Genomic DNA, 72089 nt, shown 5'->3' with positions numbered 1-72089 from the left:
AACGAAATTATACCTACTAATAGTTTAGATCAATCTACTTTATTTACAACTTAGTATTAAGATCTGTGATTGAAAGTGAGATTATTTTATTTGTATGTTTTACGTATTATCAATAAAAGTCTGCAATTAATGAAACTCTACTTATTTCACGAAAACATTCGGACTTGTTTTATATTGCAGTTCTATTTCTTTTCAAAAATAAAGGAATGTTTTCTTTGAGAAAAATTTTCTATCTACAATATTAAGAGTATTTTCCCTTCAGATGGCATTACAAAATTTCAACCTGTATACCGGATGGAAACGATAAGTGATCTCATTCGATTATTTCTAAATTAAACAAGATATCGAAAAACTGAATACTAATCCTGAAAGTGCTTCACAAGCTCTATCCAACGGTACCAATATTAAGTTACAGAAATAACTGGATTTATCCGAAAATTTAATGTTTTCAACTTCCATACATTTAGTAAAACCACATAAATATTAAAAACTATACAAGATATTCAAAAACTGGTTACTGATCCTGCTCTATATTTAGATGAAAAAGATATGAAATTTATAATAATTATCAAATTTTTTTTTAAATCTCTTCATGTTGAATTACTAAGATACGTAGTGTGAACACCATCTCGCCCGGTTACTGTCTTGCTTCCCCCACCAGAGCATCGCCCATACTTCAGTGTGCGACATCGCACTTCGTCTCGGTATAGGTATTACTCGCATGTATGTATGTATAGCAACATCTCGCGGTTCACTTTAGCATTTCAGCTAAGCAACCGACCAAAACTTGATCGCGATAGAAGTTCGCGGGCACAGCTAGTTTCTAAAAACTAAAGCTGAAATTTTGTTTGTTACTATGCAATATGGTTGAGGACTGCTTTAAGGACAGGAAAAAAACAAATGATACCGCGAGTCAAGTACGCACAGCGACATCTAGCTACTAAAGCAAAAAATGCACATATTTGAACCTCGTTGACGAACATAAGCAAGAACATTTGCCAGTGAAGTATTTTGTTTTGTATGCTGCGGAGAGATGGCGTTGAGTTATTTTAGTCTTGAACGTACACGCTATTCGCAGATGGCGCCACTAGGTGCGCTATGTAGAGTTAAAACTTAGGTAATCCCACTATTAGTATTTTGTGTTGTTTTTTTATGCAAATAAAAGTTTTATTTATCTATCTAAGTCATACACCAAGAACTTCTTATCAAGTTTATTCGTACTCGTAACACCGACTCCATAGAGCCCCTTGTAGTGCAGGACAAAGTGGAGGGCACCAGGTCACGTGGAAGTTCACAAATGCGATGGACAGACCTGGATCAAGACTGCTGTGGGAGGTCCCCTGCACAAGTGCACCTCCAACAGGGAAAGTTAAAGGGGATCAAGATGACCCCGTCCCCGTCTCTTAGATCCTCAGAAAACAATGCAATTTTTTTGTATGAAAACCTACCTAATTATTAATTCTACGGAGTCACTGCCAGATCTATCAATAAAAAATGTCGAGTGCTCAAATGTGAGTGTAGTAGAGTGCTCAAATGTTTCATTTGAAAAAGATAAAGAAATTATTAATCTTGTCAACGTAATCTAATTTATTTGATAATGTGAAAACGTAACTATTGGCGCATTGGTACTACGCATGCAGAGTATTTTAACTGTATTTTCCTGTTTGAATAACTACATTTTGATATTGGCTGGAAGATCTATTCATATTATATAAGATTAAGGGCTGCGCGAACGTAAACATTTTTTTAAAGAATACTAATGATAATAATGTATTGCACAAAATTACTAATAGTCCCGTTAACCCCTCGTACTAATTTACTTATGATACAAGTTTTTATTATTGACGGGATTGCTATCATGTTCTTACTCAGATATTTCGGCACTGTTGCAAGCGCCATGACCACCACGGAGTGACTGAGGAACTGGCGGGTGAGATGTTATGGGCAAACATTTATCGGTCTACCCTCTTTCGCAGTCTTTTATTACGATTGCCTTTTATTACGATAAAGTACATGGTAGCAATCCCGTCATGTAAGTAGGTAGAAGTAGGTACATGGTTACTAACAGAATAATTATTATTACTTTAAACTTTTAAAGCAATATACTCGTACAAGTTTTGTTACCGATACAGTAAAATATCATAGCTGCTGTGTCCGGTAATGGTTGGTGCTGATGGAACTAAGATTATTAGAACAAAAAACATACCTCATAGTTAAAAAACTAAAAACACGCTTTTAATTACTGCACTAAAAGGCCAAAAAGAAAAGATAAAATATCCAATGAACTCAAACTCGCTGAGTTTCCGCCGTTATGTATAAGAGTTCCTATGGTCACCTTCCAGTCCCATCATCAGACCAGCTCGATTTTCATCTAATCTACATAATAATTGCCAAGTTTCATGATGAATCAAGAATTAGATGTGGGTGTACCTAATTCAGATTCTTAGATTCCATTACATAGTTACATACACGACGACCTAATAAAATCGTGTTAAAAAGAAAATATAGATAAGGGAATGACTGTGTATTTTGGTAGAGTGACAGATAAAAATAAACATAATTTTAATCAAATTGATTTGATTTGATTTGTTGGTTATCGCAGCGCATTATGATGGAAACCTGTTAACGTTGCTTGTGACCTCTTCCGATGACTTTTAGTTTTCAGTTACACTGAACTGGATATAAAAATTATCTGAGTACGTCTGCAAAGGTAAGCTGATTAATGCGTCATGTTGATATTATCTATAATATGATAATGCATTATTCACTGGTGGCATGTTTTTATACCACCCAAGATACAAAAGTACGTAAAATTCTTTATTGCTTTATGTTGGTATACAAAGGTTAGGTAAGAACCTGGAACCGTTGCTACGTTGGAAGCCTTGCTTACCCACGTTAATGGTCATCTTTGGAACACACTCTACGTACATTCTCTACATTTGGAATGGCCTATGGAACTTCAATTATCAATATCATAAACGTAAGAAATTGCTAAAATCAAGCAGTGGGCGGGGCACATAGCTCGTAGAGACAATGGCCGTTGGGGCAGGAAAGTTCTCGAGTGGCGACCACGGGCTGGAAGACGTAGCGTGGGCAGGCCTCCTACTAGGTGGACCGACGATCTGGTAAAGGTCGCGGGAAGAGCCTGGATGCGGGCAGCGCAGGACCGTTCATTGTGGAAAACCTTGGGGGAGGCCTTTGTCCAGCAGTGGACGTCATTTGGCTGAAACGAACGAAACGTAAGAAATATCACTTTCATATGCTAAATAAAATAACCCTTCTGTTTGAATCGGCAACTCGAGAGAAGTTCTCTAGTTAGATTAAGTATAGCAAAATGTCACTTTATGCAAAAAGCTGAAGTTGGGGGCGGTCTAAGTCCAGCAGTGAACTCATAAGATTTTCGATAATAAACTTACTTCTTACTCATTTCAGTTAAACTGACCGACAAAGGGCAGCTCTACGAGCTATGTGCCCTTCTTATTTATGTTTTCATTCTAGTATATAAATCAGATTTTCCGTCATCTACTTTATCTCAATAGACGATGTTACCAGAATAATTATAATTCGTAGGTTTTAATTCGATAAAGTTGCTCAATGCTCATGGCTATTGTGAAACCACTTTAAGTTTAGTCTAAAAAACAATATAAATTGAATTCTAAGGCACCCAGGTATGGATCTGATTACTTTTGTGGCTTTTGATTAAAAAAAAACAGCGACCAATATAAAGAAAATATTATATTGGGAAATTTTACCGCAATCAAACTAAGCTTATTAATAACATCCGCAATTTTTATCATTTTACGAATTGTATTTTATCAAAAGTATGCATATAACAACAGTATTAATATTTAGGTACGTATAAAGCAAATTGGAACAACTTAAAATGTTTGTTTTTTATATAAACATTTCAAGCAAAAGCGCTCCAGACTGATTATTTTATTATTACGAATATAATTTTAAAGAAATATTGTTTTTGTTTTTACGTGTAAATTCGTTGGAACGACCATTTTATCTTAGAACGAAAGATTTTAAATTTTATTATTTATTTGCACTCGTAATGTTTGTATTCACAACTATAACATTGGCAAAGTAGGTATTATTAATTAATTTATAAAGTTTAGTTTATAACATTATATTAATTAACATTGAGAAAGTATAAAGAAAAATATGCCGTTCACAAAAAGCAATAAACTTTATGTTGTGGCACTTTTCAATGAGCTAAGAGCCAACACCAAAAACTAAGAGCGAAGATAAGCTATTGACGCACCAAGATTGTTTAATTGATTTCATTTATATTAAAAGTAACTATTTTGTTATGAACGGAGTTGGGTTACGGTGGTGAAAATGGTTACAAAAATATTTTTCTTTTTCGTTTTGATAATAAGTCAGAAAGTGAACTCTAGCTTAGTTTGGGATGCAAAGAATCCTGCCATAGATCAGAATTTATTCGAAGAAGTGTTAGATCCAGAATTATGTGACGAGCATGTTAATTTTATTGCACAAGATGCTTTACTGCAATTGCAATGTAAGTAAAAAATTGGTTTCATATCCGGTTTCAGTTACAACGCCAATTTTTTGTGCAAGTTTTTACATTTTTGTGCTTACAATATTGAGCTTTGTTTAGTAATTACAATTTCTTTTCTTTTTAGTAATTACAATTTCTTTTCTAAAATATAGGTACTGGTCATCACAAAAATCGGCCCACCTACGTTTTACAGGAAAACTCGTTTCTACTGACACAATCATGGTGCCCCAACAATATTGGTGTCATTTGAAAGCCCAATAAATATCCTTAAAGAAAAACATTTAATTTCTTAATAAACGATTAACATAAACGCTTTATACAATAAATGTGACTTGAAAAAAGACCTCACTTTGGGCTCACCTCTGGGATCAATTAGATCAATTTTTATGGTTATAAAACCAAATAATGATCTCACGTGTCCTCTTTAACAGATGGATAGCGAATAATCCCAACTTAACAGTTTTATAGCCATAAAAGTTGCCCAAGCGTAACTACCTATTTTTTGTAAAAGTGACTCTGGATTTTTCTACAGACATTTTTGGGGTAAAAACCTTTCCTTTAATCAAATGAAGTTTAGAACTAGGCTTTTAAATGGTGCCAATATTGGTGGGAAGTGGGGATGCCCTGCGTTTGAAAGTGCTTGTCGCGGGAGGGTCGATTTTTGTGATGACCAGTGTAGTTAGAATAGAACTTGTACTTTTAAAAAAGAAAAAAATGGTGAGAGAAGTCACCTTTCTCTAAAATATTATACTTACATTTTGTAGGTATTTTTTTTATTTCTAAGGAGATTTTTTAGAAGCATGATAATCTTATCTTCTTTTTTTCCTAGACATTAATCAGCTCTGTTTATCTATGATTTATTTTTGAATGGTTACAATCTAATATCATTCATTACTTCCTACTTTTTCTGATAAAAATATTAATTACTTCTGATTTAAATATAATATTAAACTACCGAGATACAATCCACTTTTTGACTACGTTTTCTAAAATAACTACCATTCTACAGTCATCGATGCAGGAATAAGAATCCCCAGGGGAATTTTACAAGGAAACACATTAGACCTGGGAAACTATCACCAATGTCTTGGCATAAACCGCCAGCTAGAAAATTCAGAACTACAAGGAAAATATTGTTTGATACAAGTGCCTCTCAATCAGCAAATACCTGAATTGCCTGGATGGACTGATTTAGAAGAATCAGATCTTGCTGAAATTAATGCTAGACTTGAAACTGTGCAGGATTTTAATATTGGTACACAAATAATTGGAGGCATCTTTAGCAATGATTCGAGGTAGGTGATTGGAAGTGAAATGGTTTTTTATACTGCTCAAAAGTCAGTTGGTGGCTAAGCTCTAGATCTTAGCCATTTATGAGTTGCAGTGGTGGGAACGAGAATTGGTATTAGTAGCCCCATTTAAAAGGGATAATAATGCTGAGTCCTCTCCCTTGATTAAGGCACTGACTCACATTTAATCCTAAAAATAGGTAGCCATTTATATTTAACACATTGAACGCCAACGCGGTCAATGTTGTCCGACACTGCACTTTCCTACCAGGCCAAGTAAAAATTTCAATTTTTTTCAATTTTCGTCGATTGTTTTTTTTTGTTAAATCGTTACATTATAAACATAAATAAAGGATTTTATTAACATATAGTTGTTTTTGAGTCTCTACATCGAATTATTAAGCGTCGGACATCATTGATCCCCATGGCCCCAGCGAGCGAAAATTCGAAAATCCGTTCCGTAGGGCCGCGCGGTCATGTTGTCGACCATCCCCGCTCGCATCCAAAAAAAAAGGAGAACAACCAAAAAAATAAAGAGTTGTACATTGGTAGGTTTTTGATATATTATATTACGCATAAATAGGAATATTATAAGGTATAAAATGAGAAACGAAACTAGCAGGATAAGTCTTAAATAGTGATTAAAAATAATAATAAATAAATCGATGATACCGTAAAAGGAACGCTAAAAGTGATTTTTTTCAAATTGTTTTAATTAAAAAAGGTTTAAATTTTATTTAAAAAATTGAATTTATCAATAATTCGTATAAAAAATGTCCAAAACTGAGCCGTCCCAGCTATGGCATTGTCAGGAAGGCGCTACTATCAATACTGAACTATTAGTTCCCATTTTTGCCTCGTTGGACAGCCATATAATTATGAAATTTACAGGAAGGTGCTGCTAACAACTGGGTTATTAATCCAATTTTTGCGACTTGACGTTTTAGAAATTGTTTGACTGTATTTCCTGTACCAACCCTTCATACAAAGTGGTTGTTCAACAATGAAAGTGATTTTTTTTATTGTCCTGCATATTATAAATTATATAAAATAAGTAAACGATATGTTTTAATTAATAAACCGTTATTATCTTGCTAAAAAGTTGATAAATTTGCAAAAATGCATTGTATAATTACTATGTTTCATTGCGCTACCGTTATCCACATTTTTTTTTCTAAGTCCGAGCTTTACCTGAGAACCAAGTGACGTACACTAATCTTGGGAGCCGCGCGGGTCAGCTTATAAGAGAATTATTGAAGAAATGCTGTCCATCTGCTCAATACAGAGGTTTAAACATAGGTCTGACTCGCGGTCATCATTGTCCGACGCGGCCCGAACGGAAAGTTAAAGTGTCGCCCATCATTGTCCCCCATGGCCCGAACGGAACAGTGCCATTTTTAGGCTGGCAGCGAAGGTGTTAAATAATATTTATTATTGCGTGTTCCCGTATTACTAGTAAAGTTAGTAAGTTATGGGTGTAGACAATGTTTTTTGAATAAACTAGTAACATGATAAAACTCATGTCATACTATTTTATTTAATAAGGAATTCGATTTAATAAAATAGGTACATTAATTCTAAAATTATTATGTATGCTTGGAAGACTGCTGGTTATTTTTTCTTGTATTCCATTAGAGCTCGTTTTTTAAATACAGCCAAATGACCTCCACTGCTGGTCAAAGGCCTCCCCAAAGATTTCTACAACGACCGGTTCATAGAGTATGTTATAGAAAAAAATTGCGATTTAATTTTCAGATTAATGCCTGATAGCCCATTATCAGCATTGTCGTTCCGACAAGGTATATGTATACCGAAAACATGCACAACGCGACAAGCAGTATCGTCTTTGCTATTCAATATCTCTTTAGGTTTTGAATTCACTGAAGAATTCTGTAGACTGCCTAACGATAAGCCATGGGTTGCGGCGGATTACATCGCCGTGTGAGTATAATATAATATTAATTAAATGCTAAGTATTTTATCAGGTTTTAATTCAATTAAGTATCAGTGCTCTGCAAAATGTAATTAATTTGTTTTACTCACATTCATTAAACTACATTACTATCATTTTGGAATCTTAACTACGCTCTTGGTTAGCCGTAACTGAAGACAACTAGCTTTTGTCCGCGGCTTCACCCGCGTGGAATTTAGTCTGTCACAGATCGTCATAAATCCGTTCAGTAGTTTTTGCGTGGAAGAGTAACAAACATCCAAACTTTCGCATCTATAATATTAGTAGGATTAAATGTATTCCTTAAACCTTTCAGAGTTTTGTTGTCCCTAATTGGAGTATTAAGCCTTTTCTGTACTGTTTATGATGTAATTGATCGGTTCGTTTACAAAAATGGTAAGTATATTTATGTACCTAACTTTTGATACAAAATGTATGAAATTAAATAATAAGTTCATTATTTTTAAGCACGTTTTTATTTTTCAGAAAATCCCAAAACGATATTCAGAACATTCTCAATCTACACTAACGGTCAACGGGTAATGAATTTTGCATCTGGACCTGATGCTCTACATTGCATTGATGGAATAAGAGCTTTAGCCATGGTTTGGGTCCTGATTGGTCACACGTTTACTTCAGAGAGCCACTGGGCTAATCCTATTGAAGGATTTCAGGTTTGTACCGAAAAAAGTAAAATTAATTCACCACTTTTTTATGCAAGACAAGGCAGGTAATTGACCGCAATCGCACATGTGGGCTGAGTATGTGTGGAAATTTTAGTTTTTGAACGTTTTCCGCTAGGAGCGCTGTACAATCCGTCATTTACATTTAATGTAATTTTTTGACGCGCTCACTAGTGAGCGCGTTTGATGTAACTCACACTAGGCCCTCTGATGTTCAGTGGGATGCAGTCTAGAATGATACATAAAAAATTTGCCCTGTAAGTGACTATTCACTCTCGCCTTAAAAAGCCCGGATTATGATGTTCAGTTTTAATTTTTTTTTTTTGTTTTAGTGCAAAAGAAAGTTGTCTCTTTTTTCGTAAACTGGATCGAATTAATAATTATGTACCCCTGTTTGTTGTGATGAAATAGTTTAATTGGCGATTGCAATCACTTTATATTTCAGTGGGCTGGGTCACTAGAAGCCTTGTGGGTGACCTCTGCACATATTACTGTGGATACCTTTTTTATGTTGAGTGGTTTGCTGGTAGTTTATACCACAGCTGGCAAGCTTAGTGGAAGTAAGTATACCATGACCATGACCATGTCAATATTAATAAGGTTTTGATGGTATCTACTTTAGGCACCTACTAGGTAAATTGAGAAACTGGCATAGAAAAAAGTATTTTTTTCCAGAAAAGCTCCTTCAGAATCTTCATCTTTTCTACTTGAACCGTCTTCTAAGGATGTTTCCTGTGCTAGCCACTGGTGTTCTTCTAGAAGCTTCTTTATTCAACCGGGTGTCAGATGGGCCAGACTGGAGCACAGTATCAGTTCTCGTAGGCCGATGCAGAGCTTTCTGGTGGTCCACTTTACTGCACATGCAAAACTTCATGAACCCTGGGAGAACGGTAATAATAAATTAACACCTGCCTTTTACTGATATTAATATTATCTACTGCTTACTTATATTATCTTATTGCGTTTTCGGAAATAATTCCATCACGCAATTTTTTATGTAAGGATATTTTTTACTATCTTGTTAGTTAAACATCCACGATTTCACTCACGCAAAATCTGAAAATATCTCAGAGTTCAAATTCAGCGTGCGAATAAGTGCCTCAGAACTGTCAATTACTCAAATAGTTGCAAAAAAGCAGTTCCGTTTGACGTGACGGCGACGGCATCTCGCATATCTTTTTATCACATAGTGTTGCTGCTAGTGACATCGCGCTCGCTCAGTTCTTTGTTGCTGAATTCCGCTAAATATAATAATATTAACTCTATGATCAAGGCTCAATTAATTTTTCTATTTATATGTATTTCTGTGTGTTACAGTGCTTGGGCCAAACGTGGTACCTCGCTGTCGACGTACAGCTGCACATTCTGTCACCACTGGTACTGTTCTGGGTGCTGGGTGGATCAAAAAACATCGCATGGACAGCTTTGACTGCAGCCTTTGTTTTACAACTATCGGCTGCAACAACTTACAACTTTATAATGGAATTCCCTTCAAGTTTTTTTGCGAGGTAAGTAAATACAGCTAATCTTATTCCCAATAATCTACAAAAATGCCGAGATGAGAGAGAGCGCTCTATGCGCGTGACGTCATAATATAGGAACTAGCTCAAAGTATGGGTGGAATCTTGCAAGCTGTTAGATCCACTTCCAGACAACCGATTGAGCTGAAATTTCGCATGCACATATAATTCGGATGACCATGCTATATTATGATAACAAGGAGCTGATCTGATGATAGAGCTGGAAGGTATAGGTACTCCGGAATAAAACAACTTAACTCCATCGAATTTGGGCTCGTTCATTTAGTATTCGAATCCTTCATCCATTTTTAATTAATTACCACACATAACATACACAAAAACAGACACAAAAATTCATTTAGATATATAATAATTAGGATATCTTCTATCTTGTTTCAGTCCAACCGACGAGACGAACTACTTGTACAACTATTACGTTAACACGTTGGCTCGAGCTTCGCCGTTTATGGTAGGAATGATCATCGGGTATGTGCTTGCTTCTTATAGGGGCACAAAAGCCCGGCTATCAAAGGTAAGGCTAAAATTTTGACTACGAAAGTACTGATAATATCAGCACACTAATACAGATTCGCATGCTTAGTGCTTACCTATGTATCCAAGTGTCCACGGTGCATATTTTTTTAAAGGTTACACCTATATTACCTTTGTTTGTCTTCTGTTATCCGCTTTACACTGATAGGAAGTTGATCCTGAAACTTCGAACTCCCCGTTCTTCTGATGAATTTCGTTGCAGGTCCAATGGTAGTTTAATTTTCCCTTAAGACGACGAACTTGCCCGTGGGGAAAGTTTTTAGATGTCAGAACTGTAGGTACTGGTTACACAGAAGTATAACAATGGGAACAATAATAAGAAAGTGATGTGGAAATATTTTATAAGTATAACTAGATATAATATTTTTTCTGCGATTTGTTGTACGTACTATATTATTATTAGGGGAGGCCTGTGTTCAGCAGTGGACGTCCTATGGATGAAATGATAATGATGATGATGATTTGACTATGGCATTGGTATAATGGTAGGGGACGAAAATGATGAACATTTTGTAATCATATACCTAACAGTCAGTAACTCTTATTTCAGGCTGTAGTAATGCTCAACTGGGCATGGGCCACGGCACTGTTTAGTTTCGTCATATACAGCTCGTACCCCGTCATGCAACCTTCGTGGTCCAACCAGTTTCTGGATAGCATGTACAACTCTTTCATCAGACCCGCCTGGGCTTTGGCGTTGGGCTGGCTGGTCTTCGCATGCGCACATGGATATTCAGGTATTGATAACAATAGATTTGACTAGGATGTTGAAGAAGATCTGGGTAGATAAATAGCACAGCTCCATGTTTGCCTGCGCTGGGGATCAAATCCTAGACCCAATCTAAGACAACAATTCCTCAATGTCAAGATAACCGAGATCCTGTTGTATAGTTAGCACCTATTGCTACGTCTTTGCTACGACTACGATGCTCCCTAGTGCTACGACGTCTATGCTACGACTACATTGCTGTATAAAAAAAAGTTGTATTGAAAACCATACTCGATGGTTTTTGCATTAAAAAGTAAAGATTCTACTGACGACGAAGTAACTGTTTGTCGCTAATAGCGCTAAGCAACATATAAATCTGTATGACTGCTTTATGTTTTCTTTCAGGACCAATCAACTGGCTACTATCACTGCATGTGTGGAAACTACCAGCTCGTCTCTCATACGCCATGTACATCCTTCACTACGGCTTGATGTTCCTCGTCAACGGCAGTGCGACGACACCACAGTTCTTCTCTGTAAATGGACTTGTAAGTTTTGACTTTAGAGTGCACTTTATTTAGGTAATGAGTGATATTTTAGCTGAGTCAAAAATATATTAATCATTATGTATCATGGAATAAGGTCCGTATGTCATAAATATAATCGGTGCATTTTTTGGCCTAGTCGAAAAATTGCGTGTAGAAATTGATGTCTTACCTCAAGAAGATGTAATTTTGTAGAGCTTACGTCAAATTTACTTATACTTTAGTGGAACGGTGGCGTACACAGAGTATTAAACAAGCTTAGAATGTAATTATTGAGACCTGATTATCACATTTTAATTCTAATAATTATTTGTTTTTCAGATGTTCAAATTCTTGGCTCATCTTGGATTAACTTTGATCGTTTCGTTCGTCGTTGTACTATTCATAGATGCACCGTGCTCAGTATTGTTCAAGAAAATACTTGGTGGAGGTAACCTTTTTTCATTAATTAATTTATACCGCTATTTTAGGACAAGTGAACTTATTTATAATGGCATCCTTTCGTTTATTTTCAGTTCCTAAAAAGCAGCAAAAGCCAGAGGCAGAGATTGAGATCCAGAAAGAGAATAATAAAGAAGTATAAAGATACTTAATTTTTATCCAATTTTTGAGACAAGCTCGAAGAATAAATCTGATTATCTATTACTAGTTAAATCTCCTTTTACATAATTATAAACATGTAACCCGTTTGCAAGATGCTCTACATTAATTATTTGCTCTGTCGTGAAAGGTCTTCGAGAATTAAACGAGCAACAAAAATAACAAAATTATATCTATAGCTTGACCAGAAACATAAAAACCCTCGCCATGTTGCGGAAAACTAATGGTACTAATTTCTTTTAATGGCAACAGTAACTGAAAACTTCATTGACATGTCATCTTGCATGTCAGTCTATTGCTGTCAAAGTGTAAACAAACTTTATTTTAAATGTGCGCAATTGGTTTTATGAATTAAATTGCTAAAATATTTTTATAGTCGTGAAAGAAAAGTGGTTCACAATGTGTTATAGTATTTGTCGTAGAGAAATACTAAGGGTTCGGACAATATTTTAATTGAATAATGTTTCCGACAAAGGTTGTCAAATTGACTGACATGTTTATCGTATAGTACAGTCCACTATGAAAATTAGCTGTGGTTTGTTTCAACTACCTATTTTAAAAATTTTGTCACTTTCTAAGTGTTGAATTTTATGGGATTGGGAAAGAAGTACCGAGTTTGAAGCGTTCATGAGCAGACATTGCAGTTGAATATTCAAGTTCTGAATTTGATTATTTATGAATAATAAAATAAATCTACTAGCTCGATTGATGGTTTCATTTAATTTATTTAAATCAGGTTACCTATAATAATATTTTTTCGTTAATTTATGAAAATATCATATTAGCCCGTAATCCTGAATCCTGATACATAAAGTTAGCCTATTAATTTAACACAGGTACGACTGTACTCAGTGTTGCACTATCAAATGCAATTGAGGCGCCTCTATGCCAGGGTTTTTATGTTCCTGGTCAGGCTATACTAATAGTTTAGATCAATCTACTTTATTTACAACTTAGTATTAAGATCTGTGATTGAAAGTGAGATTATTTAATATGTTTTACGTATTATCAATTAAAGTCTGCAATTAATCAAACTCTACTTAAGGGAGAGTCCGCTAATTTGGACCAGTTTTTTTCAATCCCATTTTACACATAGTTTTCTTTTGTTTTTGCTAATGTCCATGGTATATAATAAAATATACATTATTCAACTTACTATTTCATAAGTATTAATTAACATGATTGTTGTATATTTAGCACAAATCAACAAAGTACGAGTTCAGAGCTTCGGTCCAATTTAGCCAACCGGTTCGATAATTTGTACCACATGGTTACTAAATTGGATTTCAATAAATTTCAAGCCTATAAAAAAACTATGGCAAAATATTATACGATACATTCTTAACAAATTAGGAAACGAAAAGGAACAGTAGTTAATAACATAGACAATCGATATTGTTTTACACGTTATCACGATTTTGAGTACAAGTTTTGTAATTCCAATTATCGTAACGCACGCTTGTACCTAATCTACTTTGCCAGTCTTTTGTTTTCATTTATTGTTAGTCAAACATAACTACGCTATTATAACTCCAAAATATGATTTACTAAAAAAAAATTCAAAATCCTATGGTAAAGTTCCATACAACTTGATGTGGTACAATTTAGCCGACTAGGTGATAGTGCTTTTAAAAAATCGGTAAAAAATATAGCTTATAAATACCGAAAAATGTTTCAAATAATTGTAATCCACACTAATTTACGCTTCTAAATAATATATTAGAAACACCCTGAGATTAAATTTAACAAAATTACAAACTTAACATGTATTGTCAAAAGTTACTTGAAAACAATGAAAAAATACTTTTCAAAATAAAACACACGTGTATGTTGTCACGGCAAAAACCACATGGCCGATATTAATTGATTTTAGTTGTGTATCGCTGAGTGTTGCAATTACAGACATTCAATAAATACTTTACGAAATATGAGGGTGGTACAATTTACCCGGCGGTACAATATACCGAACTCTCCCCTATTTCACGAAAACATTCGGACTTGTTTTATATTTAAACATAATTTAAAACATACCTACTTCCGAAATCATAAAAACCTTAAACTTTTTTGTAGTAAAAAACTAGCTCTAGTTCTTAAAATTATTTAATAAGAGGTAAGTAGGTTTACAAATCAATGTGATAGAAATAGGATAAAAAAATAGGTACTACAAAAGTAAACAATACACCATCTATCATGACAAGCAATCCTCCTGGGGCCAAGCGTCATATTTATCACATAAAACAAAAAAATATAAATCAACGCTGTCTGTTTAAATTTCCAGAACTTTTACGTTAGTTAGTTAGATGATGCATCTGTCCACCATTCTTAGCTGTGATTGGGTAGTGAAGTGACATTTATAATTTTTAATCTTTAATTTATTGAAGTAGCGATGGCACCGCGACCGGGAACAAGTGGTTAGTAAAAATGAGATTTTTACTAAAATATGAACGATTTCTATAAGCCTTTGTTATTATTTGTTTTTGGATTTGAACTGTTTTATTGTACGAGTATCACTGATTGTAGAAACACGCATGAAAACTACGAAAACCGTGGTGAAATCTGAATGTCATACAGGTATTACATGAGGTCCCAATTACTAGTGTAAACTGACAGAGCTCAGTGTAATACCTGTATGACACTATTACATTTTCTAATATTTGTTTAGGTAGATTTATGCAATTGTAATATTAGAACACTCAAAACTCGATTTTACTGGTAAAGTCGACCCAGAGGTATTATCAACAGCTCAAGTCAGTTTGAGTTTTTTTTATGAAATTAAAATAATTTCATTAGGCATTTAATAAAATTGTTTTTTAATTTTTAATATTACTTTTGACCTTATCTACATCACTCAATGTTAATAACACTTTGGTGATGCTTTTTTTTAACAAGAGGATTTTTTAATTTGAGTCATCAAAGCGAAATGCGATAAAATTTCGAAATACTATTTTTAAAAAAATTACCCAAAAATTACATAAAACTTGATAAATAATCTATATAGCTATATTGTTACGAAACAATACTTACTAAAATATCAATATTTGCATCTATAGCATAGAAAAAACTAATTACAGGCAGAAAAAAAATTAAACATATTCTAGTTAGAATATCGGAAAATCTCACTGGATGCAAAAAGCTGAAGTTGGGGACGGTCTAAGACCAGCGACAGTACACTACTGTTATAATAATAAGATTGATGACACAAATACCTACCTACTTAATTCAGAATTAATTTATTTTTTCGTTAATAAACTTACTTCTTATTAGATTAACAAAACGAAATTAACTTTCGCGTTCACGGCTTGACGTGTCTGCTTGTGACCACGGCTGCAGCATAGCAGGCGAAACGTCAAGCTGTGAGTACATATTATTATTTAAATCCATGTAAAAAATGTTGCCTTAAGACCCGCGTTTCTCTATTTTATTTGAAACTTACTTCTTACTCGTTTCAGTCAAACTGACGGACAAAGGGCAGTTCTACGAGCTATGCGCCCTTCTTACTCGTGTTTTCGTAATGGGCTTTCACCAGCTTTTCCATCTTCTACTCGTACTTTATCTCAATAGACGATGTTTCCAGAATAATTTATAGGTAATTCGTAGGTTTTCATTGGATAAAGTTGCTCATGTCTATCGTGAAACCACTGTAGGTTTAGTCTAACAATCAATGTATATTGAATTCTAAGGCACCTAGTTATGGATCTGATTACCTTTGTGGCTTTTGATTACCAAAAAAACAGAGACCAATATATAAGAAAATATATTGGGAAATTCTTACCGCAATCAAACTAGGTATAGCCTGACCAGGAACATAAAAACCCTCGCCATGTTGCGGAAAACTAATGGTACTAATTTCTTTTAATGGCAACAGTAACTGAAAACTTCATTGACATGTCACCTTGCATGTCAGTCTATTGCTGTCAAAGTGTAAACAAACTTTATTTTAAATGTGCGCAATTGATTTTGTTAATGAAATTGCTAAAATCTTTTTATAGTCGTCAAAGAAAAGTGGTTCACAATGTGTTAAAGTATTTATCGAAGAGAAATACTAAGGGTTCGGACAATATTTTCATTGAATAATGTTTCCGACAAAGGTTGTCAAATTGACTGACATGTTTATCGTATAGTACAGTCCACTATGAAAATTAGCTGTGGTTTGTTTCAACTACCTATTTTAATTTTTTTTGTCACTTTCTAAGTGTTGAATTTTATGGAATTGGGAAAGAAGTACCGAGTTTGAAGCGTTCATGAGCAGACATTAAAGTTGAATATTCAAGTTCTGAATTTGATTATTGATGAATAATAAAATAAATCCTACTTGCTCGATTGATGGTTTCATTTAATTTATTTAAATCAGGTTACCTATAATAATATTTTTTCGTTAATTTATGAAAATATCAAATTAGCCCGTAATCCTAAATCCTGATACATAAAGTTAGCCCATTAATTTAACACAGGTACGACTGTACTCAGTGTTGCACTATCAAATGCAATTGACGCGCCTCTATGCCAGGGTTTTTATGTTCCTGGTCAGGCTATAAGCTTATTATTAACATCTGCAATTTTTATCATTTTATGAATTAATCAATTTATCAAAAGTAAGCATATAACAACAGTATTAATATTTAGGTACGTATAAAGCAAATTGGAACAACTTAAAATTTTGTTTTTTTACATTATAAACATTTCAAGCAAAAGCGCTTTTGCGCGCTTTTGGAGCGCTCCAGACTGATTATTTTATTATTACGAATATAATTTTCAAGAAATGTTATTTTTGATTTTACGAATAGATTCGTTGGGACGACCATTTTATCTTGGAACGAAAGATTTTAAATTTTATCGTCTATACTTATAATAAATCTATAGAGAGATCAATTCCGTACATGAAATATATTTTTAAAATAATTATCAGGGGTGATTAGTGATCGATACTGATGCCAAAAATGCAATCAGTAAAATTTTTGTCTGTCTGTATGTCTGTCTGTCTGTTCGTCTGTATGTTCCTTATAGAAACAAAAACTACTCGACGGATTTTAACGAAACTTGGTAAAATTATTCTTCGTACTCCTGGGCAGGTTATAGTATACTTAGAAATTCCAACGAGAACGGGAATCAGCGGGAAAATACTTTTGTATGAAAAATCTAAACCGCTTAAGTTATACGCTTGAAATTTGGCATGCAGGTATCTAGGAGTAGGCGCACACCGTTGATTTTTAGTTGGCCTATAGTTTAGTCGGGCAGTTGATCAGTATGGGCATGTATGGGAGTGCGCCCACTACGCCGATTCGATTAAGCCAAATAGTTGAATGCGATTCCCAAATGCCTTCCAACCAAAGTATCGTCCAACTATCGGTCGATAGCTTGACCAGTACGGCGTTCCTCTACGCGCGCACACTGGCCGATTTTTCGTCGTCCAACTCGGCCGATAGCTTCAGTTTGTTCCGCGTTTTTGGCGGGAAAGGTCGTCATTATAAAACATTACCGAACTAATTTATTACTAATTAATTGATTTAAGTAGTTATTACTCTCGATTTCACTTTTTCATGATAATTTCCCTTTCATGTCCTACTAATATGGAAAAAATGTATGAATTTGAGCTGATTTTTATTAAACTTTTTTTCTTTGTTGTATCAAACGGAATTTCATACAGGTGAAGTTATGAGTTAGTTAAGTATAAAAAAAATATAATACTTCTGGGAAACGTTCCACGTCACTGATTTCTTCAACAGCTCTCTATCGAATGAAGCAATTGGCCCGATTTTAAATCGGCGGTCTGCGCACCCACACCCGATTCAACTGTTTAGTTGAATCAGTGTGCGCACTGAGAGCCCAACCCGACTAAACTATCGGCCGACGAAAAATCAACGGTGTGCGCCTACTCTAAAGCTTAGTTACAACAGGATATTGTAAAATTCCCACGGGATAGGGAATTAGCGGGGAAATCCTTTTGTATGAAACATCTAAACCGCTTAACCTCGTAAGCCCGGATGTGCCTCAGAAGGAACTGAAACTTTGTAGTCAGTAACGCCGAGACATTTTCGGAGGTGATTTCGAAGTATCGCCGGATGTGCCTTCAGAGGAACTAAAACTTTAGCGATAAATTTAAGTTCAAAAATTCGCGCCTATCGAAAAAAAATAGTGATAGTCTATGGCTTAAAGTATTCAAAATCGGGTATCCGAACTTATTAATAAAAAAAAAAACAAAATGTCACTGTCAAATTATCATTTTTCTTTGACAAGGTGGTTCGTCCGAGAAGACATGATGTGCGATTAATTTTTTTTCTTCATATAAACGTAGTTTAATTGCAAAACTGACCAGTATAATTTAAGTTAAAATACTGCTAAACAAGCAAAAAAATTATTTTTCCCAATTTGAAGTAGTTTTGTAAGATTTTTTTTCGTTTGAAAATAAAAGTTCTTTGCAAGGAACATTCGGTCTTGATGGTGAAAGTTTTATTTTTGTATATTTTTTCTATTGAGATGGGATTGAGTATTGGACTTTTAAAATTATGATATGATTGAGAAAATTTACCATGAGAACGTTCTGATTTTTAGTTTAGTAAATATTATAATTAACATGAATATTCACTTTACTTCTTGTACATTTTAACCTATCATTAGTGTATGTTATAAAACCGATAGTACTTTTAAAAGTACTAATTATGAAACATTAAATAAAATTAAAACCGTTGTTCCTTTTCAGTTACATTTATTAATATCGTTATTGTATCTTTATGTAGTATTAATTTATTAAGAAGGTTTCATTTATGTTTTACTTTAAAGTATAAAATACAATTTATTTACTTTTCCTTTTTAAAGTCTGTAATACCGAATGTTCTTTTAAGAGAAAACATTTTTTTATTATTTTTCACCTAAAATAAGCTCTATGCACTATTATATAGGGCCCCTGAAAATATGAATGCAAAAGAAAATCTCTAACATAGAATTTTTTTTACTCGAAGTGCTCGGCGTTTACTACTTCAAATTATTCGTTCTTCTGAAAGCACATTCGGCGATACTTAGAAGTCGACACAATTTACTCTTCGGTCTTACGAGGTTAAGTTAGACGCTTGAAATTTGGCATGCAGGTACCTTAGTAAACTTAAAGCTTAGTTACAACAGGATATTGCAAATTCCCACGGGAACGGGAGTTAGCGGGAAAAAACATTTGTATGAAAAAATCTAAACCGCGTAGGTAAGATAGATGAAGGGGGTAAAACGGGACCCACGCGTACGAAGTCACGGGCGGCCGCTAGTTTATTATAATTTTGCACTCGTAATGTTTGTATTTACAACTTTAACATCGGGAAAGTAAGTATTATAAGTAATTCATAAAGTTAATTTATAATATTATAATAATTTTAACATTGAGAAAGCATAAAGAAAAATATGCCGTTCACAAAAAGCAATAGAAAGAAAGAAAGAAAGAAACATTTATTGCCATGGACATCACAAAAGACAAAAGATGTAAATAAAAAAAGCAAATAAGACAGAGGTGACATAAAACATACAATGGAAGAGAAAGTAAACTGAGCAGTGCCACCCTGTCGCACAGCGATGCCCATCGAAATGGGACCCCACTCAGCATATGCCGTGGCCCTCGGTGAGGAAGGCCACGACGCTGGTTTTCAGTGTGCCCCATGCCGAGTGGGAGTCACGGACACTAACCTATACTGCATAAAATATACATGCATCATAAATATTAATTAATAATAGTGCGCGTATAAATTTTAAGTGTAAGTACAGTATTATAAAGAAAAGATGTGATTTAAGATATTATAAAAAAAAACGATAATATTTGAAAAACAAAACTGTGTGTGTGTAGGTACATAATAATAACAATAAATTTTATGTTGTGCCACTTTTCAATGAGCTACACCAAAAACTAAGAGCGCAGATAAGCTATTGACGTACCAAGATTGTTTAATTAATTGATTTTATTTATATCAAAAGTACAACTCTTTTATTAAGAACGGAGTTGGGTTACGGTTCTGAAAATGGTTACAAAATTATTTTTCTTTTTCGTTTTGATAATAAGTCAGAAAGTGAATGCTAACTTAGTTTGGGATGCAAAGAATCCTGCCATAGATCAGGCTTTATTCGAAGAAGTGTTAGATCCAGAATTATGTGACGAACATGTTAATTTTATCGTGCAAGATACTTTACTACTACTACAATGTAAGTAAAAAATAGTTTTCATATCCGGTTTCAGTTACAACGCGTTTCCACCAATTTTTAATGCAAGTTTTTGGATTTTTGTGCTTACAATATTGAGCTTTGTTAAGTTATTAGATTTTTTTTTATAGTTAGAATAGAAATTGTACTTTTGTAAAAGAAAAAAATGTTCAGAAAAGTGACTTTTCTGACTATTTTTTTTTGGTCTGTACTAAAATAATACTTACATTTTGTAGGTTTTTTTTTAATTTCTAAGGAGAATTTGTTAGAAGCATGATAATCTTATCTTCCTTTTTTTCCTAGACATGAATCAGCTCTGTTTATCTATGATTTATTTTTGAATGGTTACAAATCTAATATCATTCATTACCTACTTCCTACTTTTTCTGATAAAAATATTAATTACTTCTGATTTAAATATAATATTAAACTACCGAGATACAATGAACCGCCTCTGTATCTAGTGATAAGACCACCTGCTTCAGACGCAGAGGTCCCGGGTTTGATTCCCAGTGGGGGCAGACTTTTCTGTTCGGCTTGGGTGGTGGTAGGGCTTGTTCTTAGTCCGCCTGGCTAGCTACCACCATCTTACCTAAGTCTGTCGCCATAACAACATTGTTAACAGCATTGTTGTGTTCCGGCAGTTAGAGGTAAGATAGCCAGTTCCTCCGTGGTTGATTTTCCGGGTGAATCTCGTTTTCCCTTTTGGCCTTATCATCACTTACCATCAGGTGAGATACAGGCCAAGAGCTTCCTCGTTGTGGATAAAAAAATGGAAAAAAAAAACTTTTTGACTACGTTTTCTAAATTAACCACCTTTCTACAGTCATCGATGCAGGAATAAGGATCCCCAGGGGAATTTTGCAAGGCAACACATTAGACCTGGGAAACTATCACCAATGTCTTGGCATAAACCACCAGTTAGAAAATTCAGAACTACAAGGAAAATATTGTTTGATACAAGTGCCTCTCAGTCAGCAAATACCTGAATTGCCTGGATGGACTGATTTAGAAGAATCAGATCTTGCTGAAATTAATGCTAGACTTGAAACAGTGCAGGATTTGAATATTGGCACACAAATAGTTGGAGGCATCTTTAGTAATGATTCGAGGTAGGTGCGTGGAAGTTAAATGGTATATAATGGTTTTATATACTGTTCAATAGTCAGTTAAGTTGCATAGAAAGAAAAGCTCTAGATCTTAGCCATTTATGAGTTGCAGTAGTGGGAACGAGAGTTGGTATTAGTAGCCTGGATAAAGGCACTGACTCACATTTAGTCCTAAAAAAGTAATCTATATTTATTAATGCGTACCTACTCGTATAACTAGTAAAGTTAGTAAGTTACGGGTGTAGATTATATTTTTGATGAAACTAGCAACATGATAAAAATCGTGTTATTTATGATAATTTTATTTCACAAGGAGTTTGATTTAAAACTAAAGAATATTAATGTTATAATTAATTATGTATTATGTATGCTTGGAAGACTTCGCTTTCTATTTGTTCTTATACAGTGTGAGTCACGTTAAAGTGTACATATGAAAATAGATGAAACTAGACCTATTTTTATCGACAAAAAAGAGGTCAAAAAATTTTTGAGATTTTTTTTAATTTTTTATAGAATTTTTTTTCTTCAAATTACTTATTGTAAAGAAAACGTAATAACTTTTAAACTAAGCGGTATATCCTGATAAAATAAAAACAGTAATAATGCTAAATAACAGGCAATACAAAAAAAATACATAAAATTTACAAAAAATGCCAACAAATAATAAAAAATGATACTTTTTGAAAAAAATCCGCTTATAAATTCGTATTTTTTTTGGTTATTTGATAAATTTCTCCAAAAAATTCCAATATAACAGGTGGATTTTATTACTTTTTATTATTCTCTATCGTATTATCTTTGTAAAACCAAAAATCGCATGTCTCTATCCCTATCACAACATTTGCTATGATCGTTTGAACAAAGGCCTGCCACAACATTATTCTCCGCTACAGGTAGAGACAATTTTAATTTTAACTAAAATGCTTATTTTACTTCGAAATCTTTTGTTTTTATTTGAAATCTAACTTGTCTTTATCAAAATTACAAATCTAGAGCCATTTTCAGTTTCGTTGTTAACGAAGCGTTGAATGGCGCGCCCGGAGAGGCTTAGTTCAAATGATCATTGCAAATGTTGTGATAGGGATAGACACATGCGATTTTTGGTTTTACGAAGGTAATACGATAGAGAATAATACAAAGTAATAAAAACCACCGGTTATAGGGGAATTTTTTGGAGAAATTTATCAAAAAAACACGAATTTAAAAGCAGATTTTTTTCAAAAGGTATCATTTTTTATTATTTGTTGGCATTTTTGTGTATTTTATTTATTTTTTTAGTATCGTCTGTTATTTAGCATTATTACTGTTTTTATTTTATCAGGATATACCGCTTAGTTTAAAAGTAATTACGTTTTCTTTACAATAAGTAATTGGAAGAAAAAAAATTCTATAAAAAATTAAAAAAAAAAACTCAAAATTTTTTTGACCTCTTTTTTGTCGATAAAAATAGGTCTAGTTTCATCTATTTTCATATGTACACTTTAACGTGACTCACACTGTATTGCATAGAGCTCGTTCTTTTATTTCAGCCTAATGACGTCCACTGCTGGTCAAAGGCCGCCCCCAAAAATTTCCACAACGACCGGTTCATAAAGAGTATCTTATAAAAAATTGTTTGCGATTTAATTTTCAGATTAATGCCTGATAGCCCATTATCAGCATTGTCGTTCCGACAAGGTATATGCATACCAAAAACATGCACAACGCAACAAGCAGTATCGTCTTTGTTATTCAACATCTCTTTTGGTTTTGAATTTACTGAAGAATTCTGTCGACTGCCTAACGATAAGCCATGGGTTGCAGCAGATTACATCGCCGTGTGAGTATAATATTTAATTAAATGCTAAGTATTTTATCAGGTTTTAATTCAATTAAGTGTCAGTGCTCTGCATAATGTAATTAGTCTTACTCACATTCATTAAATTATATCACTATAAGTCACTAGTGGTTACTATACACGCTATCATTTTGGAATCTTAATTACTACGCTTTCTTTAGCCGTAACCGAAGATAGATTTTTATTTGTGAACTAGCGGCCACCCGCGACTTCATACGCGTGGATCCCGTTTTACCTCCTTAGGGGTGGAGTTTCGTAAAATCCTTTCATAGCGGATGCCTACGTCATACATCTACCTGCATGCCAAATTTCAGCCCAATCCGTCCAGTGGTCAGTGTCAGTCAGTCAGTCAGTCAGTCACCTTTGAGTTAAATATATATTTAGATTTAGAAAATTACTTAATAATTAAATGTATTACTCAAACCTTTCAGAGTTTTGTTGTCCCTGATTGGAGTGTTAAGTCTTTTCTGTACCGTTTATGATGTACTTGATCGGTTCGTTTACAAAAATGGTAAGTATAATTTTATTTAACATTTGACATGAAATGTATGAAATTAAATAAGGTCCTTAAAGTACGTTTCTATTTTTCAGAAAATCCCAAAACGATATTCAGAACATTCTCAATCTACACTAACGGTCAACGGGTAATGAATTTTGCATCTGGACCTGATGCTCTACATTGCATTGATGGAATAAGAGCTTTAGCCATGGTTTGGGTCCTGATTGGTCACACATTTACTTCAGAGAGCCACTGGGCTAATCCTATTGTAGGATTTCAGGTTTGTACCGAAAAAAGTGAATTTATTTCACCACTTTTCTATACAAGACAAGGCCGGTATTTGACCGCAATCGCACCTGTGGGCTGAGTGTGAGTTTACATTAAACGCGCAATTTTATTTTTTGAATGTTTCCCGCTAGGGGCGCTGTACAATCCGTCATACATTTAATGTCATTTTTTGACGCGCTCACTAGTGAGCGCGTTTGATGTAACTCACACTAGGCCCTCTGAGGGATTGAACAGCGCCCCTAGCGGTAAACTTTCAAAAACTAAAATTTTCATACATTTTTTAAACTTGATTTTTTAAAATTGATGCAAACTCACACTCAGCCCACTGATGTTAAGTGGGATGCAGTCTAGGATTATACATTAAAAATCTGTCCTGTATGTATGTGACTATTTCACTCTCGCCTTGAAAAGGCCCGGATTACAATGTTCAGTTCAAATTATTTTTTTTTGTTTTACGATTTAATCAAGCCACCTTTCAATATTAACGCAAAGGAATTATTTTTAATGCGTGTCAACGAGTTGGATGATTTAAGAAAATCATTTGAGGCATGTATTTTTAAGATTTTTGAACAAGAAATTAAATTTAAATCGGATGCTTCATTGCAAAACCAAGAGTTAAAAAATTTCGATGATTTATATTTTCGAACGAAATTATTTGCATCCAAGCTTCAACCCTCTGTTGAAAGTATTAAGGTTGATAATGCTTCAATTGAATCTCGGCCACGTCTGCCAAAGTTAGAACTTTATTGTTTTGACGGTGAGTTAGAAAACTTCACCACCTTCTATGAAACATTTTGTTCATTGGTTCATAACCAACCTAATATTCCGAAGATAGATAAATTTCATTATTTGTTATCATGTACTAAAGGTTCGGCATTAAATATCGTAAAAAGCATTCCAATTTCTGCGAACAACTATGATTTAGTATGGAAAAGCTTACTTGATAAATATCAAGATAATAGGTTGCTTGTCGGAAGATACTTAGATAAAATGTTAAATTTTTCTCCACTCACTACTTGCCCGGCGACGCTCATCGCGCACACCCGTGTGTCGCGCACGCTTAGCGAGTCTACGAGTGACGTTCACTCCCTGAAAAGACCGTGTCTTTTGCTATAATTCGCGTGTAGCCGTGCTCCGCGTACCATCATCATCATCAGCATCAGCTCCGAGCATACTCTGGCAGTGCTCCACCGCCCAGAACGCCGTGCGTCTGCAGGTTGGCTTCCGTCCGTGGCGAGGGTCGATTTTAAGGTTGGTGAAGCTCAGATTACCTGTCTCTGTGTTGCGAGGACTGATCTACCTTTCATCAATTTTCTATTATAAAAAACCTATACAGTCCACTTTCAAATCAAATTCCCTGAACCAGCGTAATAAACGCAATTTTCAGTGCGACATACGCACACTAATCATGTACACATTTGCAATAATACTTATTATTAATTTGCTCTACCATGAAAGGTCTTTGAGAATCAAACGAGCTACAAAAACAACAAATTTAATTATACCTACTAATAGTTAAGATCAATCTACTTTATTTACAACTTAGTATTAAGATCTGTGATTGAAAGTGAGATTATTTAATATGTTTCTACGTATTATCAATAAAAGTTTGAAATTAATCAAACTCTACTTATTTCACGAAAACATTCGCACTACTTCCGAAATCATAAAGAACCCTGAACTTTTTGTAGTAAAAAAATGGCTCTAGTTCTTAAAGTTCTTCAATTAAGCCAACTATCGGCCAGCTAAAAATCGGTGGTCTGCGCCTAGTCTAAGAGGTAGGTAAGTAGGTACACAAAATAAATGTGATAGTAATAGCAGTAACGGCTAGCACGAAAAACTTTCGAGTTCAAATCGTTTGCGTATTCGAGTCGCCATCAAAAGAAACTACAACAGCGCCCTTGTGAACGTGTCGTAAAGTGAACTTAGTATGAGAAATGGTTGCACGAAACTTATTTTGAGAATCAAAATTGTCATGTTATCGTTTAATTCGAAGGTTAAGTATCGAATTTTGTCGAACACGCAAACGATTCGAAAACGAAAGTTTTTCATGCTAGAGGTACAGTAATAGGATAAAAAATACTACGAAAGTAACAAAACACCATCTATCATGTAAAGCAATAATTTCGTTACAAAATTTTCCAGTGTCCATCGTACAAGTCTCTACATAATTTAGTGTTAGCAGCCACAAAGAGATGGCGCTATAACAACTTTATAGCTTACTGTGCTATTATCAAACTTAGTACTAATTCAATGCTAAGAGATTTTGAAGAATATAATTTGTTTCATAGGAATATTATTTTGAAATTATTCCTAAATAAAAAGTTAAACAACACAGACACTGTATCTGGTGAAATAAATGAATAATAAATTCATTATTGACACATCTGATTGACTCTGAAAGTATCAATAAAGCCTTGATCACACGTACCGAATAAACGGGCGAGACAGTGTTCTCGGCCGAGTACTCGGAGCGTATGAACATAGCGCCGAGTGATCGGCCAAGTGCTCGGCCGAGCAAAGCGGCAAGACAGTAGTTCGCCTCCCGTTCTACTTACTAGGCCGAGTGTCCACCCTCCCGCTTCCCCGCACTGTCTCGCTCACTCACTCGGCAGGTCTGAACGTGCACTGTCTCGCCACTCGCCACTCGGCCAAATGATTGACGTCACGTCCACAGATTAGAGAAAAAAAATACCAACCGAATTGAGAGCCTCCTCCTTTTGTTGAACTGAACAGACTGTGCTAATTTCAGAACCCGTGTGAACAGCTACTCGCTTACATCACTGTCTCCGACCGAGTAATCATTTTACTGTCTCGCCTGTTTACTCGGTACGTGTGATCAAGGCTTAAAATTGCCATTTCAGTACAAATATCAGATACTTGGACTCATTAGTTACTAAAATTTCACAGCATTTAGCTACTCAATCTAAATCTATATAAAACTCAAAGGTGACTAACTGACTGACTGACATAGTGATCTATCAACGCACAGCCCAAACCACTGGACGGATTGGGCTGAAATTTGGCATGCAGGTAGATGTTATGACGTAGGCATCCGCTAAGAAAGGATTTTACGAAACTCCACCCTTAAGGGGGTAAAACGGAATCCACGCGTACGAAGTCACGGGCGGCCGCTAGTTATAAATAACTTGAAAAAAAAAAACGACCTTTCGCGTGTCCGGTTAAAGCAGTCGTCCGCCAAGCTAAAGGTCGTGGGTTCGATTCCCGCCTTAGGCAGTTCTATTTTTTCAAGATTGTTATAACGTGGACGCATTTTTCAGCACAAATAGTTAAACGAGAATGTGAACGACAATTCGAATTTAATGAATATTGCAAAAAAGTTTTTTATAGGGCCTTTTTGGGCCGTTCCAACTACTTACATATTAAATAAATACTATTGCTTGTGATTTATTTGTTGTGTATTGTGTTCAATAAAGAGTATTAAATATTTATAGCGTAAGTACTAAGTAATTTTACATGTTTGTTATCTACCTCTTATCAAGTTAATTTGGCTTTTATCCTTCACCGACATCGTGGAAAATTATTGTGCCTCGTATCGAAAATGGTGTAACTGCGAAATATAATTTTCTACAACAATTCTTTGAGCGGAACATAGTGATAACACTGTCTCATGACGTCACCATTTTACCAATGCTTCATAAACAAAGATTTTGTAATGAAATTTGGGTTTTGGTCCCCAATGAAAAGTTGAGAAGCTCTGTTAATAGCTTATTGTATTCGAAATCATAAAAATATAGGACGAGTTCGAAATAAACATCAACTAATATCTCCAAATTATTCCTAGAGATTTAAATTGTTGTGCTATAATATGACTTCTTAAAAATAATAAATTGTTCTAAAAAATTAAACAAACTCTTATCACAGTAGTTTTTTATCGATTCAGTAATATTTTATATTTACTTATACTATTCTTGATTGCGAACATAATGGATTGGTTTTAATAGAGATGGTAAAATTATAGGATCAATGACCGATAAATAATAGCACTTCAATGCTGATTATAAATATTATTCTATAATTTCGTGTGCTCATTATCATTAGATATTCTCACCATCGTTATTGCGTTGAATATTATATATTTTTAAGAATGTTATTTATTGAAAGTTTTTTCGCAATTATAGTCTTAGTGCAGTTTGTTTGTGGTGATTCAGATTTGAATCAACATAATCGTGCTTTTGATCAAAGTATTTACGAAGATGCGTTGGATTCAGTGCTGTGTGAAGAACATCTTGCTTACATACAAAATGACTTATTGCTCACAGCACAATGTAAGTACGAGTAAACACTTTACTTTCAGATTTTTTCTTCTAATAATAATATTTTCCACGTTGACCGATTGGTAGCAGCCTGCATCCAGCGCTTCCCTGCTACCTTTACGATGTCGTCAGTCCATCCAGGTCGCCAGTCCAGGAGGCCTATGTTCAGCAGTGGACGTCCTATAGCTGAAATGATGATAATAATGATGAATAATATTTTAAGCACTTGCACTACGCTTACTGCAGCTCATAATCAATTCGAAAACCTATTGAGTAAAGGGAAGTAAATCAATACTACCATTTACGTAGCTCTACTAATTTCCACACAATTCCTACTTAGGATTCCCACATAGTATGACAATGACAAAATTACTTTTTGACTATTAACTACCAATTTTAGCGAAAGACGTCCGTTTAAGATGTAGAGTTTGGAAGAGACTTGTAATACTAAAGAAATAAACTAGAAGCAATAAAGTATGCAACAAAATGTAATACTTATGTACTTGTAGCAATCTTATATTTATCAGACTGACACCACATAACATTCAGGCTGAGTTGGACCATGTAACTTTGACCGTAACTATAACGATGACCGCACCGGTTTTTGTATGGGAATTGACAGATTTTTGCCGTTTGTCAAAGTTAAAGTAAGATGGTACAACCCAGCCTGACTCTTACACAATTAATAAAGATTTTTGAGAAAAAGTCAGCTTGTGCAATAAAAATTAACTAAACCTTTTCGCAGTCATTGATTCTGGCCTAAGAGCACCTCGTGGAATTTTGGAAGGGAACACGGTAGATCTGGGCAACTACCACCAATGCTTGAGTATAAATCGTCAGCTTGAAGACTCGGAACTACAAGGAAAGTACTGTCTGATCAAAGTTCCATTAAATCAGAACATAGAGTTACCTGGACTTGATCTAAGGAAGGAAAAAGAATGGAACCTCCAAGATATCAGCTCCAGAATGAACATGTTTGAGGAAATGAATCTTGGAGCGAAAGGATTGACGGGAATCGTCAGCAACCATTCAAGGTAACATTTTTCTCTTATCGTAAAGGTAATCCCAACTAATATTATAAATGCGAAAGTAACTCTGTCTGTCTGTCTGTCTGTCTGTCTGTTACGCTTTCCCGCTTAAACCTCGCAACCGATTTTGATGAAATTTGGCATAGAGATAGTTTGAGTCCCGGGAAAGAACATAGGATAGTTTTTATCCCGGTTTTTGAAACAGGGACGCGCGCGATAAAGTTTTTCTGTGACAGACAAAATTCCACGCGGGCGAAGCCGCGGGCGGAAAGCTAGTAACTGATAATGACAAGTTTATAATCCTGTCATCAGACTATATTAGAAGCGTCTGGCATGTCTCATTAACGATAGTTTAAAACATACCTACTTTCCGATACACGGGATTATGTTTTATCGGGCAAACATTATTGACCTAGAGCTAGACCTAATAAAATTCGTACCAATTGCACCAGTGTAGACCAGTGTATATTGCTTTAAATAAATTTTACCTTCATTATCTTTGTTGTTTCTAAGCACTGAAATTTTACGATTTGCTATTAAATTCTGAATGAAATAATTACCTAAAGTACGGCCAACTAGCAGCGATACAAAAGGTCGATACGACTGTCGAGTTGACAATATATTCTGTTTCTTTCCAACTTGTGTTTTTGTCGTAATATCTCGTTCTCCCGTCAAAATATGTCAAAGTCAGACGGGTTCACCCATGACATTGGGTTTGTTTACATTTGGTATCGCTTCTGGTTGGCTGTACTTTAGTTTTGATCCTTGTCTAGTAGGCAGCAGATATTGAATATTCAAGGAGTCATAACTCAAGTAACATTGTATTTGCTTTTAGGTTATCGCCTGATAGTCCTTTAGCCAGTTTGGAACTCATGCTGGCAGTATGCATACCAAAAACTTGTACAACTGAACAAGCATTAGCATCAAGCATACTGACTGAAATTGGCTTTCAATATGAAGAAGAGCTATGTCGCTTACCCAATGACAAGCCTTGGGTACCAGGAGATTATGTGGCTCTGTAAGTTACTTGAGCATTGTAGGTTCACAGGTTTGGTAAAGCGCAGAGTTATGTTTTATTCCATTGAATTTTGCTTGATGCCTGGAATATTGCAGTACTTTATGCCAGTCATGATAAGAACATTGTAACGTCTATTTCTGTGAAAATAAATTAAATGAATTGAACTAGTATAAAGTCGAGTGTCTATGGGCGACGGTAATCACTTACCATCAGGTGATCCGTATGCTCGTTTGCCTCCTGTCACATAAAAAAGTATACTAGTGTACCTACTACTTTTTTAATGGTCTTAAAGATACGTCGTAACCAGAAACATTTATTGAAAACAGTTCTGAATATAATGGATAATGTACGGTTCTTCATTTCAGGGTGCTTTTCTCTTTGATTGGCTTTCTAACTATTGTAAGCACAATGTATGACGTTTTTGGTAAATTCGTTAAGAAAAATGGTAAGTATTATTATCTAACCAATATTATAGTAAATATCATTTTAAAGTTAACTATTCACCCATTAAATTCATTTTCTTCTTAGAATTCCAGAAGCCAAATTACATAATATTTTCTTTATACACCAACTGCCGACGTTTGTTGAATTTTTCGTCGGGACCTGATGCGTTACACTGTTTGGATGGTATCAGATCTTTGGCCATGCTATGGGTCTTGATTGGACATACCTTTAGCACTGTGGATTTTTGGAGCAATCCCTTGGTTGGAATGGAGGTTGGTTTATTATTTCCAAAATGTTTTACAGTTATATTCCAAAGTTTGTGTAGAATATCAATGGTCGAAACGAAATTTTAATAAAATACTCAAGAAAATGGAGAATATGTTTGACCAAAACCATTTCTTATTATTTGTTTCTTGAATCAGTTGTTAGGCTGAATACTGTCTTACAAGTATACCTGTGCTTACGAATATGTAAAAAAGTATTTTATTGAATGATTCAAAGTTGTATCATCTAATTCCAGTGGCAGTTGTCACTTAACGCCTTGTGGTTGGTGTCAGCAACTATAACGGTGGACACGTTTTTCATGCTGAGTGGTTTACTAGTGGTTTATACAACGGTTGGAAAGCTGAGTGGAAGTAAGTGTAGTTATTAACAACTTTCTAATAGACAGACGTCGCCTCTGAATGTTGAATACCAGTTTGAAACCGGTTTGAAATGGTCGCGTCATGTGTGGTCTCTCAACGGAATCTATGACAGAAACCCACTCTTAGGGGTGAAGTAACTAGAAGTTGCAGTTTCGTTGCAATTGCGTTTCACCGTGTGTTCTGGGCCTAAAACCAGTCAGAGTTACGACTCTGACTGGTTATAGACTTTCGAAATAATAATGTTTCCATCAGTTTTGTTTTTAAAAAACGATTATATTTTTGAAACTGGACTTATGCTATTAAAGCTTGCATTTTCAGTAGATATAAGTAGGTGTCGTAAAAATAACTTATACTAAATATTTTTTTTATAAGACACTTCTTTCAAATTTTTTCTTATCATTTTGATGTTGTAATTGATTCAATTGTTTTAGTAAAACTTATCAAGAACATTCACCTTTTCTATCTCAACCGCTTACTACGCATATTCCCCGTGCTAGCTACTGGAGTTCTCATAGAAGCTTCTTTACTGAACCACTTATCTGATGGTCCCTACTGGGTGGAGGTGTCGAACTTGGTAGAGAGGTGTCGGGGCAGCTGGTGGACTACTCTGCTGTACATACAAAATTATTACAGCCCTACACCAATGGTTAGTATAGAGCATTTACGCCCGTATTCAAATATTACTATGAGATCTCACAGAGCGCGTGGACGCACAGGGTCACACACGAACAATTGCAGAGCAGATTCGCTAATGTAGTAATTTTAGTAGGTACTTACATTGCGAATCTGTCACAACGAAATCTTGATCAAAAGCTCTTGGTTATAAATTATTTTCTAATTATTTTTCAGTGTCTGGGCGTGGGCTGGTATCTGGCAATTGACATGCAACTACATATTCTGTCACCTTTGGTATTATTTTGGGTGCTCAATGGGAAAAAAACAGTCGCAAGAGTTGCTCTGGCAGTGGCTTTCTTACTTCATCTGTCAGCTTCGACCGCATACAACTTTGTCATGGAATTTCCTTCAACGACTTTTCACCCGGGGTCAGTAGAATATATTATTATCTCAAATTTAATGAATGTAGCTTGTTCAAAATATTTGTTTTGCGCTTTTAAAAAGTTCATTTTTCGTTCTAAACAACGTTATAGAGTCTCAAGAAATACTTGAACCGAGAAAAACCATTAAAAATTGCTGAACTCTTAAACTTCTGTTACTGACTTTAACACAATGAAATTATTATAAAATGGTAGGTTTTCTTTGCCAGAAATTTGAAACAAAAGCAACTTTCGTAAAATGTGAGAGCTGTTATCGTGTTAGTCAATCAAGTGTACATAAATAATGTGTTGTATTGAGATTTAGAAGTGAAGATTTAGACCATTTTGATCACAAAAGTAATTATAGAAGAAAATAGATGTGACGTGATATAATTTTGAGGTCCTATGTACCCTAGGGCAGAGGGTGTCTAAAAAAAGTCGAATTAACTGTACAGACTGATAAGCTAAACTCAGTGGCATCTTATGTACTCGTAGCTATTAATAGGTGTTATTTTTCAAAGAAGGCATTATCTGTGCTGAGATCCTGTATATTTTTATCTTCTGAATGACGGTGTCATAATTTATTATGAGTAGGCATTAAGCCGCGTCTTCCTTGTTTCTTTTCATGTTAAAATAAAAAGAAATTTCTTTCAGGCGTACGGACGACGTAATGCTCTACGTCAAAAATTACTACATAAACACGTTGACTCGTGCGACACCGTTCATGGTCGGGATGATTGTTGGTTACATCCTGGCCTGTAGCCGAGGCAAAAAAATTCGGCTGTCAAAGGTAAGTTAATTAAGTAAAACAGTAAAACACGGGTCTAAACGCCTGAGTTAGATTATGTAACTCACGGCTTGACGTTTCGGCTGCTATGCTGCAGCCGTGATCACAAGAAGATTGAACTGAATGGAACGCGAAAGTTTAAAATCTTAAGTTACTTAAATAGTTTTTAATAAATATTGGTTATTAAAAATCTACGTCGATGCTGAAAAAAATGCTGAGGCTTTCTAGAAAACTTTTATTCGTATGAGTAGAATGAAAACAAAAATAATGATTAAGGAATAATATGACAAGGTGGACCTCAAAAAGAAGGCGCTGAAAACACGCCACACAACGCGCTACCTATCTGTGAATTTGAAAATCATTGGGGAAGGCTTATGTTCAGCAGTGGACTTCCTGTGGCTGAAATGATGTTTATAATGACGATAACTATAGTACTTTACTGAATCTACTATTTACTAGTATAATCGGAACTCTTATATTTCTTACTAGCGGCCGCCCGCGACTTCGTACGCGTGGATCCCGTTTTACCCCCTTTCCCCAGTTTCGTAAAATCCTTTCATAACATCTACCTGCATGCCTTAAAGCCCGATCCGTCCAGTGGTATTTAGATTTCAATTTCTACTTAAAAGTTCCAAAAAGGATTTATTAACTAAATTCTTATTTATTTCAGCCAATCGTCGTTTTGGGTTGGCTCTGTACAGCAGCGCTGCTGTTATTTGTGATTTACTGCTCTAACCCGATCATACAGCCAGAGTGGGATAATCAGATCGCAGACAGCTTGTATAATTCGTTTATTAGAGGGACCTGGGCTGCTGCCTTGGGCTGGCTGGTATTTGCCTGTGTACATGGATATGGAGGTGAGTGACATTTTAGCAACTCGTACAGATAGGATAACAGTTGTTATGTTCTTAGAACTAAAACCTAACTGTTAAGGTGGGTCTACGCTTGACAAGCCGAGCACGAGCGGATCACGAGCCGAGCTAAAATTCGTGTAGAATGAAGGCCTGCTTTACACGGACAGCTTGAAGCAGTTAGTGTCGGCAGCTGCAAGCTGCAACTGCATAGCAAACTACGGAAACAGTTGTAACTGCTCGAGCGGTTCCGTGTATGTGTGTACGTAGTGTACTGTAGTTTGCTATGCAGTCGCAGCTTGAAGCTGTCGGATACTAGCTGCTTCAAGCTGTCCGTGTATGGCGGGCCATAGAGTGATCAACATACGAGACTCGAACTAGCGCGCTTCGAGCGTTTGACTCGTGCTCGACTGTGCTCCGACTGTTGTCGATTTTTTTACTAACACAAAGGGACTTGCATCGCGCAAAGGAAAGTGACTGTCGTAGGCTCGTTGTACGTCCACACTAACATCGTGAGTAGAGCGGCTCGGCCCTAAATTAAAGACAAAATCATGTTCCTGCGATTGTAACTTAATGATCTGATAATGATAAAATCACTAAGGCTGAGTTGCACCACCAAATTTAGACCGAAACTATAACGATAACCAGTTTTTTTTGTATGGAGTTAAACAGATTTTTGACTTTTCTCAAAGTTTAAGTAAGATGGTGCAACCAGCCTAAGGAACATGTTTGCTTTCCCAAACCGTCTGGCCATCATGATCTAATGATGATGATGTTGCATTACAGGGCCTGTCAACTGGTTCCTGTCACTTTCTCTGTGGAAGCTGCCAGCTCGACTGTCCTTCGCCATGTACATCTTGCACTTCGGCCTGATGGTCGTGGTCAACTCCAGCGCGCTTGCTCCAAGGTTTTTCTCAGTGAATAGCGTTGTAAGTTGAATTTCAATACAGCCAACAGTCTGATTTTACATGTTTTGATGCTAAATCGTCCATAATGCAACAATAAACGGTAGCATCACTGCCACTGTTTGTAATTAGACATTAAAGGCTCTCCAATGAGCAACACTGTTATACAAGATGTAATGATTTGCGAGTGATTCCCCAAGCGGTAGCATATTATTAAGACCGCGTAGCATTTTTTTTTAAAGATTATTGGTAGTTTGTATTGCACAAATTACTAATAGTCCCGTTAGCCCCCCGTACTAAGCTTAATATGCTTGTGTCACGAGTGGGCTCACCACAATAGTCCAGCGGCGGCGGGGACCGAACCCGCGTTCCCCGGATCACGAGTCGGCCAGTCCGACCACTTTACCGTTCGGCCATCGTGGCTTTGAATAAACAATGATATCTGTTGTCTCAATTTGATGTCGGGACTTGAAGGACTACGAAGTTTGATGAACTGTGTGCCTACCATGAGTTTACGTTAGGTGAGCTCGCTAGCGAATACGTCAAAAAATTCTATGAAGATTTTATTTCTTGAAAGTAGCCGCTAGGGGCGCTGCACAATATGTCATACATTTAAATGTCATTTTTTTACGCAGTCGCTAGCGAGCACACCTAACGTATACTCATGGTAGGCACACTGTTGCTGTGTACATTTTGTGTAGATACTTACTTAGACTTAGAAATATGTTAAAAAATAAATGTAATTTACTTTTCAGATGTACACGTTCCTGGGCCATTTCTGTTTAGTATTCATGATGTCCTTCGTCGTGGTACTTTTCATAGACGCCCCGTTCTCGGTGTTGGTCAAGAAAGTTCTAAGTGGTGGTAAGTTTTCAACATTTTAAAGACAAATACAGGGTGTTAGGTTTTGTTCATAAGTCGACACTAGCCCCTGTTAACATAAAATATGCATGCATAAGCATATAAATGGCATGGTGAAGTCAGAAATTATAATCACTTTATTGTTTTTTTTTTCATACAAAATAAAATTAATAAAATCAGATTTGTATGAATATTAAAATAATTAAAATGATGATACCAATTTTGTTCACTATACCATTTATATGCATAATTATGTTGACATGGGCTAGTGTCGGCTTTTAAACCCATTTACCTAACAGCCGCCTGTATAACTTAAAGTATCCCTTGGTGGTAAGGATTTAAAAGAAAACCTTTGGTAAATTAGAGAGGGTTTATTACAGACCTGATAAAGATAGAGATGATGATGAAGTAAAGTTGCTAGTGAACAGTTTTTTCTCAACTTTGTTTATTAATTTTTCAGTTCCCAAAGGTGCAAAGAAGCCGATGACAGAGCCCGAGAACACAAGAGAAAGTAATAAACAAGTGTAGATTAATAAAATGATTTGGATTTAAGTAGATCTGTAAAATAATGTTGATTCGTATTTTCGTAGGCATCTTTTTATTAACATATTATTTTATTTATTTTGTGCGAGTCCATTCCTTCAAGTAAAAATTCGTGTAAAGTAAACATCGGATATGCACAAAACCATGATTTGGAGTTGAAAATAAATATTTTTCTCCGTTTCAGATATTACTCTTGATTATTATTTTTCTTTTTCGCCACAAATAACTTTACAAGTATGATCGCGTAAAAGTGAGTAAAACTAAAACATTTACTTGAAACATAACAACGAGCTGCTCTATGAAATGTCATCAGTATCAGTTCCACCCTTTCACGAATCAAACGTCGTAATTTTTTCCGTATTGCACCATTCGCAAGAACGTTGCATTACATAGAAATGCACTAGTCTATACTCACCTTAGGTTCCCGTTTTAATCTTCCTTTATTCCTAGTTCAAACGCATTACCATCGAGTGAAGAGCGCGTCATTGTCATACGAGAGCAAAACGCATTACCCTTTGTGATATCTCGGAACCACAAAATAAATAGGAGCAGAATACAAACTACATACAAAGTGCACTTCAGTAACGCATTGATAGACGACGCTCATGGACACGAGTCGCAAACCAGTCTAAACCAGTAGCCATATTCACGTAACAAAACTTCAACGACAACAAAACACTGACTTGCGATCCTATCGAGTTATCATTCTATCATAAGTAAAATTTTATAAAAAAAAATAAAACCGACTCCAAAAAACCTACACTAAAACGTAGAAAAATAATTACTAATTACCTACTTATTTATTAGGACGAATTATTAATATTTATGTAGGTATACCATGATTGATACTTCTGGAGTCGGTGCCAAGATTATGAAACATGTAAAGTTTGCCTGCACCGACTCCAAAAGTATCAATCATGGTATACCTACATAAATATTAATAATTCGTCCTAATAAATAAGTAGGTAATTAGTAATTATTTTTCTACGTTTTAGTGTAGGTTTTTTGGAGTCGGTTTTATTTTTTTTTATAAAATTTTACTTATTTCTTGCTTTTTAGTTAACTAATTATTACCTTGATGTTACCATTGAAGGTAGGCAGTACACTGAGACCAAAAAAAATTGGTTCATAATCGGCGGAGATATTGCGTATAAAAAAGTTCATCCCAAATTTTCCACCCTTGGGGGTTGTTTTTTTTATTATTAAATTTAAATGGGACCACCCTTGAGGTATTACCTATACGCCGAAAAAAGATTTGTTCAAATCGGTTCATAATTGGCGGAGTTATCGCGTAACAAACATAGAAAAAAAAAAAAAAAACATACGGGTCGAATTGAGAACCTCCTCCTTTTTTGAAGTCGGTTGAAAATGGCCTTTGTGATACGACTACGACTACGGATTTAGAAAGTTTTTAATGGGACGACGTAACAAAACTTCAACGACAACAAAATACTGAGTTGCGATCCTATCGAGTAATCGTTATATCGAAATAACCCTTGTGAATACGGACTTAGAACTGTTTTTCAATGGGACGACTTCTGAACGTCAGCGAGATCTTGACTGTCAAAATACGTGAATTAGGCTACAGTGTGCCTACCATGAGTTTACGTTAGGTGAGCTCGCTAGCGAATACGTCAAAAAATTCTATGAAGATTTTATTTCTTGAAAGTAGCCGCTAGGGGCGCTGCACAATATGTCATACATTTAAATGTCATTTTTTTACGCAGTCGCTAGCGAGCACACCTAACGTAAACTCATGGTAGGCACACTGTGTGCCTACCATGAGTTTACGTTAGGTGAGCTCGCTAGCGAATACGTCAAAAAATTATATGAAGATTTTATTTCTCGAAAGTAGCCGCTAGGGGCGCTGCACAATATGTCATACATTTAAATGTCATTTTTTTACGCAGTCGCTAGCGAGCACACCTAACGTAAACTCATGGTAGGCACACTGAACGTGAATGCTTGACATACGCGTCTGTGTGCGTATGCGAAATGAAGCAGGCATACAGTGTGCTTATCATGAGTTCACGTTAGGTGTGCTCGCAAGCGACTACGTAAAAAAAGGGTATTAGCCTAGCAGCAGACTACCAAATTTCAGTTGGCCGATACTTAGTTGGGCCCGAGTTTAATTTGTATGAAGAATCGGCCGATATCAAATCGGTGTAATGTGCGCACTTTCATACATGTCCATACTGATTAACAGCCCGACTTAGCTATCGGCCAACCATAAATTGGTGGTATGCGTCTAGGCTTAAAATTGAATGACAAATTGTACAGCGCCCCTAGTACTTTTAAGAACTAAAATCTTTATAGATTTCAGCAGTCGCTAGCGAGCACACCTAACGTAAACTCATGGTAAGCACACTGTTACTATCTACTTTGTGTCGGAACTCTTCGGTCCGAGATTATCCGTCAGCTTCCGTGCTCGGTTTCTATTCGAATACTCGGATTCTGTATGCCAAATCGATTCAAAGGGTGTAAAGGGTTGGCAAAACTTATATCGAACTAGCTTTCCGCCCGCGGCTTCGCCCGCGTGGAATTTTGTCTGTCACAGAAAAACTTTATCGCGCGCGTCCCTGTTTCAAAAACCGGGATAAAAACTATCCTATGTTCTTTCCCGGGACTCAAACTATCTCTATGCCAAATTTCATCAAAATCGGTTGCGAGGTTTAAGCGGGAAAGCGTAACAGACAGACAGACAGACAGACAGACAGACAGAGTTACTTTCGCATTTATAATATTAGTTGGGATGAGTTCAGATCGCTTTGAGTTAGAATGTGATGGATGCTCTCCTGGGAAATTCGTGACTGTTATTAATTTGAATTATAACTACACTGCATGGATTAATTACGTTGTTGTGTGTTTTGATTTCTTGAAAAATCTGCGCTGAGAAAAATATTAAGAGGCTTGACTGACGCTCAAGATGTACCTACATTACTTAGAAAAGTGCTAGTAGTTAGTAGGGTGTTTTTGTGACGTCAATCGTAAGCGAGACTTCAATATGGTTCAATTTTGTATGCTCTATCACGTCATAACGTCATTTTCAACCCTCCCATCACGTACTGTTCCCATATCTCAGGCACTGACTGTTTGTTGTTTGTTAAAGTATTAAAATAAGTATTCCTAAAATCATGAACCCAAGTAATTTTTTTTCGACTTCAATTATTATTTTCCAAAGCCTTTCACATGCGCCTTGTATCAGTTATTTACTGTGCCCTTAATTAGATTACTCAGGGAAAATTGGAAAAGGGATAAGTGATTCCTTTCGATAGCTTGATCTCCCTTGGCACGTCTTCGGTATTCGAGAAAATAAAGGGTTAAAATTATACTTTGCTACTTCAAATGGGGATAGAGGTGTTATTTTTACGAATCACAGTAATTCTTTTATTATAAGTAAGGGAGAATAGTCAGTTATTTTGGTTTCGAAGAAAGAGTTTTTATGTTAGGTTGCATATTTACAAGGCAGAAGTTAAAAAGCAGGTTGCCTAGTTGGTCTAAAAAGGTCAAGTAATTTTATCAAGAGATTTTAAATTTGCTTAAAGATGAATGTACAGACGACAAAACATCAAGTTAGACACTTTAGGATCTTAATATCCTTCCTACTAATATTATAAATGCGAAAGTTTGGATGTCATGATGTCTGGATGTTTGGATGTCTGGATGTCTGGATGTTTGTTACTCTTTCACGCTAAAACTACTGAACGGATTTTGTTGAAACTTTACAGTATTACTGTTTATAACCCAGATTAACATGTAGGCTATAATTTATGACGATCTTTAACATACTAAATTTCACGCGGGTGAAACCGCGGGCAAAAGCTAGTGTAGTTATAATGGCTGCTAAACCCATTAAAATGTATAGTATTAAGTGATGTTGACTGTAATTTGAAAACTGTTAGGCTTCTTTATGGTTTAACTGAACCCAAAAATACTATTAAGGTACACTTATATGCAGTTTCAGTTTATTTCAAGAATTAATAATCGAACCTAATAATGTAAAGTGCTCGTAATGGTTTGAGTGAATTACTGAAATTTTTTATGAAAGATAGCATCGGTTCTTCGTTTTACTAAATTGCTGGCGTCAATCATTCACGTAGCTTCTAGAAATTTATGTTTGTGTATTTTTCGGCGTTTTAACGTAAACGTCCAATAGAGAAGAGATACAGTAGGTTTCAGTGATCTGAAATGACGAATTTTAATTATAATTCTTGTAACAAATAGGTAAAAAGTTTTGTTGATTACATAGGATCTAGAGTTTTTGTGAATGCACATCAAGAAAATTACTGTGGTATCTCAATTTTGCAGTTGTTATTAGGAACAATTTTGCAACAAATATTTAGATAAATATACAATTAGGCCCAGAACAGACGGTGAAATTTCAAACTGGTTTCAAACTGGTCGCGTCATATTGTGTGCATGGTCTCTCAACGGACGCTATGGCAGAAACTTAGATGCAACTCAAAAGTAACTAGCAGTTGCAGTTTCATCATCATGTCTTAGAAGGAAATAAATCAATCCATAAAGTTTTCTGGAATCACTTTTACTGTGGTATAGCGTCACAGATACGAGAACGCGCGTAATCAGTCAACTCTTTGTTTTATGAGGCTCTCAGGAAGTGCCTGATTCATGTGTTGGTGGACTCATATTTCACTTGTCAAAAGATATTTTAACGTCATCTCGTTCAGTGTTTATTATCATCATTATCTGGCTATAGGTTTACTGTTTCACTCAACGATCGGTATTGCTTCAGGCAAGTTATTGAATATTGTTTCAGGTTATGAATATTTTAATATGCTTTTGATTTCACCTGATGGTAGACCCAAAGACGTGTATAGTGTAGGTGCGCCTGCCACTTGGTGGACCGACCATTTGGTGAAGGTCGCGGGAAGAACCTGAATGCGAACAGCGCAGCGACAGGTCTTTGTGGAAATCCTTGGTGGAAGCCATTGTCAAGCAGTAGACGTCTTTTGTTTGTAACAAACGAAGTGATGGTGAGATCTATGAACTTCCTGAAGACAAACATGTAAACAGAAATGTTTATGGTCTCAATCATTTTAACCAAATTTTATTATGGCAAAAGATAATAACCCAGTCACATAACTGGCATATGTCTTGTTTACTTGTACATCGCTCAATCCGCACACATTCACTTACACCATTCAATTTAGTGACGTTTTAGGTTTGTACTTAAAAACTGTATTTATTAAATCTATGAATGATCAGAAATCTACAATAGTACCAAACTTTATTAATTTCAAATCAACAGCAACAATTGATAAGATTTAAATTTCAAAGTCAAACGAAGAAAGGGTCAAGGATCTTACCAATGATTGTACTGAAGTTCCGAACTCACAGTTCACTTAATAAAGACTTTGAAGTATGCAGATTAATCGGCTGAGCCGAAGACGGCTATCGAACATTGATTTTCAATTTGGGCGTTATATTTCGAATGAGTTTATTAGTCTGTGCCATTGGGTCCCGAACGACTGTATCAGCTGTGAACAATCGAGGGTTTTGTAACGAAACTCGAGCGGGACAAAGTATTTATCATGAGTATAAAAGTATATATCATTATTTCACTTCATTTCTTCAGTATGAATAACTAGTCTCTGAAGAAGGTATGAACCAAAAAATATCACAATTTGAAAAAACATTTTTTCTTCTTTTCGTGTCGACAACAAACCTACACAGTGTCAGGCCAAAACTCCGCCATAAGAGTGGCGTTGTCAGCAGCACTCATCAAATCCTCCTGAGTGCAGTTGCTTGGGCACTCAGGGCACGACATCAAGTGCTAAAACATCTCTAATTTCGTTACAATAAATAAGATAGAACACAATTTAGGCGGTCTTAGCCTAGGAACAGACCATCGACTTTTAGTTGGACCCGATTTTAATTTATATGAGGAATCGGCCGATACCAAATGCGTGTAATGTGTGCATTTTCATACATCTCTATACTGATCAACACTGACCCGATCCAACTACCGGCTAACTAATAGTCAGTATAGTCTGCGCCTAGGTTTAATGCTAGTAAACGACCTCGACATGAGAACCAAAGGAGATAGAAATTAGTGTAACCAAGGACTACTGTGTGATCTTTCATCTGTTTTTACTGTTAATATTTATGTAAAAATATGTGTAGACAAACAATGTAGGTACTTACTGATAAGTTATATTTTTGTTGATTAGATAAGTTAGTAAGAATAATCGATGGCTCAATATTTTTTATCTTTGTCTTTTGTCAGATTAATATAAACTCAAAGTGCATGTAGCGAAATAACCTTCCAATAAAAATGTTACATAGACACATATTTATAATTACGTTCATCTCTCTATCGCTCGTCTCCATAGACAAGGAGGGGGTATAAATCAAATAACTTTTCAGAACACGTCCACCTCACAGTGCCATAGAGTAGAAATTTTGTGGACATGCCGTTGAAATATTGATGAGGGGGCCGCGTAATAATAAATGAACCAGGTCAACTCTCGGGCTTGTTGTACTTTATTAATATCTCTCTACCTGTGAATTTGTCAGAATTATGTGCTTGAAAATAGATATTTTTTATTAACTATAACATCTATCATTATCTTAGTACATTTTGCTGTATGATCACGGGATTAACACACTATTTTGATGCTATTATACACCTAACTGTTCTACGCCGTTTCAGGTATGAAATTCAGTGTGTTTTTTTTATTTATTACATTTATTAAACCGTTACATATTTTATAAAATAATATCTTAAATCCTCTTGAGGTTTGTCCAGACACTATTGTTCTTTATTTGTTAACCACGTTGACATTTAATAAATGTGTTAGTTTCTACGACTTTACACCCCGTCAGTTAAAGCACAGAGTCATATTTATTTTCAGCCACTCAAACCAAAATGGAAGCAATATCAAAACGTGTTTTTAATTAGTAAGTTTTCGTCTCATCTGGAAATAAAATCTTCCAGGGTTTCTGGATCTAAGGAACTGATCATTTAACTACTTGACTACGAAGACATAAAGTTACCAACTGAAGTGCTATAAAGAGATAAAGGAACTCTTTAATATTCCTATACTAACTTTCTCGTCCATTCTACCTTTATATGTTTCAGTTCGCACCCTCTGGCGTTCTGAAGCGTCAGAAACGCGTGATCAGCCCTTCGGTACCTACCAATCTTATGGAAATAAGATCAACTTATACGGCGGAGAGTTGAACTAAAGCAAGATATTTCCGATAAATCTCTTGTAGGTAAACGATGATAGACGCTTTTCTAAACGCATTACATAAGTAGAATGTGTTTTCAAAAATCTACATCGGCAAAGGTGTGGAAAAAAATGTGAAAAAGTAACTAGCACTTTTTCACATTGCCACAAACAAAAATCTTCTCTTCTGAAATTCATAAAATTTTACAATAAAAGACAAATAACATAGACAATATTTTTTACTTTTATTAGCGAAATAAACTAAACACTCCTAACTACACTAATAAATCACAACATCTAGTTTTTAACTCTCCAAAGTTATATTGGCTTACCACAAAATGCGTCCGTCCAGAGACACCGTAACAAAGTTGCCTGAAAATGCTTCTTGAGGCTTCCCAAAACCTCAACAAAGGGAAAATTACCCCAAGCCTCTGTGCGTTCTTTGGAAATTCCCCTTAAAGGTAAAGACAATTCCAAGATATTAATTTCTTGACCCATTTTTTGCGGAGAGCTTAATGAATCTCCTCTATTGGCAAGAGAAGGGCTGTTTTGTAAAAACGATTATTCAGGGGTAATTACAGTGGCTGAATGAGGTTTTTGTGGCTGGTTAAATGTTAAACTTGGCTTTTATTAAAACTTAGGTGAAAGAGAAACGATTCAAAGCAAATGCAAAAATTGTAAGGTTTCATGATGTCACTTGGGTGAACAAAACGTATCTTTGTTTTGCTCAGAACCATTTCACCTACGGTAACTGGGTATCACCCAAGCAAGGTGGTGAAATGAGCTAATTACAAACGAATGCCATTTGTTCACCTGGGAACTAATCGCTCAGGTATAAAAGGTCGATCCATGGTTACTAATTTAAAAAGTGTTGACACGCTGTTCGTCAACTACGAGTGTGATTATTTCGATAGCTAATGGGTCAAATAAGGGGGCAGGGAGATTCAATCATCAGAATAATATAAAAAGTAATAAAATGGCTTTCTATATTTTTTCCTTAAAACGTAACGCACACAGCTTCAAACTCCGCCCAGACCTTATAGCTTGGTTTGGACCTAACCGTTTATTAAAATCCCTTTGAGTAATGGTTCCCAGTTCGGTTAGAATATTACAAGCTCGAGTAGAACCTGATTTTTCTATAAAAATGTTTCGTACTAAAGAGAAATTCGGATTGAATCACGAATCCTATTACCTAGGGAATAAAATATTTTTAGTATAAAATAAATATAAGTAGTTATTTTGGCGTATTTGGCTTGGTAGTCACTATCACTACACAGTATAAAAGAAAGTAAATTTCCGCTGTCTGTCCCAATGTATGCTTAGATCTTTAAAACTACGCAATGGATTTTGATGCGGTTTTTTTAGATAGAGTGATTCAAGAGAAATGTTTATACTTAACTAGCGGCCGCCCGCGACTTCGTACGCGTGGATCCCGTTTTACCCCCTTAGGGGTTGAGTTTCGTAAAATTCTTTTTTAGCGGATGCCTACGTCATAACATCTACCTGCATGCCAAATTTCAGCCCTTTGCGTCCAGTGGTTTGGGCTGTGCGTTGATAGATCACTATGTCAGTCAGTCAGTCAGTCACCTTTGAGTTATATTTATTTAAATTCACTAGTTATTGTGATAAACTAGTTACGCCAGTTACTGCGTAAATGTAAAATATGTTGATTTTATGATGTTCGTCAACAATCAACATGCTCCGAGCATCTCAGATGTTTACAGAATATGTATTGTTTATTCACATGTAAATTATAGTGTGTCTGACCCGACAGTCATAATTCTCCGTGCATATTATCATGACGTTCCAGGGTTCGATGTTGCATAAAAAATACATTTATGTGTGACTAGCGGCCGCGGCCGGCCGCCCGCGACTTCGTACGCGTGGATCCCGTTTTACGCGGTTTAGATTTTTTCATACAAATGTTTTTTCCCGCTAACTCCCGTTCCCGTGTGAATTTTGCAATATCCTGTTGTAACTAAGCTTTGAGTTTACTAAGATACCTGCATGCCAAATTTCAAGCGTCTAACTTAAGCGGTTTAAATTTTTCATACTAAAGGATTTTCCCTCTAACTCCCGTTCCCGTGGGAATTCCTAAGTATACTATAACCTGCCCAGGAGTATAAAGAATAATTGTACCAAGTTTCGTTAAAATCCGTCGAGTAGTTTTTGTTTCTATAAGGAACATACAGACGGACAGACAGACAGACAGACAGTGAGACAGACAGACAGACAGACAGACAGACAGACAAACATTTTACTGATTGCATTTTTGGCATCAGTATCGATCACTAATAACCCCCTGTTAGTTATTTTGAAGATATATTTCATGTACAGAATTGACCTCTCTACAGATTTATTATAAGTATAGATAGATTTTAGGGTTAGTTTTTAGGTACCTATTGAATGTTCTTGTAAACGTACAGACGATAGCACATTACACTAATTTTTGCTGCAATTTTTTTCCCATTGTAATTGCAATTATGACCCCAGTGTTCAATTTGTATGCCATGGTACTATATTGACAAATACGATTTTTACCGCCTCTAACGGCCCTCGCCCACGGCGACTTTGTGTAGAGCTGCTGTCGCGCGTTTCGTTAACGAGCGACAGCATCACTACAAATGCACGTTAGTCGTATTTGCAACGCACTACAGAAGAGATGCCAACACGCTACTGACGCGTTACAGCAGCGCGACCGTATCGACGCAAACGCGCGACCGTGTAGCACGACATCGGGGAGAGAATGGAGGGAGGGTTACTGAATCGCGTTTGCATCGCGACAAAAGCGCGTTTATGTGGGCGAGGGCACACAGCTAGCGACTGCATAGCAACTATATCGATGCGAACTCGCGACACAATCGCTACTGCATCGCTACAAAAAGTCGCTATGGGCGAGGGCCCTAAGAGAGAGGGTTTTAATAACAATATCATTTGAACCTTTTCAATATACTTAACTCAACAGTGAAATAAAAACAAGTTTCACAAAAGCTTGTGAAGAATGTTCTCTAATTATAGAACACTATGAATGGGCAAAGTAGGGCATAAATCAAGATTATTACGAGTAACTTTCATCTTTTAGCCATCGGGTAACTTTTCGGTTCAAATGAATGGGATTAGAAGTTTTGATGAAACTTTATGCCTACAAAAACCAATTTCGTTACCGTAAGTTGATGAAGTGTTCGGCTTTGAATTCGGCTTAACAAAGCAAAATCTAAGGACTAGGTGTTGAAGTTAAGTTACAATTCGTCGTCAGAAATTCTCGGTATAATCTTTAGCATGTTGTCTAACATTATTATACAGGGTGAAATTCAAATCACTGGCATCTTTTTAAAATAAGACTTATGATACGTACATTCCCCAAATATGAGACAAATTAAATGACTTTCTGTCTTTATTTTTACTATTTCTTAGAAAACTAGCTTCCCGCTCGCGGCTTCGCCCGCGTGGTATTTTGTCTGTCACAGAAAAACCTTATCGCGCGCGTCCCTGTTTCAAAAACCGGGATAAAAACTATCCTATGTCCTCTCCCGGGACTCAAACTATGTGTAGGTATGCTAAATTTCATCAAAATCGGTTCATTGGTTTAGGCGTGAAAGCAAGACAGACAGACAGAGTTACTTTCGCATTTATAAAATTAGTATAGATATAGACAAGTAAGTACCTATATTAGATGACCACTTCTTGTTTTCTCGTGGACATCCACGTCCATGAATCCATAAAAGTTGATAAACTGAAACTTGCTCATAACAAAAAAGTACTATTATTGTTACGTAGTTAAGTTACCCCATTCGCATTAACTGTTATTGTTAAGTTATTGTTAACAAAGGCCTGAAATGACTCGCGTTCAAAAGCAAACACATGAACATCAAATGATACGGCTTACCTATTGTATAAGTTAAACTATTAGATAAAGGGAACCTCAATCCAAAATAATGGAATTGATAGCACCGATACACTCAACCGCGTAGATTACTGTACATTATCAATTAAAAGCTGGGTGAAAGTATTTCACAGATGAAAATTTAGGTATTTCACTCTTACTAAATCGAAAATAATCATCACCATCGATCGATAGTTGCAAATTATCATTATTATCATCATCATTTCAGTCACAGGACGTCCACTGCTGAACATAGGCATCCCCCAAAGATTTCCACAATGGCCGGTTGGTGGCGGCCTGCATCCAGCGCCTTCCTGTTCCCACTACCTTTATGAGGTCGTCGGTCCACCTTGCGGGTGGACATCCTATGCTGCACTTTCCGGTACGTGGCCTCCAATCCAGAACCTTGCTACCCCATCGGCCGTCAGTTCTGCGTACTATATGCCCTGCCCATTGCCACTTCAGCTTACTAATCCGTTGGGCTATGTCAGCGACTTTAGTTCGTTTACGGATCTCCTTATTTCTGATTCGATCTCGTAGAGAAACACCGAGCATAGCCCTCTCCATAGCACGCTGTGAAATTTTGAGCTTGTTTATAAGGCCTATACTGAAAGGCCACGTTTCCGAGCATACGGCTCGGAAACACACATTTGCAAATAATGCATGTAGGTATTTAATTAAAGTGACAGTACAGATTGCTGTAAAGTTTCATCAAAGTCCGCTCGGTAGTTTTTGCGTGAAATAGTAACAAACGTACATTTTTACAAACTTTCGCATTTATATTAGCAGGATTTACTCTGTTAAAAAAATGAACCACTTTTATTACACCTTTTTAACATATTTGCGTATCCCACTGTACAAACCACTAAAGATGCGTTCTAAAGATAAGTTACAAGATTGTATATGCCCATCCATTTAGATGAGGCCGTCGGGAATATGCCAGAAGGTGTAACGGTGTTTTGTCTTTGGCGTGGAAACTTACCTATTACATTTAAAAGTGTAATTTAATTCATAATATGTCTTGTAGAATGTAGGCTTTAAAATATAAAAACCTGTAGTGTAAGGGCGTTTACTCACTGCATTTGATTTGAGTCCTATACTCATATCAGCCAAAGTAAGCATTAATATTGTAAAATTGTGAACCTACCATGAGTACCTACTTTTAAACATTTTCAAAACACATAAGATGAACTACTTTGAAATAGTTAATAGGCAAATAAAAATTTACTTAATTTTATTCTAAAACAGTGTAAAGATTATTTGAAATCTATAAAAATCTTTAAACTTTGCTCGTTCCTAAGCTTTTTATCTGTTTATTTCTTTTCGTAAGTGCTAAGTACTCGTACAAATCAAAGTAATCCCGTCACTGACTGTCACGTACGTCATCAGTGTTGTAACTGGGCCAGTTGTTGTTTAAACTGTGGAGCATTTGCATTAAGCCTGTTTGATCAAACAATACAAACGGACAACCAAAATCAATGGTGATTAAATAATATTTCAAATGGAAAACAACTGTTTTGCATTATTAATGTTTAACAGTTAATAACTTAATACAATACTCGTTTTAGATGAACTTTAGAGTCAATTTGTATTGGAATATCTAAAACTTCAATATTGAGATCAGGCTACGTAGAAGAACTAAGTTTTTGCTTATGGTCATATCGTCGCATGCCTCTTTAACTGACGTATCTGAATTTTTTTTTCGAAACTGAGTTATCTACACCATCTTAATCTAATTTCGCAAGACGAATCGATCTGTCCAATCGCCTGAAAATTTTGCAAAATGTCAGTTACGTCAGTTAGAGAGGCAAGCGACGATATGAGATAAGGCCGTATAAAGTATAAAATACTTCTATTAGCTACAACATAAAAACATAAATACCTAAGCTTTGAATGTTCACCATGACGTTACACATTTACAAACATTAAAAAGCTTGGTAGTTGAGATATTTTTATCTGAAATTCACCATTCAGTCTTATGAAGCGAAATCGACGCGAAAGTTCGTGAAAATTACAAGTAAACGCTTAAGTGTGTGAGAGCCTTAGCAATATCGGCAACAACACATGCAAAGCAAACCGTTTTTACTCCGTTCCAGCTTAGGTTCTGGAACTGACTCCGAAATCGTCATAGTTTAAATAGAAGACGAAACTAATTCCAGACGTACTGTGAAACTTCGCGCAGTATAGTTTGGTCTAAGTTACGAGAAAAGTAGAAAAAACTATTCAGTTATTTATTAATATAGGTGGCATGGCTATGGTTTGTGGTTGTGCAGTCAAATTACATTTTGGGCAAGACTGTGGTTGCGCTGTCAAATCCCACTTCGGGGAAAAATTACGTGAGAATAATAATTTTCTCCCTCCTAAATTAATTGAAGTACCTACAAAGAGGTTCAGTTTTACGGTATAATTATGTGTATTCACCATAAACTCATGTGGCAGACGAGGCGAAGAAAATCGGCAAGACCTGGAGCGAGATCAAACGCGAAGCTCAAGACCGAACGCGATGGAGGACTGTGTGGACGCCCTCTGCCCCATCTAGGGGACATAGGACCTTAAGTCAAAGTAAGTCAATCAAGACTCATTCATATAGTTAAGTTTCAAATAAATATTAAATTAGTAAGATTATCTTTTACCTGCTCGCTATAAACTATATAGGCCAGTAGAATTAAACACAAAAATTGATTAAATCGGAAATAATTCCTACAAAAGATTTTTTTGCTTTAATGGCTTCATTGGTTGCCCATAAAGACTCTCCTAAGTTTTCGACTTCGACGGAGTTGTGCTTAAGTGGTGGGGGCCCCCGAAAGGGGCGTTTTTTCGGTTTTCCGGTTATACCGCGTAAAGGACTTACCCTATCGAAAAGTGGTCTTCATGACGGTTAAAGGGCACTTAATCCTGCATTGAATAAGACCAAATTCATATGTTTTGGACAAACCGTTCTCGCGCTAAAGTTCGGCAAAGTAGAAAATATACGTATAATTAATGACCCTCTCCACGTCCAATGGCTTGTTAACCGAATGCTTCCAAGCCTTGTAAAGGGTCGCCTTAACCAGTGTAACCCTAACAAGGCTCACGAGTTTGATTCGCTTATCCTTGTTCGTCCCAGCCGTTCCTTAACTGCGGTTGCTGCACCTCTTCCTGGCACTCTCCTGAACGACTCTGTGTTACCTAATGTGGCTGCCTGCAGCAACCGCAGTTAAGGAACGGCTGGGACAAACAAGGATAGGCGCATCAAGCTCGTAAGCCTTGATAGGGTTACACTGGTTGAGGTGGCCCTTTTCAAGACTTGGAAGCCTGTGAGTAACAAACCATTGGACGTGGAGAGGGTCATTAATTATACGTATATTTTCTACTTTGCCGAACTTTAGCGCGAGAACGGTTTGTCCAAAACATATGAATTTGGTCTTATTCAATGCAGGATTAAGTGCCCTTCAACCGTCATGAACACTACTTTTTGATAGGGTAAGTCCTTTACGCGGTATAACCGGAAAACCGAAAAAATGCCTCTTTCGGGGGCCCCCACCACTTAAGCACAACTCCGTCGAAGTCGAAAACTTAGGAGAGTCTTAATGGACAACCAATGAAGCCATTAAAACAATAAAATCTTTTGTAGGAATTATTTCCGATTTAAAAGCTAATTCTACTGGACTAATAGCTATGAACTCATCTATAAGAAGAAACGATTTAAGTCATAATATTTTACAAGGGATTGATGTTATAATTAGTTTTCATTAAAATTAATGGTCATTTATAAGTATAACGGCTCAAGTGAGCCGGGCGGACTTGATACGGGCTGAAAGACGTAGCGTGGGCAGGCCTCCTACAGACTAGGTGGACCGACGATCTGTGAAGGTCGCGGAAAGAGCCTGGATGTGGGGAGCGCAGGACCGTTCATTGTGGAAAACCTTGGAGGAGGCCTTTGTCCAGCAGTGGACGTCATTTGGCTAAAACGAACGAACGAACGATATTATTTTGAGCCAAATACTCGTAGATTTAAAGTTCACTAAACCGATTTAATAAATTGTAAACGAACTATCTTTGAGTTTAATCTTCAAAATTAACTATAAACAACGTAAAAGGTTTGCAGTAACAGTACGATAAATAAACCAACTTATTTCATTCAACAAAGTTGCCAGCTAAAAAATTTAAATAAAATATTTGGACCAAACTTTATAGACGACGAATTTCAGCAAACTCCTCAGAAAACAAAGTTCGCAATCAGTTTATCTAGTAGCTTTTAAAACTCCAGTATAACGACTGAGAATTCTCTGATGAAGACATTTTGGAATTTGGTGTTGTTTCAATCAAATTCAATTTGGAAATTGTTTACCCTAATTTGTGGTACCTTTGTTTGCACTCACCTCGGCGCTTAAATATTTTGTTTTTGTGGCTGGCAATACTTTATTGTAATGTTAGAATTAAACTGCTATTTGTACACAGTATTGACAGACGTAATCTTATTGAACAAAAAAATATACGACTATCAAAATCAATAAATTATACCTACATCAATTATCACCCCAAATTCTTTAAATAAATGTTTTGAACTGTACATTTTCATCTTCTATCTATATAACTCAAAGGTGACTGACTGACTGACTGACTGACATAGTGATCTATCAACGCACAGCCCAAACCACTGGACGCATCGGGCTGAAATTTGGCATGCAAGTAGATGTTATGACGTAGGCATCCGCTGAGAAAGGATTTTACGAATCTACCCCTAAGGGGGTAAAACGGGATCCACGCTTACGAAGTTGCGGCGGGCGGCCGCTGGTTCCTTATAAACTTTGACCAAACTAAAATTAGCGTTCTCATTATTTTGTAAGAAAAACTGAACCTTGAAAACAAAATAATATCTAGGTCTTTAGTCCATTCATGAAGTTCACACGTGGTTTTAATTAGAAAAGAGTTCAAATCAAACGTGTGCTTGTTATTTCACAACTCTAAAAAACATTTAAATAAACGATCTTGAAAATCGTTAGGATTCCTAATATTGAATGGCGCTACATAATTGGCTAATATTACTGCAGTATAGCACCTTCAGCGTAACCCATTTCACATCCTACATTAGCTAACATGAAACCTTTAAAACATCTGGTGCCAGTGCTTGTAGCTTATACAAAATTCATGCTCCAAAAACTAAACTGAATCACTAACACTTTTGTGAACCGTTTAAATTCTAAATCTTCTAAAATTTGTGTTTATTGAATCCGAATTTGTTTTAACTCAATTACTTACTGACCAGTTCAGTTCAGTGCTTCAAAATTTAGTTAAACTTTAAAATATCAAACTCTATAGTATTATTCCAAAAGTTTCAATAAGATTTATTACTCCAATAGTGAATATTTGTGAGGATGGATGGATAGATAATGATTCTCTATTAGAGATGCTTGTAAAACATTATTGTCCACCAGAATAAAATAAAGGCTTAATTTATAAAGATGTAATGATAAGAGTTATGTAAGTCAGTCTTTCTGTGACAAACTAAATATCACGTGCACGAAGCCGCGGACGAAACCTAGTACCTATGTGTTAAAAATTTTTGAAGATATCCTAACTAACTAAAATGACTCAGCGACCCAAAGTGTGTCTTAACCTCTGACAATAAGAATTTTCAATTACGACTGTTCTGCGCCACCTCTCGCCAGTTATCGACGCCGTGGAGGTTGTAAAGTAGGTATCTTAAACAGATAATAAAATATGTATTGCAGACTACAAACTTACCTCATTGTTCCAGCAAATGGGGAAGATGGCGTATCAATCAAAACTTATACTCTGGTAATGAGACAGTGCGCACCTTAGGCACGTTCGATATCGCCCCTTAGGGTAACAGAAAAACTTCGCAGGTATATGATTTAGGTGACTTAGGACCAACGCGCGTGCTGCTAACTCGACCCTCGCCCTAGTACAGTGCGAAAAGAACAGCCATGCGTCAGAAGATATATTTTTTATCTTTAATGCCATTCTATGTCACATCATTGAAAATTTCAAATTTCAAAAGCAATTTCAAGCCGTGTGGTGACGGCAGAGTAGACATTTGTCACCAACCCCTACTCTTCCCACGGGTGTCGTAAGAGGCGACTTAGGGACTACACATCAAACAGAGAGCGGGCAGCAGCGCTCTCTGAAAAACATCAATCTTTTAAACTGCGATCTCCAACACGCCTGCCAAGCGTGGGGATTAGGGCAAAACCCTATAGTGGAGGAGGCTCATAGTCCAGCAGTTGACTGTAAAGGGCTGTTGATGATGATGATGATGTCATTTCATTACTACTAAACGGCAAGAAAATGAGCAGTATAGCTCTGATGCTAGGATATCCTCAACGCGATTCTGCTCTACCCTCATTTAGGTGCTTCCCGCAACCTTCACACGTCTCCCAGTCTGTGGTTGCTACTCAAGAAGCCCAAAGACAAAAAATATAAGTGAATTTTTTAAAGTTTCTAAACCTAGTTTTGGAAAGTACCGTAGTAAATGGAACTTGATGGACGTGAGAAAAATCTTTGGTACATAAAGTCAATAAGAACTAACTGAAGTAGCATAGAGTTGATGACATTACTTGATGGCGGACGATTGTGTGCTTTTAAGATCAACGATAAAAGTAAAATAATTCTGCCAACTAAAACCTGGGTAATTTTATGACCATAGCGAAAATAAATAAATGTGGAAATAAAAAATTGGATAAAGTAGTTAATTTTATTACCAGCTAATACTACTAAAGTGATAATCTATAAACAATCCTCTCTTAACGATCTTGGTGCTAAAAGAGTGCAATAAATTCACGTTTATTGCTAATTGAGTTATTAAAATTGAGGTATTCTCCCAAAGCGCACCTATTTTCAAGTGCTCTCAATGAAACGCATTGGTACTAGCAACATAAAAGTGCACTTCAAGGAATAATTTAAGTGCGCTTCTTTAGATGCGATTGTAGAGGTGCTTTTGTATTAGGTGCGCTACGAGAAATACCTCAGAAAATTGTATAAAAAATATGGTGTGGTGTAAATTTGGTATCATGACACGGATTGTTCTGGCTTACATCCCCCGTTTATGGTGTGCTGAAAGTTAACCGTGTAAATATCAAAAACAACATTTACATAGGCATTAGTATTCCCGGCGAATGCTCAAGTTTGCCCACATTTCACCGGCAGACACTTTACTCTGACTAAATCATTTCATATTTGTGTGTTAGTTTCGTTAAGAACCTAAAAAGTACGTTTCAAGGAGGAATATAGGTTGGATTCAATAGGTGCGCTTGAAAATGTGTGCACATCGAAAAACGCCTCAGGAAATTGTACAAAAATCATCAATTTATGGTGTAAAATGGATATTATGACACGTTTGTTCTGGCTTACATCCCCCGTTTATGGTGTGCCGAAAGTTAGCCGTGTAAATATCAAAAACAACATTTACATGGGCGTTTGTATTCCCGGCGAATGCTCAAGTTTGCCCACATTTCACCGGCAGACACTTTTCTCTGACTAAATCATTGCGTACGTGCTCACAGACGATTTGGTCCGTAACCCAACTTGTTCGGATTGGTGTTTTATGTTGAATCATGGTAGGCTTTCGGCACTCAAGTTTGGGAAAGTCGAGAAAGCTTTTCAATTTGGCAATTTGCATCTGAAATATAAATTGTCTTACACTTGGAAGTGATGGCTTGGGCAATCCAGAGTGAAACAATATTTTGTGAATAATACTAACGTGTTGTGTGGTTGTGGCGCGGACTACTATTTACATAATACTGACTATTTAAGATAAGAAGATAAGAAAAACTTTATTTGACACAAAAAGAAAAAAGAAAAACAGAACAAAGGGACTTAAAACACGCATAATAATCGCAGTTTTCTATTGATGTGTTCAAACTGCTAACTATTGCCACAGATTAGGAGGTACTTATAAGTTACTAACTATGCTAACACTATGGGAAAGTGCGTTAGTTTTAATGACTTCATCTTACTATCTCATGCCGCCTGTGATACGTAATTAAAAGTAATTACATACTCCTCTCATTTTCAGAATAAAATTAATGAATCCACGAATCATCGCTCAGATTTGTTCGCATTCGTTAAGCAACCAGTATGTAAGGAACATAAAACGCGTTACTTGAAACTGGGTTAAAACTTTTACACAGCGCGATTCGGAAAAATAAACTCGACTCGATGCAAATGCTACACTTTCTGAGATTCCTTTTATTTCGCCGCTTCATTTCAATGTATCAACAGCTGTTGCTTTTGTTGTCCTAAATTGAGTTTAAGTGAATATTTTGACTAAAGGTCAACAATTCGGGATTCCATTTACCAAAGAGCTAAGATTTTTGGATTTTAGCGAATGAAAGAATGAAATTGAAAAAGACAGTTGAATTAAATTTAACGAATGACACGGTGATTGAAACATTTCAACTTGGTCGCGTTTGAGAAAGTGGTTCCACCGGAAAAATTGAAACTGAACTGAACTACAATATTTAAATGTTGTTGTAATTATTCTTTTTTCAATAAAAGTTTTCCTTTTTTTTTTCACACCTAACTTGCTAGGGTTATATGGTATTGCTTGATAATAATTTCATCTTTCAGTATAAGCTCTAATTCTTTTACATAATCAAGTCATTCTAGCACAACTACAGAAAGTACGTAGATAGGTAGGTAGGTGTAAACTCCGCAAAAATGCATGTTTCATCCGCGTTGCGGACAATAATGCGAAAAACCCGGCCCCAGTTCGGGCTTTGAGCGTGTTCAAAGGCGCCCGGTGAAAGACAGTATTGTTTTGAGAAGACTCTCATTTAGTAGCGGTAGGAATGGCTTTAGTTTTTCATCTTTTTAACTTCTCAAGATGCACAATTCACTTTTGAGTGGATGAGTTTGAGTGTAAATAATTTTATGTCTTGAGTTTGAGTTAACTATCGTTGTCTAAGATTATGGTAACTAACTGTCTAGTTCAGCTGCTCTTGAAATGAGATGATAATTTTTGATACGTAAGGAGTTTTACTTCACCTTGTTACAACACCTTGAAGTAGCTATTATAACGGAGTTTACGTAAGATAGGTAGTTCTATAGCGATATTTTAAATTTATTTTTTCTAAGTCCGAATAAAACCAGGTAAATGGTGATAAGATTTAAGATGTACCTACCGCGTGTCTTAGCTAATACCCATTACGATTTTAAGTCAATCTACAGAATGTAAAAGATAAAGAAAGAGGAGAATAATTTGATCATCTATTCGTTTCAGCTAAATAACGTCTACTGCACTGGATAACGGCCTTCAAAGGAATTCCACAACAACCGGTCCTATGCTGCCCGCGTCCAGGTACTTCCCGCGACCTCTACCAAATCTTCGGTCCATCTAGTGGGATCCGCCCATACAAATCTACATCTATTCAAACACAAATTAATCCGAAGAATATTACCTACAGTAACATACGTTCATTTCAGAACCTAGCAAAAGCAGTACAAGTTCAAAAACGGGTCAGTACTGAATAATTTTCAATTCACTCCGCTTACGTTACCAGTTACTTACCTAAGTCCGTAACATAATCAACACATGGGCCTTTAGTATGGAAATTAAGTCACTTTGTTCCACAACTCAAAGGGTTTAAATGTATCCCAATCTTTTTGATATGAAATTGAGATGAATTTTTAATATTTCCAGGAATGTTACATAACACAAATTGCTTTACTTATTAAATGCGAAATTTAAAAATTTTTTATTACATTCTTCAGATAATAGAGCTGATCAGGGCATTAAGTTAGAGGCCGTCATAAATGCTATTATTTTACATTAACAATATTTCTGTATTATGTTACAATCAAAACTCATAATCAGTCAAAACCACTTTTGACTGCAAAAATCTGACAAAAGTGGTTTTTGACTGATGCTCTTGGTCAATATCACTTGACTGATTTTTCCAGTCTAAAGTAGTTTTGACCAAGGGCGTTAGTCAAAATCACTTTTGAGTGCAAAAATTTTATTTATCCGACCGAAAAAATGTATAATCTACATAATTTTTTCCTGACTAATACCCAGATTTCTTAAACTAGTAACTGTACCTAAGGTAGGTGGTAAAACACAGGCATAAGTTTGGAGTAACCATCTTGAAGCTTCCAAGGTGCTCCTCCAAGCGGCCGCAAGTCGCCAAGAGTGGCGCGAAAGCAAAAGTCAGTGTCATCTGTCAAACTTACCGCAGACCAATAATCAATTACAGCACAGTAGGTAAGATAAACTGATTTTACACAGCAACACTTGAAACGTTGACTGAATCGCCGTTTTACTCTTTTATTATTGCCGGTCCGTCAGGCACACACTTGAGTTATTGTTTTCAGATTACGATCAATCAAATCAAAACAAGAAAAGGGAGAAAAATGCGGAATTCGACAAGCAATTTCTGTGTTCTGATCTTTAAGGGAAAACGAAGAGGGAATTCCTTGGAAAATATGGCAATGAAATAATTCCACGTCAATGAAACATTTCGAAAATATTATGAGCATTCGTTTCTTATAATTTGAAATAAAGAAGAAAATAAATCATTTTGGCTTATTAAACAACAGATATTGAAGCTTGTTATGAAATAAATGCTCGTTAAACTTATAAAGGAAAATGAATGACTGCCTTTTACTCATAAATATCATTGTAGTCACTTCTTCGCTTAAATCATATAAAAAAATATTAAGTAAAATCTACAATAATGAGGGTTAATATTATGTAATGAAGTTTCTAAAATAAATGCTTTCTTAATTAACGATAGCTACAGATATTGTTTTCTTCACAATAGCTACAGCGCAATAATGTAATCATTTAGATTAATACATTTTCATCTATTCTAGCTAAAACTAAGTTAAAATTTATTGGCATTGTTTTAGTTACCAGGTGTTATGTGAATGATTTACAGATGAAATATCAAATACAAAATGAAACACAATTAAATCATCTTTCAAGTGCCATTATAAATAAATTGGTAGCTGCTTTATTTCATCTTTTGTGACTACTTTAATAAAGACATTTTGCTAGAATAAACAATTTAAATAATACGTTCATAATTTTACTTTAGTTAGATTGAAGTTAAGATTTTGTTGCTTAATATGGATACTGAATACCTACGCCCGTATTCACAAACGATGCTTGCTTAAGTGAAGCAGAAAATCGCACAGCGTTGAATAGAGCTCTGTGATTGGTTCATGTGTCACCCTGTGCGTCCACGCGCACTATGAGACCTCATAGTAATGTTTGTGAATACAGGCGTTTGGATATTTTTCAAAAGGGTAACACCGAATCCCGATAGTATATTTTAGGGCAACACAGAAAATATTTTGTTAAGGAGCGTGCACACTATTGTCAGAAAGCATTACGTCAGAGTGCCGTGCTCGCCTTCATGCATAATATTGACACTTATTCTGTTTCTCATGCATCGTAATATTCGTAATACGACACGCGTTATCAGTGTAAACCCGGCATTACAACCTTTAACCCTCCAATATTTACGGAAAAAAAGTGTTATTATTTTTTTGCTTGTGTCTTTGAAATAAAAATGTAATAGAGCCTGAACATTTTTGGGACTGCGTATAGAAGTTTGGTTTTCAGAACAAATCCATTAAAAATATAGACATGAAATTTTAGGTAACTGGTAATTGTTTTATTTATTTGCATGTTTTAAAACGAATTTAAACTTTTTATCTTTTGTTACAATTGCAAAATAGGACACTGTCTAATACAGCGACTTTTTTAACATGATTACTTCGCGGTCATATTCGCATGTCCATGACTGCATACGAAAACGTGTTATTAAATTAATATTAATAATATTCAACATTTCCTGCCGTCTCGCCTCTTTAAATTAAATATTTTCAAATGAAACCTGTGGTATCACCAATTTGCACATTCAAGACCTGGAATAATTAGGTGGAAATATTTATTTTATTTTAAAAATACATAGTACGATGTCTGTTTCATTTTATCAGTTATTTTTGTTAATGTTAAAAGTACCTTATAAAATAAGTACTTTTAAAACACAATAAAATTATGCAGTTTTCTTCGAACAAAGATGATAGAGTGGGAAAAATATTTTTAAATTCTGTGCATTTCAGGAAAAATCATAAGTGCTTCTTGAAATCTGAAGTTAATTTTAAAATTCAAACTCAAACATTTTATTATTTCAGACAACATTTGGTCCATGGCATGGGTTAGTACAAATGAAATATAAACTTATGACTAATGTTAGTAACAAGTGTTATTTTCAAAACTTAGTTTACCTCAAAAGCAGCTTTTATGCTAGAATATGTGTAGACCTGTTAAAGTTATTAATGAAATGCAGTGAAAAAAATTGCTAATAATTAACATTTAGCTAAACGCACTTTACACAGCTTTAACCCCGTTCTATTGAAAATGTCATCTCAGCTAAAGTAGAAAAACAAATCTAACTTAAACTACTTACGTAACCTAACGATTTTCCAAGGGTCTTACTTTGTAAACATCTTTCAAGTCACATTAACCTCACTACCCTATAGAAACAGCTTTTAGATAGCCTAAAGGTCGATTCAGATGTTTTTTCTGAATCAATTTTTTGATATTACACAAATTACTAATACTCCCGTTAGCCCCTCGAACTAAGCTAAATATGCTTGTGTCACGAGTGAGCTCACTACAATAGTCGAACAGCGGCGGGGACCGAACCCGTGCTCCCCGGATCACGAGTCGGCCAGTCCGACCCCTTCACCGTTCGGGTTCGGCGATCGTGGCTTCTAAAATAGGTATGTATTGATGCCACAGTGCGAAATATTATTTCATATAGGTAATATTCTCTATTCTTCATACTCATGAAGGTAGCAGGAAGACGCGGTCAATACGGAAATCATTGGGGGAGGCCTATGTTCAGCAGTGGACGTCATATTGCTGAATTAACGATGATGACATTCTCTATGAACGCATCCCCACTTTTTAACGTCAGTGCTCTTAGGCTGGGTTGCACCGTCATCTTTTAAACTCCATACAAAAAACACCGGTTATCGTTACAGTTACGGTAAAAATTAGGTGGTGCAACTCAGCCTTAGTGTCATGCCTACATCGTTACCGCTGAAGCTCTGTGAATTGATTGTGTCTGAATTTATCACTGATGCAGCACTGTAGCACTGAAAGTAAACAGCTAAGCCACAGAGCTTCACTGAATGTGTGAATCGACCTTAAGAGAGCGCCTTTTTCTACAAAACCACAGACTGGGTCGGATGGAAGTAGGGCACGTTGACACAAATAAGTAGGTATGCCGATTTGACGTGCACTTCTAACAGTTTCTAGGCAATATATCACTCTATATTTACAAGTGAGTAGGTGTAAATGTTTACAAGAGATTTGGGTGCTACTGCCAAAAAAGGAGACACCTTTTTGGGTTTTATTGCGTCATATTATATTTTTCATCAATGTTTGTTAGTAAGATGAATTGACAGAAAAAAAGTATCGTAAAGCGAAATTTTTCTTAAAAACTGCCTCAAGTCTTGCTCCGTAAATTTTATGATTAAACTAAAAAACCAACAACTCTTGTAATGTGAAATCTTAAAGCTAAATCTTCAGAAATAAATGAAAGTTTTCAAACTTACTTACTACTTACCTGATTTTCGTGTTTCTCAATGAGTGCCAAATGTAATTTTTTATCTCATGTTATTTAATTTTTCAGTGTGCTTACCATGAGTTTACGTTAGGTGTGCTCGCTAGCGACTGCGTAAAAAAAATGACATTAATTGTATGGCATATTGTGCAGCGCCCCAAGCGGCTACTTTCAAGAAACAAAATCTTCATAGAGATTTTTGACGTACTCGCTAGCGAGCATACCTAACGTAAACTCATGGTAGGTACACTGTACGTTATTTCCTGGAACATTTTCCTAAAGAGACATTACTGAATCTTTACGTAACCCAAAGATTTTCCAAAGGTCTTTCAAGTCACATTAGCGTCGCTATAGAAATAGCATTTAGATAGTTTGAAAGAGTTCGCGTTTCTACAAAACCGCGGAGTTCGCGTCGAATGGAAGTGGGGCGTTGACGCAAATATCCCGATTTGACGTGCATTCCTCATATTATTCTCAATTTTTTAGAGGTTTCGGTCGGTTTGGCGCGAATATAGAAACGTCAGTTGTTGAAAAATAGCACCTTTACAGCTTTATAGCAAACTGTAGTATTTATGTCTTACTGTAGCTAAAAGTTTCAGATAGAATTTGGCCACAAGTCTATCAATTAGTAACAACGCAATTTTATATTTGCAACAGAAGCGACGTCGCAAATAAACCTTTGCAGTGAAATCTCAATTAAAATAAAACGCCTATATTTCATTTGAAATACATTTTAAAACCTTTTACATTAATCTGTTACGTGTTTTTTGTATTTTTTTTTACAGAATTTACGAGCATTACTATTCATACATAGATGCAGTTGTACTAGAAGCACTTCAAAGTATGTAAACGAACAAAAGGTAAACCTTTTTTATCATAAAAAAATAATATGGAAAAGCAGAATAAAGAAACAACTGAAAATCAATCCGTCCTCCGTCCGTGAAAAAATACGATTTATTATTTTAATTATACCGCATACTGGCAACACGAGAATCGCATTACCGAGTCCCGTGGGCGACTACCGTCAACAAAAACAAATGAAACATTTGACGTCATCCAAAAAACCGCTCCAAGTAAATACAGAACCGATTCAAAGCGGTTCAAAGCGGTTAATTCTGGTAACGCTACCCAAAAGTTAGGGGTGATTTATACACCGTAAGTCAAGGTCACAATTATCTTAGCAAAGAATATTCTGTGTTTCACAACGCCACTATAATTTATTAGGGTGTACCCGCAGATTCGGGGTCCAGCCCGAAACTGTAATGAGCACGCTCGTAATCTATTAATTTAAACGCCACATTCATTACGAAACACGTGGGAATGGTAATCTTGAATTATTGTAGGTACAGAAATTGTGGATATTTTAAAAAAAAGAATTAGCTGAAAAGGGATTATTCTGTGCTTTTTTTTTCTATTTTTTATTGCTACATGAATTCTCTTGCATAGTAATTCACCCACGTATAGTCATTCTTCAATAAATTGATCAATGATCATAAACACCATTATTAAGACATTAAAGTATCTACTGCTAGAGCAGGACCTACTGCTTGGACATGGACAGAGAGGTTTGGGAGGAGTTACATTAATTTTAAGGTTTGTTGATTGAACTAACAAGTTTATTTTATTAGAACATGGAATATCCCTAAAGTGTTAATTAATTTATATTATATTTTGTCACATAATACATAAATCTACTAAGTAGTACTAGTCGTCTCTAAATTTTAAAACATCAATTTGAATAAATCGAACTGCCTAAGGCGGGACTCGAACCCACGACGACGAAAATTTAGTTTAAGAAGCCTCTATTCGCTAAGAAATAACGATAGTCGTCTCTAGATGAAGTTCAATATGTCGTCACCATTATGAAAATCAAGAATCACTCGTATATCAACATTATTACTATAATTCGCTTATCGTAATAACCTCAGATTCACATAAAGCACTTAATTAACGTTTATTACATAGTTTTATTTATTTATCATTTCACTAAAGTCCCAGTTTAATTTACGTTCCATCTGTCTGAGTTAATGAGTTTCTTCTGTCTTGATACTTAAACCAATATTTAAGTAAATTTAAGCTTTGCTTCAGTATTTATCACCTTACCATTAGTTCAAATAAAATCTAAATTTACGTAACAAGATCAAAGCGCCTAGGTTAATCACTGGAGGGTTTTCATTAGACCATAGCATATTTTATTTTAAGCTGCCAACGGTCCCAAATTACGCACCAGCCCTCGTTTGTCTTAAACAAGATAATTTAAAGGGAAATAATTTCGCAAGACAGACTAATTAAACCTGAATTAATTAACAACGAAAACATAAACAAGTTCCAGCAATTATACTAGGCTCAGTTGTTTATAGTGCAACTTTGGGCAAACATGCTATAATGGTGTGTTTGAACAGGCTTCCTACGAAATCAAGTTTGCAAGTTATTTGTTCTGGAATATGGGATGTTGTTTTGGAATTACATAATAATATTTATGGGCTGAGAATCAGCCGTATATCAGTCAAAACAGAGAGAGTAAAAATACATTCTTCATATCAAAAGTTGTTTAAAAATTCGTTAGTAATACCCAGCGTTTTCTGTGCGTCCACTGGTATACCTACCTTGCCTCCAATGTGTGTAACTAATGAGGACACAGATATTGAATTTAGTGTATTTAAAAGAAAACATGTTTTTAAATAGAGTCATTAAAACATTTTAGGTACTAAAAGAAGAGGTTTAAGTTTCTTAATGAGATTTTGTTTGAAGATCAAGATGCTATTAATTGCGAACTAAATTGACAATTAACAGAATACAATGGTTAATGTAGCAAAAAGGTCCTTAAATATAGACTTTTCGAGTGCTAATAAATGCCTTTTATTACCTATGTTTAAAGTAAATATAAAACATTTAATTTAATTAGGACTATTAAGAAATAAGTGATGATCACAAGAACAAAAGACTATAGACTTTTAGTCGGCTGATAATTGGGTTGCCTTCAAATTTACATGAATAATCGAACGATAGCAAATTGGTGTAGTGTGCGCAGCGCACTTTCATAGGTATCAAGTTCATGGTTCATACTGATCAAACTAGCAGCCAACAAAAAGTCTGCAGTCTACGGGCTATCTTAAATGATTGCTTTTAAATCTTACAACAAGTTTTAATCAATATTTACTCTCACTACTCAGTAGTCGTCTTCAAACAAGATACCAATTTCTATCACACACGGTCCGTTGGAGTTTGGCGAGCATTCACCAATGAGTTTCAATGTACCTACTTAATCCCTAATTTTCTGATATCGAAGTTTCATCATTACACTGTAAGCCCCTACTGGCTCATACGAGTATATCTACTTTTCAAACTACGGAATACGAGACTGTAGTATTCGGTAGAGAGTAAATACTTTTTCCTTGAAATGTGATAATGTAACTGGCAGTTTTAGTAGAATTTATTACATTTTTCTTTAGAAAAATTATGATGTTGTATTTTTAAATGAAAAGAAGAACGGTCACACCCCATACAAAAAAAACCCAGACCCGACAGAAACGAGACATACCTCAGTTTTTTCGTCATGTCTTAATTAGTTAAATTATATATTTTTTATATTCGAAATCTATGTATAACACCAAAATATTACCCTTTGTTTTTGTTCAGGCGTTATACAAAAACTAATACAAAAACATACATACAGTCGAACATATAATCTCCTCCTTTTTTGAAGTCGGTTAAAAATGCCTATTTATCACCAAAATTGGTAAATGTATGTACCTAAATGTCTATTACAGCTGCTATGGAATGTATCTATGTGACCTGGAGATACAGCCGGATTATACAGGGTGGTTATACATATGGAACGATAAGTGATCTCACTCGATTATTTCTAAACTATACAAGATATCAAAAAACTAGTTACTGATTCTGAAAGTGCTTCACGAGCTCTTTCAAATGGTAACAATAATAGGTTACAGATTATGGAAGTTGGTAACATTGAATTTTTGGATTTTGTAACTTCTTGTTTCCACCCTGTATAATCCGGCTGTATCTCCAGGTCTATGGTCGATGAATATGCAAAGCATATTCATCGACCTCTATCTCCGTATCCCCGCGTATTTCAGGATTGTTGTCATACTATGAAATGAGGTACTAGTATTAAGCTTTAATTTAGTATACTTTTTGTTTCTGTTGGTTTAACGCCCAATATGCCCATCATCCTTTATTTTTATCCTCTCCACGCCAAAAATATCAGTGGTTAATTTCTTACAATAAAATAAAAACTACCTAGTAATTTACGAAAACTCATTAATCATTCAGATCTTTTTACAGGTTCTTTGGTATCTAGAGATAGAGATAATCCGCTAGGGACTATAAAAATATACTATAAAGTACATGTGAATATTGATTTTTGAACGCCAATACCTAAATAACCGTTTGAGGTATATTTATTAAATTTAAAGCTGATGTTTATCTTGCAAGTCTCAACACATGAGCCTAATTTGAAGTGTTAATGCACAGTGCTTTTTGAGTCAAAAGTGACTCCAATTAGTTCGTCTAAATATACGCACGATGCAGTCCCCTCCCTGGAACTAGGCTTAAAACATGCTCCCGCATGTCTATAATGTTTGCTTAATGTTGATTTAGTCGATTTTCTCCTGATGGGAACATGTAAGACAAAATTAAAATTTACAATATTACAGACCTTCTAGAGCAGATGCCGCGAAAACTATACAAGATATAGAAAAACTTGACTGTCTCACCTGTAGCAAATTGAATAAGCTTTTTTTGGTTCATAGTAGCCATGTCACTAGGACGCATAGTTTCCGAGGATTAAGCGAAAAACCGAAAAGTGGTACCTTTAAACCCCCCTCTCCCCGCCGGCTCAAGGGCTAAGGGCGGGGACTTTTACTATGTTCACCTCTTAACTAGTCTAAATAAAGTCCCGAGGTCAGAAATTGTGTTCCAGGGATTTCTCTCTACACCGTCGTTAAAGCATTCATTGACTGGACCATATAAGTAGTTACACTTACATTACATAACTTTGTAATAAAAGTTACGTTTCTTCAAATCGCAAGATATTTAGCTTGTCAATGTTATTTGTTACAAAAAACTATTGCGTGCACTATGATTTTAAAATGCATTTTCTTGGATAATTTTAAAACACTTTCTAAAACAACTGAAAACATTTAACCAATTTTCTCAGCTGATTCGGAATCATAATTATTTTTGGACCCCAAGATTAATGATTCGCTTGCACATCACGTCTAAAAGCCTCTACTTTTTCGCTTTGTCGACCTAAATTAATTCATGCAAATTATACTCGGAGCTGTCTAAAATGGTGTAAAGATTTCTGTTCATTTGCTCAAGGTCAGCAGCGGTAACGCAAATTTTGACTCAATTAAGTTTACCAAACGACATGACAGTCACTACGAATTAGTTTTTACAAGTTCTAGTTGTTTCAACTTCGATTTTAAAATCTAATTATGTTGTCTCTACCTTATGGAATATATTATTTAGTGTTATAACTAATAATAATAGTGATTCGATTTTTTATGAAAGGCAAGGCAGGTTGACCGCAATCGCACCTGATGTTAAGTGAGATGCAGTCTAGGATGGTACTTACGTATCTGCCCTGTAAGTGCCTATTCACTTTCGCCTTGAAAAGGCCCGGACGATTTCACGAGGACTACTGATCTCGTGTAGTCGTGTCGTTTAAAATTTTTTTTTTTGAACTCGAACAAAACTAGAGTAACTAGTAAATGATAATTTTTAAATATCCCAACTAGTTTACCTTACAGACAGAGTTTTTTTTTACAATATTTTTTTATTTTTCGGTTGGTGCGCAAACCAACTGCGACCTTTAATCTTATCGGCTGTAATTGCAACCCCGCCCAAACACGCAATTTTTTTATCAGGACTTAATTTTGCTATTTGCCAGTTTGGTTACCTTTTTTCAGCAAAACTTTGTAATGACTTTCATTAACATTTTTGAGCATTTTGAGTGTGTTTAAAACGTGATCTGCTGTTGTAAGACTTTTTAATAAGTTGTTTTTATTATTTGAAAATGGAACTCGAATTTTTTATTGTAAAAAACTGTGATTGAGAGCTTAGCAAAATAAATAATTATGTTACTTTTAATTTGGTCTTTATTACGAAAACGCTCTTATTATAAATAGTTCGCATAAAAATTTAAATGATTGAACGAACAATTCATGTATTCAGCCAAGATTGTCTTCGGTGAAGCATATTAAACTTCTGTTACTACGGCGTTATGAAAAATGCATGTTGCCATTATTATAAATTATCTATACTTATAATAAATCTGTAGAGAGGTCAATTCTGTACATGAAATATATTTTCAAAATAACTATCAGGGGGTGATTAGTGATCGATACTGATGCCAAAAATGCAATCAGTAAAATTTTTGTCTGTCTGTCTGTCTGTCTGTCTGTCTGTCTGTCTGTCTGTATGTTCCTTATAGAAACAAAAACTACTCGACGGATTTTAACGAAACTTGGTACAGTTATTCTTCATACTCCTGGGCAGGTTATAGTATACTTAAGAATTCCCACGGGAACGGGATTTAGCGGGAAAATCCTTTTGTATGCAAAATCTAAACCACTTAAGTTAGACGCTTGAAATTTGGCATGCAGGTACCTTAGTAAACTTAAAGCTTAGTTACAACAGGATATTGCAAAAATTCCCACGGAAACGGGAGTTAGCGGGAAAAAACATTTGTATGAAAAAATCTAAACGGCGTAAGATAGACGCTTGAAATTTGGCATGCGGGTACCTTAGTAAACTTAAAGCTTAGTTACAACATGATATTGCAAAATTCCCACGGGAACAGGTGTTAGCGGGAAAAAACATTTGTATGAAAAAATCTAAACCGCGTAAGATAGACGCTTAAAATTTGGCATGCAAGTACCTTAGTAAACTTAAAGCTTAGTTACAACATGATATTGCAAAATTCCCACGGGACCGGGAGTTAGCGGAAAAAAACATTTGTATGAAAAAATCTAAACCGCGTAAGATAGATGAAGGGGATAAAACGGGATCCACGCGTACGAAGTCGCGGGCGGCCGCTAGTTATAAATAAATATACCTTATTTCATTTTAGTAAATCGTAGCTGACAGGGAAGATGCATGAGCTTGTAATGCGTTGAATGAAGATGCCTTGACTGCAGCTTTAATTGTAACATCGGTGTAACATTCTTATTCAGAAGATCAATCGGGGATCGAACACACATCTACGGCGAAATGAGAATAAAGGACGTAGCTCGTTTGCCTCCTGTCACATAAAAAAAGCACACTTATCAACTTGGAAAGGAATTACCGTACCTATCGCCTTTCGTGCACTGTCAACCGCGAGGCGAAGTGTTTCCGTTACGGTGCGGGTAAGTGTGCGTTGCAGTATAGAATTTCATACAAATAATACTGACCGTTTCGAGTTTATACAGTTCTAGTTACGATCTTTTATACCTTTCCGGGTTGATAAGTGTGCTGCGTCCTTTAATAGGCATTTTGAAAATTATTGTTTATGAAAACAATAATTTTCAAAATGCCTATTAAAGGCACATGAGTGCTTTACGCTTACTATACACAGTATTTTTATAAGTGACAAGCTCTCTATTTCACTCTTTGAAATCAGCAATCTATTCCCTAATTAATTTCACTGAGGCGATGCATCTACCTTTGGTTGTAACATCAGTTGCTCGTTAACGTTTACTGAGGTATTTAGTTACGATAATGTCTGCAGCTGGAACTCTACTTGCCTCTTGCCAAATGTCTGTAGTTACACAGTGATAAGGGCACTTGATGCAGTAGGTTCTGCTCGAAAAATAGCTCATGATAAAGTGAACGGCCTGATCATCACTTACCATCAGGTGAGATACAGGCCAACAGCCTCCTCGATGAGGATAAAAAAAAACTTTTTGTTGAAAACCATACATCACAATTTTCGAAGTAGGTTTTTGAACCAAAGAGAGATGAGTATGTATTAACAATCTAACTTAGCCTTAGTTAAATCAATCTTTATTTGTAACAAGAAGATTGTAAAATATGACGTCATTATTACACTAAGACGTGCGGGAGATTCCATGTTCGGTTTCAACTTTTTTATTTAGCTGTACTAAGGGGTCACTATAAGCCACTTTACAATTGACTTAACCCTTTTAACGGAAAAATAGGATTGTATACCTCCTTGCGGGAGACAGGCAGATTATGTAGGGCTCTTCAGAAGGATAGGGCATGAAAACCCCCGTATTCCGTCACTCGTCTTCTAAGAGAGAAACTATGGGATTCCGTCAAATCTTCAACTACCAAATTCGGTTAAACTAACCCTACTCCATCTATCTACATTGTAATACTTAGTACACGGATACCCGCCTGCAATCGGCTTCGTCTAATTACTTACAACACCCCCACTGAAAACTTGTTTGCAAAATTCTACGTTGCAGTCGATGACAGCGTCTGCAGTTGTATGAAAACTTAGCATGGAATGAATTACGAGAATGTAATGTTTAATTTTATGCTCCTCTCCTCTATAGAGTATACTTTATCATCATCATCATCATCATCATTTCAGTCACAGACGTCTACTGCTGGAACATAGGCCTCCCCCAATGATTTTCACATCGTCCGATTTGTAGCGGCCTGCATCCAGCGCCTTTCTGCTACTTTTTTTTATCCAAGACGAAGAAGCTCTTGGCCTGTATCTCACCTGATGGTAAGTAATGATCAGGCCGAAGGTGGAAGCGAGCTTCACCCGGAATCCTCAACCGCGGAGGTACTGGCTATCTTACCTCTTACCCTTCCCCCCCCGCCCCGCAGACTTCCCCCCCCCCCCCGCCCCGCACGGTGTAGTGCTAGCGTACGGAGCTCTCGGGAGTTTTTGCTTATAAAAATAGATAAATCGCTTATAAGTGTTTGTGAGTGTAATAATCGGTTTGTATGTGACACGAACTACGGAAACTGTAAGTTATTCTGTCTATTTATCGCCTCGTTTGTGTTTTCTGGTTAAATATTCGGTGAGTAAACATCTTTTTTATTTTCTCTCGTTGCGGGTGTTTGATAAAATCGGCCCGCGCCAACCGAGGTGGCGGGTCGACCGTAAGCGCGCTGCGTCAGCGGTGCGCGTTTCCATTGCGCCCGACTAAAAACTCGTCCGTCATGCCTCTGTTCAACGATCAACCCGTCGACGTCGCTAACGAAGTGTTTCTACGTAGCAATTTAACGCAACGTTCTCCGCCTAGTGTAGGAAAAAGGACACGTAGCGAAGCATTATCTCCAACAAATGTGTCGCCATCGTCTTGTAAACGCGTACAACTATCGGACTCGCCCGGTCTAGACGATAATTCGACGGCACCGGATCAAACACAGTACGACTTAGTAAATGAAGCCGCGTCGTATCTTACAAAAATAAATGTCGTCATTAATTCACTCGGTTCGCGAATTGACGTTAAAAATCGGTCGACAGTTATGGATATGACACAGCGAGTCACGGCAATCGTATCTTTACTGGCATTAAAATCATCATCAACCGAGACAAAATTGGCCATCGCGCAACGTGACTTATTAGAGGCCAAAATCAATAAAAATTGTAGTCAAAATAATGTTATTGGCATTTAAACCTTTGTTTGTCACCTGTCATCCGCTTTGCAATGGAGGGAAGTCGAACCTTAATTTCGAACTCCTCCTATGTTCTTCTGATTAATTTCGTTGCGGGTCCAATGACAGTTTAACTTTCCCCCGGGACAAACTTGACCTTCATTGGTTGGGTTTTTGTGGCGGTCAAGCTGTAGATCCTGGCTACACAGGAGTTGCAGTGGTGGGAACGAGAGGTGGGAATAGTCCCGTATCTTACCTCTAACTGCCGGAACACAACAATGCTGTTAACATTGTTGTTACGGCGACAGACTTAGGTAAGATGGTGGTAGCTAGCCAGGTGGACTTAGAACAAGCCCTACCACCAACCACCAACCAAACTGAACAGCAAAATCTGCACCCACTGGGAATCGAACCCGGGACCTCTGCGTCTGAAGGAGGTAGTCTTACCACTAGACCACAGAGGCGGTCAATGAGGTCGTTGGTCCACTTTGTAGGTGGATTACCTACTCTACGTTTTGTCATTCAGCAGTGATGTCGTTAGTAGTGAAGGCTGCCGCGACACAAGCACAGCTTAGTGCAGCAGCCGCTAGATAAACAAACTGTAATTCTTTTGTTGGCAAATAAAATACTTTTTACTTTTTTATTATGGATCGTAGACAGAGACTACGCAAATAGCATTTTACAATAGTAAATTACTAGGTAACATTGAAGAAAAATAATCCGTAGCATAAGGTATAAAATTTGAATTATCTTTTTGTTAAGATAATTTATTTCAGACAAAAATCTCGACGTTTTAACCCTTCTCAAGTATTCGGCTAAAAATTTGTAATAAATCATCTCTATTTTATCCACTTTCTATACAAAATGGATCGTAATAATTATTAATTGCTGGTACTTTAAAACTTATGCTCTTTCTTGTGAAAATAAAATTGTTTCAAGTAAGTACTGAAATAATCTTATCGCTAAAATTTTATTTTTCGTAAAGATTTCTTGGTAAAATTTTATGATTAAATCTCTAGGATACTACAAAGGACCAGTACACCAGTACCAGTAGGTATTCAAATATGTTATTTTATGCTAATAAACACAGTCATACTCACTTACTCTACGTCGTGCAACTGGGTAAAAAGATAGAAGTAAGTAAGTATATTCCCAAGCCTGTAGATAATCAGGG

The 72089-nt window shown here is 35.9% G+C and overlaps 3 protein-coding genes across 4 annotated transcripts in view; all 3 read left to right on the top strand.

Moving 5' to 3' along the window:
• Positions 1-124, top strand: part of LOC114353470 (O-acyltransferase like protein-like) — a 10193-nt gene extending 10069 nt beyond the window's left edge. Inside the window, exon 13 of the mRNA XM_028305496.1 lies at positions 1-124. This exon is cut by the window's left edge and continues 258 nt beyond it. The gene's annotated coding sequence lies outside the window, so the exon portion shown is untranslated.
• A 4177-nt stretch (positions 125-4301) lies between these two features.
• On the top strand, positions 4302-12537 carry LOC114353471 (O-acyltransferase like protein-like). Its single transcript, XM_028305497.1, has 13 exons — positions 4302-4525; positions 5535-5820; positions 7570-7755; positions 8082-8161; positions 8252-8439; positions 8894-9008; positions 9124-9338; positions 9766-9956; positions 10368-10500; positions 11071-11257; positions 11635-11777; positions 12096-12204; positions 12290-12537. Exons 1-13 carry the CDS (start codon positions 4345-4347, stop codon positions 12355-12357), a joined length of 2082 nt encoding a protein of 693 aa, XP_028161298.1. The 5' UTR covers positions 4302-4344; the 3' UTR covers positions 12358-12537.
• A 7807-nt stretch (positions 12538-20344) lies between these two features.
• Positions 20345-36858, top strand: LOC114353469 (O-acyltransferase like protein-like). 2 transcript variants are annotated; one of them, XM_028305495.1, is made up of 13 exons: positions 20345-20546; positions 21370-21655; positions 23286-23471; positions 30965-31044; positions 31128-31315; positions 31564-31678; positions 32119-32333; positions 32537-32730; positions 33376-33511; positions 34179-34365; positions 35146-35288; positions 36020-36128; positions 36586-36858. In XM_028305495.1, the coding sequence occupies exons 1-13, from the start codon at positions 20366-20368 to the stop codon at positions 36651-36653; spliced, it is 2088 nt and encodes a 695-aa protein (XP_028161296.1). In that variant the 5' UTR covers positions 20345-20365; the 3' UTR covers positions 36654-36858. The 2 variants fall into 2 exon arrangements, with proteins under 2 accessions (XP_028161296.1, XP_028161295.1); XM_028305494.1 differs by lacking the exons at positions 20345-20546; positions 21370-21655; positions 23286-23471 and adding exons at positions 28349-28565; positions 29299-29587; positions 30417-30599.
• Positions 36859-72089: the final 35231 nt, after the last annotated feature.

This window comes from Ostrinia furnacalis, unplaced genomic scaffold (genome assembly GCF_004193835.3).
Source record: "Ostrinia furnacalis isolate ACB-3 unplaced genomic scaffold, ASM419383v2 OfSCF1694, whole genome shotgun sequence".
Taxonomy (NCBI): domain Eukaryota; kingdom Metazoa; phylum Arthropoda; class Insecta; order Lepidoptera; family Crambidae; genus Ostrinia; species Ostrinia furnacalis.
Note: the sequence above shows the minus strand (reverse complement) of the source record. Positions and strands in the feature narration are given on the sequence as shown.

Bases quoted from the DNA above. Each gene is read 5' to 3' on its own strand.
- LOC114353471 (XM_028305497.1), top strand. From the start codon at position 4,345: ATGGTTACAAAAATATTTTTCTTTTTCGTTTTGATAATAAGTCAGAAA. The intron at 5,821-7,569 runs GTAGGTGATTGG...TTTAATTTTCAG, and splicing joins ATCTTTAGCAATGATTCGAG to ATTAATGCCTGATAGCCCAT. The intron at 11,778-12,095 runs GTAAGTTTTGAC...TTTGTTTTTCAG, and splicing joins TCTTCTCTGTAAATGGACTT to ATGTTCAAATTCTTGGCTCA.
- LOC114353469 (XM_028305495.1), top strand. From the start codon at position 20,366: ATGGTTACAAAATTATTTTTCTTTTTCGTTTTGATAATAAGTCAGAAA. The intron at 34,366-35,145 runs GTGAGTGACATT...GTTGCATTACAG, and splicing joins CTGTGTACATGGATATGGAG to GGCCTGTCAACTGGTTCCTG. The intron at 35,289-36,019 runs GTAAGTTGAATT...TTTACTTTTCAG, and splicing joins TTTTCTCAGTGAATAGCGTT to ATGTACACGTTCCTGGGCCA.